Source organism: Haliotis cracherodii, unplaced genomic scaffold (assembly GCF_022045235.1).
Source record: "Haliotis cracherodii isolate W230 unplaced genomic scaffold, xgHalCrac1.p SCAF_1, whole genome shotgun sequence".
NCBI classification, from domain to species: domain Eukaryota; kingdom Metazoa; phylum Mollusca; class Gastropoda; order Lepetellida; family Haliotidae; genus Haliotis; species Haliotis cracherodii.
In genome coordinates, this window is record NW_027266264.1 from 82,916,721 (window position 1) to 82,988,809 (window position 72,089).

At 40.9% G+C, this 72,089-nt stretch overlaps 2 protein-coding genes across 3 annotated transcripts; one reads left to right on the forward strand and one right to left on the reverse strand.

Annotated features, from left to right (window-relative positions):
- Positions 1-379: 379 nt before the first annotated feature.
- Positions 380-12,769, reverse strand: LOC139447701 (ubiquitin-conjugating enzyme E2 R2-like). Its single transcript, XM_071229189.1, has 5 exons — positions 12,471-12,769; positions 9,741-9,827; positions 7,226-7,323; positions 5,278-5,412; positions 380-3,025 (listed from the first exon to the last, which is right to left on the reverse strand). Exons 1-5 carry the CDS (start codon positions 12,648-12,650, stop codon positions 2,818-2,820), a joined length of 708 nt encoding a protein of 235 aa, XP_071085290.1. The 5' UTR covers positions 12,651-12,769; the 3' UTR covers positions 380-2,817.
- A 3,310-nt stretch (positions 12,770-16,079) lies between these two features.
- LOC139447773 (tyrosine-protein phosphatase non-receptor type 9-like) lies at positions 16,080-57,996 on the forward strand. Of its 2 annotated transcripts, none has more exons than XM_071229293.1 (12): positions 16,080-16,139; positions 23,316-23,459; positions 25,619-25,708; positions 26,622-26,746; positions 27,335-27,440; positions 38,627-38,737; positions 43,500-44,188; positions 44,752-44,912; positions 45,484-45,562; positions 47,306-47,456; positions 49,183-49,387; positions 50,620-57,996. In XM_071229293.1, the coding sequence occupies exons 1-12, from the start codon at positions 16,080-16,082 to the stop codon at positions 50,841-50,843; spliced, it is 2,145 nt and encodes a 714-aa protein (XP_071085394.1). In that variant the 3' UTR covers positions 50,844-57,996. The 2 variants fall into 2 exon arrangements, with proteins under 2 accessions (XP_071085394.1, XP_071085451.1); XM_071229350.1 differs by lacking the exon at positions 16,080-16,139 and adding an exon at positions 16,668-16,700.
- The last annotated feature ends 14,093 nt before the right edge of the window (positions 57,997-72,089 follow it).

Consider the following 72,089-nt stretch of genomic DNA (forward strand, 5'->3'; position numbering starts at 1 on the left):
TCCACGTAATTTGGATACGATGACATGTATGAACCAAGCCAGCGAGCCTAACAACCCAATCCCCTACAAGTATAGTCACCTATTACAGTAGCCCGGAGACCTATTCCAACCCAGATCTCCACGGGACGAGTATAAAGGCAGTATATCAGGTATGACGCCTCGAACATCTGTCATATTATAAATCTTGTGGTTGAGACAGAGGAACATTACCATTCCTTCTCGAGCGACGAAACCACAGCTCTATGAAATCATCATGCCAGCGGAGGCAATGGAGCTCAAATTCAACCAATCTCATTAAGCAGGCATGTTTTTAGAATAAAGATAAAAAACAATGACAATAAATGCAAACTTTAAATAATTAACCATTTTTTTATTCAAATGTTTATTATTTGATGATATCAAACCCTCTCAAGCATACTATACAGATGAGATGACACATATGAATCATGAAACAAGACTTGATAAACATGATAAATAGAAACAAAATCATAACATGACGAACTTAAAAGGTGGGAAAACAAGTTTCAACATAGTAGGAGGTGGGAAAGCAAGATTTAACATAGTAGAAGGTGGGAAAGCAAGTTCCAACATAGGAGATGGCAAGTAGAATATTTATTACCAGAAGTTAAAAAACTGAATATCCTGAGCATCAAGTGGTTGAGTAATGGCCTTTTAATTTGAAGTTTCCAAAATTCAATTTTTAAATCATAGAATCCAAATAAACATCTTCATTTCCTTATGACTGAGAAGCATGCGTGTCATTTTTATATATCATAAATATACATGTACAAATATATCAAAGAGATCTACATTTCTCAAGAGTTAAGGCCATCAATATTCCTCACTCATCTGACATGACAGTCAGTTATCCTCATCAAATCCATGACAAGAAACAAAGATTATGGGACAAGCATGTTTTGGAGGGTGACTTCATGGACAGATAAGTTTAACTTGGGGTCACTCGCTCCATCACCTGTTTCCAGTGATTGAAACAGTGGACATGTTGCATATTGTCACCAAAAAATGCAAAGTGATGCACATTGAATGTTTCTGTTCAGAAAGACAGCTACAATATAGGAATGATGAAGTAATGAGATTGTTCAACAGGAACACGTTCAAAGGTCTATGCTGCGTATTGTCATGAAGTTAACATCATTTTGCTACATACAGGATTTAATAAAAAAAAAAGCAAGTGTTAACTTATCTTTGGCTTCAACTTGCACAACTTTGAAAACCTTATACTTGAGGAAATTGTTTTTTCAAATGTTTTAGTAGATTAAAAGCTGCTATGTATTAAAAAAGACGATGATAATGAGGTTGCAGTGTGTAGTTAACCATGACGTAAGACCCTGTGTCATATCAGGCAGTGTTACATGATTGCAGAGTTGGCGTTGCCACTGAACCACATGCTTAATAAAGTCATTTGTGCTGTGTCCAACATAGGCTGGAAGGGAAACAACTCATCAGAGGACAATGAATTAACCCCCTTTGCATCATAACTACATTGCCTAGTGCATCACACTGAAACAGTCAGGCATGGTGAAAACAAGAGCAAAACTTTTACAGATCTAAACACTGGGAATTAAAAGATGTGTCTGTTAAACATGGAGGATAATCCGGACTGTTATGGAAGGGAGATAACCCAGAATACAGAACTAAAGGAGAGGGACAGGGCGCAAGAGTGAGGGAAATTAAATAGTAGAATTTACAAACTGTACATTTATACCAAGTGATAACAACACCCGCACATTCACACCCACGCATACTGATACATACAGACACACACCCATATACACAACAGAATTAATTTTCATCCAAATAACTTGCATGCTTAGGAACAAGCACAAGTGGCAGGGATACACTGTACACATCTGTGGCACCATCTGTACCAACTTACTGCAGACCAAACGACCTCACAATTTACAGCTTCAGTTGCTCAATGGCCACCATCTCTGTACAATAAAACTTTTTTTGTTCAATTTTTTAAGATAGATTCACATAAAAGTACAATGTATACAAACTCGGAATAGGATTTTTTACATTCTGATATTTTTTACACGGGAAGGGCAAGAACCTTTATCGTAACATAAATCAACCCTTTGAGCAACACACACCATGGCTTAGTCAGGTATAAAAATTCTTCGTGTTTTCATCTTTTGAAGTGGTCAAGTTTGGTCTCATTATGGTTGTACAATGCTACTGGGTTCCCATCCACCATCAACTCTAGGCTGAGCAGCCACACCAGCTAACAGGGGAAACTACAGCCTGCCTCCAAAGAAGTCTCAATCTCTGGTACTCACACCAGCACCTACAACTATTTACAGCATATTATTGAAATCGGAATTATGAAACGAAAACAACTTAACAAACATGGATAAATTAATGGATTGTATGTTTATAAGCACTTGGATTATTGCACCATGTGAATCAGGAAATTGTCAGTGTGGCTGCTCAACCTTACGGCATGATGGCACTGACACAAGCTCCATCTTTGCCCTTCTCCACTGACTAAACTATCACCACCAGCACACTTGGACTATGATCACAACCCAGTATTATCAGGACTAGTCCAGCTTTGGGAACTCTTGCAAACCTCGTACTTGGCATTGCATCCCTCAGCTTAACCATAGTGCCAGATGCATTAAAGAACACCTCAAAACCAAAGCCACATAGCAGAACATGTGTTCACTTGAAAAAACGCTAGAGACATTTCCTGGAGCTTCTTGGCCCCCTGCACAAATTTTGAATTTGAAGAATTTTGTATTTGAGTGTGTAACAGTGAGTGTAATAGTTGCAGTCCTGCATAGAAGACTAACATCAGGATTCTTCATTTCCAGAATCATCATCATCATCTTCATACATTTCCTCTTCATCGTCCATATCATCTACATAATCATCATCGTAGAAGTCTACATCGACAGCATTGTCGGTGGCCGGCTTGGCTGTAACACAGTATTCCTGCAGCGTGGTGGGCACACGCACACTGTCACGCTCTGCATCCTCCCGAGTTGCTGTCACTTGTTTTCTATTCAACAAGGAATACAAAAGTTAACGTGAATCATTTATATTTCATGTGCATGATTTTATCAACAAAAGTTTTCTTTGAAGTTTTAAAGATAGTTTATCCTGAATCATATTCAGAGTATATCTGGGGTGCATGTAAATTTGTATCGAGTCAAAAGATGTTGGACACAAGGTGAAAATAGTCACAAACCTCACCTGAATTTTTATCCAATATTCCCAACATAAGATCATAAAGATCATGACACAATAGTAACAAGATATGAAAAAATATAAGTAACAGATATTTTCAAACAACAGAACACCAGAAATATATCTGAAAGATACATGCAGGGAATGGCTGAAATATGGACGAAGATGACAAATTCAATATGACAGTACTCAAGAATGATTGTTTTGATCACTTAAACTATCATACTATCCCCTGGGCATTATTCAACCAATTGAATCTTAGTACTACACCTTTCGTCCTTGTTAATGTATGGGACATAAAATAGCCATATTGCTTTGTGGAATGAGGGTTGGATTATTGTCTTACATAAAGCTAGTATATACCCGAAATTGATCCCTTTCCATGTTTTCAGGTCATTCAAATAACTTGACTTTGGTGATGGAGTACGTCCTGCTTCAACAAGTATTATTCATATCAATCAATTTCATCAGTTGTTGGTAGGAATGGCATAAACATTATTTTTTATTATTTTCTGACCAGGTTAGTTTGTTTTAACCTGTTGAGTGGAATATGTTGCAAGTTTGACAATGGATACTGACATGGTTTGAAGTATTTGTTTGTTGTTAAGTACGCTCAGCAATACTGAATCTACATGATAAGGTCTGCAAATAAATGAGTCTAGACCAAAAATTCTGAAATGAGATATCAGGTAATATGACATGCAATCAACCAAGACACCAGGTCTGATCACCCAATCCATTACGTTGCATCTTACGTCATCCTGTTCAGGTAACATGACATGCAATCAACCAAGACACCAGGTCTGATCACCCAATCCATTACGTTGCATCTTACGTCATCCTGCTCAGGTAATATGACATGCAATCAACCAAGACACCAGGTCTGATCACCCAATCCATTAAGTTGCATCTTACGTCATCCTGTTCAGGTAACATGACATGCAATCAACCAAGACACCAGGTCTGATCACCCAATCCATTACGTTGCATCTTATGTCATCCTGTTCAGGTAACATGACATGCAATCAACCAAGACACCAGGTCTGATCACCCAATCCATTATGTTGCATCTAACGTCATCCTGTTCAGGTAACATGACATGCAATCAACCAAGACACCAGGTCTGATCACCCAATCCATTACGTTGCATCTTACGTCATCCTGTTCAGGTAACATGACATGCAATCAACCAAGACACCAGGTCTGATCGCCCAATCCATTACGTTGCATCTTACGTCATCCTGTTCAGGTAACATGACATGCAATCAACCAAGACACCAGGTCTGATCACCCAATCCATTACGTTGCATCTTACGTCATCCTGTTCAGGTAACATGACATGCAATCAACCAAGACACCAGGTCTGATCACCCAATCCATTATGTTGCATCTTACGTCATCCTGCTCAGGTAACATGACATGCAATCAACCAAGACACCAGGTCTGATCACCCAATCCATTACGTTGCATCTTACGTCAAGTTACAAGCAGCACTGGTTGCTGCAGAATCACAAGGACTATAGCCAATTATGTTATACAATTATATGTATTGTTTCTATACATTTAAAAAACTGAGAAATGTACGGAAATGTATGAGAGATGTATATGTTCCTTGTTTCATCCATGATCGATCATTCATTGCTTTAATGAATCAATCACAAGTCTTGAAATGTTCACCAACCAAGCATATACACCCTCAACACATCTCGGTTGTAAACAGGGAATTTAACATGGACAAATGATAATCAGCACTTAGTCAGTTTTTAGTATCACACAGATATTGATCAGATTAACTGTAGTCATCAGGCAGAATGTATAATACTTTAAAGACACTTCAATGTGGAGTCAGACCACCTGGTCCGAATCCCCTATGACTACTTGTGTGTGAAGCCTATTTCTGGTGTGCACCTGCTGGAAATTTCAGTCTGTTGTCATTTTTGTTTTCATTTTGTAGTTTATCGGAAGTGTTTTGGGCTAGTAAAATATGATGAGGGCTTGCAACATTTATTGTGAACTTTGGAAACAAATTCCTACACTGGATGACACCACATCACGCCAACTCACCTGATGATGTTCTCGTATTCCTTGTCCTTGCCTTTGGACTCCCTCCATTTCCTGAACATGACGGAGGCATCGACGTTGGCAGGAGAGAAGGTGTTGGGCTCGTTCAACAGGGATATGATGCTCAGCAGAACAGTTCTAAAATGCAGGAAATGTCATATAGTCAAGGCCGTAAGACCTGCAAACCAATGTAAAGTATATTAATTACTAGTAACCCAATCTCACTAAAATCAGATCTTAGTGCTCGCAACCACTGCATAAAGACTGGACATTGCACTACTAGGGTTGGCATATTGGCACATGGATCATATTGCAATGCCTCGCAATATGGAGAACTGTATAGTGACATAATTTGCAATATGTATCGGGGCCCAAATTAGATATATGTATACTGTTTAGATGGTACTTCTTCATTCAATGATCCAGACTTCAGATTACAAGATGAAGCATGGAAAATGAGACTCCCTATTACGTCATCCTTATGGAATGTTAATGTACACCAAGAGCAGCATGTGCTGTTAACATGGCTTATACAGGAATCCAGTCCACTTGAATGCTTCAAGAGAGGAGATATGATTTTTCTCATTATATATTAATTCTTCTGTGTGTGTATCCTGCAATATTGATATGCAAGGGTTGTTTTATGATGCGTGTATTATGATGCGTGTATTTCTGACAGCCGTATTGCAATATACCAGTACACCAGTTATATTGCACACGCCTACCCATTACAGGGCACATCATAACCTTTTGCCAACTCTAACCGACCAAAGAAATGACAAACAAGAAGTCAATATTATCCAGACAACAGTTTTCTTGAGCCTTACGGCACTGTTTCAAACTGGCAACTTCTATTCCAGACTATGTTTTAAAATAAATTGATTTAAAATTGAAACTAACTAAAGAAATTTCAAGATTCTAAATGATGGCCTGATATTGTCTAGCAGTTATTCCCATGGGCTATGGAAAGTCTTTTGTTTCAAATGTTTGTTCTATTGAAATGGAAGATAGGTGGCAATTTTGATGGGATAATGGAATGTTCGAAGCGTAAGATCTTTGTTTAGTGGCAAGAACGAGAACTAAGATGTGATTTTACTAAGATTGTTTGTAACCAAGACTATTTTCTTGAACTTGTTGATCAAACTAAGATATATCCCACTTAGATCTGTCATGTACTTTAAGCAAACTATCAGAAGGTATGGGTTTTCCTACACAAAAAATCTAAAAAAGAAAAGAAGTAAAACTCTTTTCTAAAGCTATAGGACAAGTTAATATGAGTTGCATCACAAATTCTCTGAGCTCCATGTACGCACGGTGTAACATTGCTGTACCTTCATGTAGATGGGTTTATTATATATAATTATGGAAGACTGTCTAAAATATGATTTTCTTTGCCTTATGCATCTTATTTTACTTTGAGCGTCTTTCATTGGCTGAAAGTCACGAATTTGCAAACATAGTACATGTAGTCATAGTTCTGATGATACCCAAGATGTTTCTGCTTCAAATATTCCAGCTATATGATGGCAGTCTGTAAATAATCGAGTCTGGACCAGACAATCCAGTGATTTACATCATACACATTAGGGCTAGCAATAGATATAGATTATACATATCGATAATCACTAACTCAATGCCCTAGTGAGCATTTATCCACACAATTGGGATATGATGACATGCATCAACCAAGTCAGCGAGTCTGACCACCCGATCCCGTTAGTCGCCCCTTACGACAAGCACAGTCACCTGATACGGCAAGCAATGGTTGCTGAAGACCTGTTATACCTGGAATCTTCACTGGTCAAGCAACAATGCAAGTTGTCAGGGTATGTTTTATGCACCAAACTGACCATGCCATCCATTAAGTTGTCTCTACATGGTACTTGGGACTAATTCTAATATGGAGTTCCCCAGGTTGGTGTGTGAACGTGTGATGATCTATTTATACTACCTGACAGTCTGTGTGGGATTCCATCTTTCTGACGGAAGCTCTCCACTTTGAGGATCATCTACTGGGGGATGCAGGATGGAGATACACACATCACCGTTCTGGTCACATGAAACAGAAGACACACTACTTACTCACCACTCAACAGACTTAAAACATGTCTTACCCTTTTTGCGAACACCTGGTGTCATCACTGATTTTCAGTGGCCCATTCATACAAATTCCACAGCTATTTTTTCCTTTATGCCAAATGGAATCCGTTCCGTCAGAAAAACTAGGATGGTTATTCTCTTGCATTGACAATTCATATTCACTGCCAAGTCTTGAGGCCTAGTGCACATCTGATTTCACGAATTCTCAGAATGTGCAGCTCCTGCACCCAGATTTAGATAACAAATAAGCAGAATGAAATATCATGAGATTGTTGTTAATAAATGTATTTGATCAAATTCAGCATTATCGGCAGAGTAACACTATAAACAGTCACTGACTATGTAATAAAAGGATTTTGAGAATTATTCCAGCACAACTGTACAGCAAATCAAAGAAGTGAACACTTGTTAAGAAGTACCCAACAAATGTTACTTGTCTTTGATAACAAGCATCAGCAGTTATTTAATAACCATCAGCAATATTTGGTTGTCTTGAAATAGTGATTTCAAAGGCTGTTCAATGTATCAGATTCAGAATAAATATCTAACAAAAGCTAGTCCATGTACAGGATGTAGTCAGCATATATGCTTTCAGACTGTTGGGTTCATAATTTAAAGGGCAATCATGCTTTTGTAGTACTCGCTATTAGTAGTGTAGTACAGCTCTTTTAAAAAAATGTAATTCTTGAACTCTTCAAAAGAATCCTCCTCTTATTTTAGAAATAGGAGACATAAGTTTACTCATGGCTTTCTCACTTTCCTGGGGAATATAGAAATGAGGACATTGAGACAGCAACACCACATTATTGTCTGGTGAAAATGTCGAGGGAGGCAGACAGATACAGCAACACCACATTACTGTCTGGTGAACATGTCAAGGTAGACATTGAGACAGCAACACCACATTACTGTCTGGTGAACATGTCGAGGCAGTCATTGAGACAGCAACAACACATTACAATTGCATTACTGTCTGGTGAACATGTCGAGGCTGTAATTGAGACAGCAACAACACATTACTGACTGGTGAACATGTTGAGGCAGTCATTGAGACAGCAACACCACATTACTGTCTGGTGAACATGTCGAGGCAGACAGACAACAACACCACATTACTGTCTGGTGAACATGTCAAGGCAGACATTGAGACAGCAACAACACATTACCATTGCATTACTGTCTGGTGAACATGTCGAGGCTGTCATTGAGACAGCAACAACACATTACTGTCTGGTGAACATGTCGAGGCAGTCATTGAGACAGCAACAACACATTACTGTCTGGTGAACATGTCGAGGCTGTCATTGAGACAGCAACAACACATTACTGTCTGGTGAACATGTCGAGGCAGACAGACAACAACACCACATTACTGTCTGGTGAACATGTCAAGGCAGACATTGAGACAGCAACAACACATTACCATTGCATTACTGTCTGGTGAACATGTCGAGGCTGTCATTGAGACAGCAACAACACATTACTGTCTGGTGAACATGTCGAGGCAGTCATTGAGACAGCAACAACACAATACTGTCTGGTGAACATGTCGAGACTGTCATTGAGACAGCAACAGCACATTACTGTCTGGTGAACATGTCGAGGCAGTCATTGAGACAGCAACAACACATTACTGTCTGGTGAACATTTCAAGGCAGACATTGAGACAGCAACAACACATTATTGTCTGGTGATAATGTCGAGGCAGATAGACAGTAACACTACATTACTGTCTGGTGAACATTTCAAGGCAGACATTGAGACAGCAACAACACATTACTGTCTTGTGAACATGTCGAGGTGGACATTGAGACAGCAACAACACATTACTGAAACTATAGAGCCTTGTCATCTTTACTTGCTTGACCCCTTGTAATAAGCTATAATTTCTTATCAAACTTGTCCCCAGATTAACCAACTACGGATGATTATTGCCAATTCAAATTGTGTTGCAACAAAACTATAGGAAGTTGAACTGTTTGGGCTCTTTATCGAATTAATTAGGCCAAGGCTTGCTGGTCTTCAGCTACATGAATGGAAGTCTGTGATTCAGCTTCAGCTTCAATTGCTGTCCTTGGATGCAGGTTCTTTAGAAGAAAGGTGACACCTTGTTTCCCTCATCTGAGAGAAAAATCAGGGGCATGAAAGGGACGGAGCTTACTTAAAAACAACACACTTACCATTTCTGAAGTAATTAGCACGGTAAGTGGAACACAATGACATAAGTGTACAAGAGGCTTTTGTAGGTGATGTTTCTGGGCTTATATCATCAAACTTGGAATAGATGCGTCAATTTCATGTTCAACTGTGAACACAATTACATGAACTCAACCAGTCAAAAGCTTTTCTCTCGCCATTCAACTTACCTCATACACATTGGGATGCCACATCTTAGATATAAACCGGACACTTGGAGGTGAATATGGATAGTCTTGTGGAAACTTCATGTGAGCCTGCAACAAGTACAATATTCACAGCCATATGGTTTATACTGTAACATGTGCTTCATTCATGATCATACTACCATGAAGCCACAAACACAATCACCGTGGTCATCAGCAACTCTGTATGTATGCTGACATACAGTATTACCTGTTCATACATTCTTCCTTTCAGATAATCAAGTTATAAATCATTTATCAACATCATTAATTTGAAGCTGTTGCCTCATCAAAATATCCTTTGAATAATAAATTAATTTCTTGACTGAGTAATTGATCATGTTTATCCTGGGATGTAAGTGGGATATCAAACTCGCCCTTGGCAAGGTATTTTAACATGTGTTTATCAATATTGCTGGTAACTTGTTTGATAGGCATAACTTAGAAGTTGGTGGATGACAAGATAGACACAATTTTTATGGATAACAACTTTTACAGTATTAAAGAAGTTGTTATCCATAAAAATTGTGTCAATATTGCTGGTCATGGCAGCTGCACATTTTGTTACATTATAGTATTCTGACAGCTTAAGTTGAATACATGTATTTTGGAAGTCTTCGCTGTTTATTTTCGGGGATTTCTTTTTACAAATATAACTATTATATTTAAAGGGCAAGTATTACTTTTCAGGAAACCAAGAAGTATATTCTCCTCGTTAAGAATGATTTTCAATTATGTTTTCTCAAGAAGCCAACTTTCCAAGTATGCCCAAAGGTAATATATTTGTCTACATTCCCCAAAAATATGTGGTATAGTTTCAAATTCTAATTTACAAAAATCACCTGTGTCACTGTTGACATAGATCTCATTGGTCCTAACTACACTAATACGTACTGGGAGATTTTCAATTGCCATTTGGGAATTTTCACATTTACTGCAGACTTGGGGTCGACCAAAGCAGGCCTAAATAAATCCCTGTTATCAATTAGTAATTATCAAAAAGCAAACCAATATGATAGGTGATGGAAACTTACTTGCTCCACATCTCATCATAACTGTCATTTGTGAAACTCATTTCCATTGCAAGTCAATATTTAAAAGATGTCACTTAAGTATTGATGCAACAATATACTTGTGTCCATGAAAGGATGTACAATACTTCATGATCTCTGATATTTATATTCTGTGAGCAGGATGAGGATCCTAAAAACAAAGTCAAGATTTTCTCAAGGTTTGAGACCATTTATTTCAGTATTTACCTTTCTTATCAGAAAGAAAATTGTTCAAGTTATTATGACTATGAAATTATTTATGTCCAATTCTGGCAGAGTAAAAGTATAGTACTTACTACGCTCACTTAGATTAAGACAATTATATTCTACTAAAAGTATACTGAATTTTAAGCAGAAAAGAAAGGTTTGAGCTAGTAGATTCAAGTATTTTGACACAGACTGCCAAAGTGTATCTAAGACTTCACGGAATTTGGTTAAATACAAACGTTTGAACTTCATGTACATGATGAAGTATCTGCTACTGGTATTTATGTTATGCATGCAACAATCAACAACAATATTGCCTAAAAGTTCTTTACATGTCACTCTGAAGAATCATGCCCCCAAAATTATCTTCTAACAGTTCAACAAATTGTTCTTCAATACATCAATCATTATCAACAAAAAAGGTTGACTTCAAAATACTGATTAACTAGCATGAATATGCAAAGTTTCTTTCTGTTACTGTAATTCATGCAATTATTGCCTTTTGAGATCAACTGTTCAATGACCCAATGTTTCTTTAACTAATGTATGTTTTCACAGTACAAGACTTTGGCTAGTGCATGTCTTGAAGGATACACAGACCTGTGCTGACCTGGCTGTATTGATGACTGACCTCTACATGACCCTGTGAACTATCCACAAAATCAGTTAATCAATGCTGCCGTCCAACTGGTATGTGTTCAGTTACAGAGGAATGGAAGAGGAATGTTACAGCTACACATACACTATCATATCAATATTTAACTTATTACCAATCATGGTAATATAGGCATCATGTTCGTTCAAACTATACATCTGTAACATAATTATGCTCAAGAGTGAGACAACAGTGAGAAAATCTCAGTTCAAAAGATCAATTTATCACAAGTGACGTTTTAGGGGTAATATATGCTTAATGAAGTCCAAAATATACAATAATAACAACACAAAATTATGATAATGAATATCAGATAGAAATAAATCTGAAGTGCTGCTACTTGTCACATTATTTGACGGAACTATTTTGACTAAGTTTCCCAAGAAATCAGTTCTGGGTAGGACATTTTTCATTCTGAGATATATTAGAAGAATGAAACTGGTAATGTTTTGACTACTTGATACAGATGGTAACCAACAAAGGAAAACCTTCATTTCTTCAACTACATTTGTCTAGGATTACCATCTGCATGGGGGCATTTTGCAATTTAAACTAATGCCTACAACTTGATACCATATTATTGAACAACTAAATTGCACAATGCAGCTAAAAAATTAGCTCCACAGCCAAGAAAAATGCAAACGGAAGTGGTGTGTCTCGTGTTAGTCAGATGTAAACAAACAATGGCCAATAACAGAGCGACTATGAAAACAAAGAGTGGCCTTGCAATCGACAAATTATAGGAATTAATTTGGACGAAAATAACACACATAAAGATAAATTAGAACATTTTCTAACAACCTTAAAATATCCCCCCTCGTATAGAGTGCCAGGGGGTCCAAATATTGCCACTTCCCACTCGAACAAGTTGTCATCGTCAATGAGTTTTACTCGAAATCCTTCCACAGGCTCTTCCTGTATTTTCTTCAGTTCGAGTTGTAAAGCCTTCACAGCACTGCCGGCTGGGCTCTGCGCCATCATCTGTTCTCCAACTTCTATCGGAAATTCGTAACAACAAAAGAACTGGAGAAACTAAATTGAAAGTGAAAATGAAAGAGAAAAGTCTTCTTTGTACTATCTGCGCAGCTAAATATGGCGATATGATTATGACGTCACGGGAGAGCAGGGCATTTGGCATGTCGTAAAAAATAAACATATTTCTAATACTATATGTATTGGGGGATTATCTAACCGTTTTTGTTCACAATCGACCATTTTCTATCTTCTTACTTGAAAAAAGGCTATAACTTAGCTTAATTCATATTTTGAGGATAGGTCGTGACGCCTATTCACATGCTACTATCTGCACGTCTAGTTACAGGGTGATTTGACGTAACGATGTTCACTTAGGGACCGAATTTGAAGTAAACTCCATTTATTACAGCGAAGTTCTAGACGTGTGTTCTAGACATTAAACATTTAAAGTATTTCATAAAGTATATCAATTTAAATATGATTGCTTGATCGAAAGAAAAACAACAGCAAATGAGGCAAACTACCAAACTGACTGAAGCGCCACATAAATATACATACCATGAATGTCGACAAAATGACATAAATGATCCCCATGTACACAAACACTCCTTGATTATTGAGACATGTTTTCAAAATTATGTGTCATTTGTGGTATTGAAAACACCTTTTAGTGGGTTGTTTTTACTAGACATAAACATGCTTGGTCACACTCGCAAACACATTCACATGAAAAAAAACTAATCCAACTTATAGAAAGAATGTGTAGTTGATACACAGCTGAAAGTGGCATGCTCAATTTTTTAAAATAAAAATTACAACATTATAAAAGTTTTACTTATACGTATGACACTGTGGGCAGGTAAATATTTCACAGTCACCAATACTACGTCATAATAGCCGGCGATAAATAAAATAATATTAAATCACAGCTCACCAGGACATTGATTATACTCTGCTGAGATCTTACTTCACCATTTATCCCTACATGTACTTATAATAGGAGTGCGCATGGTCACGCCACACACTCCTGGATTATAAAGACATTCTTTCCAAACTATGTCATGTCGTTTGTCTCTTTTGAACACACATGATGATATTGCAAACAATAATTCAAACAATGTTTTCATTTGAATAATTGGGTGTTTATTTTTTATCCCATATTTGTTCTTCGGAATTGTTGATGTGAGCTGCTTGGTATTATCTCAAGACGTTTATGCCATACAGTGTTCAATGATCAGCTTCATCGACCTTCCAAGGATTGCACTCATTGCCCTTGAATAATGTCAGAAAATGTTACGCTTTATGAAAGTTAGAACTAAGAAACTTAATATCGATTGAAAAAAAATGTGTAGAAAAAATTACGTTTTCCACAAAGTTTAATTTCCTGACTGCATTAAGTGCACTGTTAATTGCGATCATATGTCATACAAGAGTGAGGCGGTCCGCATTGAACAGTATTTTAGTTATATCGTCTAATGTGATGGAGACGCTTAAAGAAAAGGTGGTTTCTTTTCAAGAGTACTTCAGTTATTGTACGTACGTACATATATTTATCGTTAATGCTCTTTTGATGGGGATGGGGTGACTTGCTTTAAATCAGAGTCGTGTTATTGTGATTTGAAACCTCAGATTTGACGAATCAGATATGAACAACCTCAGAATGTATGGTGGAATGAAACAAAATATATTATTGATATTGTAACCCAGGCAAATGAATGTTGATTTTATAAAGCCCAAAGTGTAATAGAATAGCCCCAGCTACAAAAAAACACTGCCATTTGTGTTCTTACAATAGACTGAAACTTGCAAAGGTTTCACGTAGAGTTTTACTATTTTAGGTAGGGTCAACATTGTGGACGTTTTTATATGTATGCTTTATGTTATTACTCAGCTGCATGAGAACGAATATCGAGGGTATTATTTCGTTATGTGTTGACGAGTTTTAGGCCCTGGTGCAAAAACGACAGTATTTCTCCACAAGGAGCTCTTGGTTGGAGATAGAACAGTTTCCATTAAATTAACATGTAAATAGTCCATGAATTAACATTCAACAAACAAACACACCAACAGACATACAAAATATACAATGAAAATATAATATTAAATGAAGATTCCAGATGCTGATGCATTCAGAACACTTCAAGGACGAGGCAGTAATATATGTTGGACATTATATTTTCTATGAAATATTTTATGGAGACAGAATCCAGTCTAGGCTGGAGTGTGAGTTGGTATAATCAGTTTTGTTCGCGTGTGATTGGTCTTTACAGAATTGAGGCTTTCGGACGTTTGAAAAGCCATTACGTAAGCGTGAACTACTTATTGTTACGTCACAATGTTCCTTTGATTCTGACTTTCAGCCATTGTGACGTAACAAAGCTGACGTCATGCCGCCCCAATGTCAAGGACAAACGATGGTTTCTGAACGTTTTGATTATAGATTATAAACTCAATTAATTTCACCTCAGACATTAAAAGACACAATCGAGACGAAAACTCCCAGTACTTATTACATGTGTATGGTAATGCCAGATTCAAACGAAGACTTGTATAATTGTTATTGTCGCAAACAATTCTGTACACAGGAATGTGTAAATTTACAAAAAAAATAGATATTAATTAAAAACATATTGACCATGCATGACCCATGAAGGATTTGTTTTGACCAATTAGTTTGTGGTCGTATTGACGTGTAGTACTTTTGTCTATAGCCGATCTGAATGACACAGCAGAAGTTATCCCGACATGTATACATGCGTTACTACTTTCTGCATGAGCTGACAAAAGACGCCCTCGCCACAAACGACAAACGGCCTTAGCTATTGACATAACTGAATATCCATGTTGGTCGTGATATGACAAAAAAAAGTGTTTTGAGTTTCGAGTGTGTTTCTATTTGTGGTTTTGAAAACGCCATTTAGTAGGTTGTTTTTTGCTAGACATAAACATACTTTGTCATATTCACAAACACATTCACATGAAAAAACAACTAAACCAACTATTAGAAAGAATGTGTAGTCGACACACAGCTGAAAGTGGCACGCTCAAACTATATATAAAAATCACAGCATTATAATATGTTTTAATTATACGTATGAGACAGTGGGCAGGTTAATATTTCATATTCACCATCATTGCGTCCCACAAATAGCCGGCGATAAATGAAATAATATTAAATCTATTCACAGCCCACCCGGACATTGATTATACTCGGCTATGATCTCACTTCACCATTTTCCCCCACTTATAATAGAAGTATTTGAATAGACTTTGCGGCAAAGTGAATTAATTTATCGTATATCCTTAGTCAACATACTTGAAAGCAAAGGATTGGCACTTTTAGGATGTTTCATGGGGACAAAAAACCCTACGTTTCACGTCATTTCTCGGAACAGTTTCCAAATGCAGAGTAGTTTTACAGAAATTGCTACATGCATGTCGAGTGAGTATTTCCGGTGTAAGATGGCCGCATCGCTTTCTCAGGAAGAGGAGAAGGTTTGCTTATTGTTGTTTAATCGATATTTCTGTTGATATTTATTTGTTTTTGACGAAAGGATAATATAACATACACCGTTGGTCATTTTTAAACGAAACTAAACAGAATATATAATTTGGATAATTAATGAGTGTCCGGTTGAAACGAATTTGTCGGCAGCTGTCACAATCATACTTAATTTTGCATTGAATTAATTTTATTCATGAATTAATTTAAGTAGTTGTGTTCAGCAGATATACACTGCTTATGTCTTTATGTAACTAAACAGTAAATGTTTCTACTAAATCTGTAAATGGGCGACAAGTGACCTAAAATACTGAATTCGGGAAAAAGTCGTAATCCAGAAATTCTAATGCATAGGAATTTACTTTATTTGAAGTCTATTACTTAACAGAGAATCATATCTTCTTTATATAAAAACTAATTTCATGGATGATTTTAAGCTGTTGGTCTCATGTGTTCTGATTCACGTATGATGCTATGGAAGTAGGAAGGGCTCTATAAACAAATCACGTTTTTCCAGAACAGGCTGTGAGAAGTGTGATCAGTGGACTTCTATGGTATGTGGATCGTTTTCTCACTTGGATATCTTCAGTCATCATCAGTCTCCATCAGTCCATCAGTTGACACAGAATCTAAAAATTCCCCAACAGTTTTGAAACCTCAACATGCTCAAATCACAATAATTATTTAACATGTGATTATGCAGTGAAACAAATAAAAAATACACTGTAGTTCTGTTATGAATGTAATGGATCTGATTTTATTGGGATAATGTCTCACAAGGGTTGAACTGTTGGTGTACTCCAAAACAATATTAAAAATGTCTGAAGATAGAAATGCAACTATTTTCAAGAAGACTTATATAATTCCCAAAGTTTATCTTTTATCATGTTTATTGGCCCAGCAGTATTTAGCGACATAACACCATTCAATATTTAGGTCTCTCTCTTTCAGAAAGATGGCATTTGGAAAGTCAAAATAAATTCCCAAATTGATATGATTCACCTAATTAGTAACTGCTAAACAAATTTAAGTAGCCTAGCAATACAGACTATCAAGGAAATTCATTTCAACCTTTGCTAATTATGTGACTACTGTCATGTAATGTGGTTCAACATACAGGCAAATATTACCCTACGGTACATTAATATTTAAGTTTGGTGTAATTTAGTTGCATTGCTAATATTGGGCCACAAGTCATCAATGCATGCAGAGAAAATAAAGGAAGTGCAAATGTATGTGTTGTATGTAGTGAAGTACAATATTTGCATGATGTACTATGCTGTAATTTGAACTTAAACTTTGATAAAAGTTTGCACTAAACCAATTTCCGAAATCGCACATTTTCCTCGAAACGTCTATAATTACACAACATTTTTCAACTTGATGACTCAGCCACTTCTGATACTTCCTTAATGTTTCCAGTGGCAGGAAATAATTTAAAATGTTTTCCGTCCTTCATTATTGGATAGTTAAGACAATGAATTTGGACTCACGATAAGGCCAGGGTATCTTCTCTTTGTTTGCCAGACCAGTTTGTCATGTAGGGATAGGTATGGGCCATGACGGAATGATTTACATAAACCTAGAAATGAATAACATTAAGAAGTGGATTGAGGACTCATGACAGTACTTTATCGGGATATAACATGCAGTTGCAAGAACAAACAGGAAAGCCGGGCCAGGTGTCCTTGCAACTATTCCCTGTCCCTTGATGAAGTACAGGCTTATACAATGAAAACCAGCTGAGAGCAACTAAACTATGGAATATGTACACACTTTCAATCGAAACAGCCACACAAATTACAAACAAGACACAATCCCCAATAAAGTGTACATCATAATGATTAAAACCAACCACATTTGCAATGGAGACGGCAACAAACTGAAGGGGTGTGTCGTGCGCACTTGGTTTGATGAGGTCTGCATGAGTTTGGTTCCATTAAAAACGGGGCGGTCGGGTAGCCTCGTGGTTAAAGCGTTCGCTCGTCACGCCGAAGACCCGGGTTCGATTCCCGACATGGGTACATGTGTGAAGCCCATTTCTGGTGTCCCCCGCCGTGATATTGCTGGAATATTGCTAAAAGCGGCGTAAAACCTCGCTCACTCACTCACTCCATTAAAAATGTGGCGGGTTTTAATCATTATGATCCACAATTTATGGGGATTGTGTCCTGTTCGTAATTTGTGTGGCTATTTCTATTGAAAGTGTGTACATATTCCATAGTTTGGTTGCTCTCAGCTGGTTGTCATTGGTAGGCCTGAAGTACTGTCATGAGTCCTCGATAGAGCACAGCCAAATTATCGAGTTCCATGTATTGCATATCACAGTATACAGTGACCAGTTCAAGCATTCATCATTGGTCCCATTTATCGATCCCTGGCCGCATCACACCAAAAGATGTTAAAAGATAGTACTTGTTGTTACCCTGCCTGGCACTCGGCATTAAGGGGATAAAACAAGGACTGGGCCCACTTGCTCAAAGGGATCTTAGCACTACGACTATCTTAAGTCTATGTTAGAGTATGGGAGTTACGATTGTTGTAGCGCTAAGATCACTTTCTACAAGTGGGCCCTGGTCAACTCAGAGCCATTTTACTGTGTCTGAGTGGGACATTCATGTTAAACTTCAGCTTGATGTCTCCATGGCCTAGCACTATAAAACAGGCATAAGTCTGGACCAGTATAAGCAGCCACACACACATTGTTATATAAGTGAAAGAACATGAAGCAAAACCCAATTTCACCTCACTTCTGAAACAAGTATTTCCTTGTTTGTCCTGATAGGACTTCAATATGATGAATTATGTTATGTAAGTCACCCTGTACCCTCAGTCTTGTTTTAGTTTAAGAATTAGGGCTATGATATTTGTACAAAATCTTAACTTCTACCTTTCTGATTACATTGTGGGCATACTAGAGTGAATTCTACAATAGGATGGACTGAAAATATGCTCCAAATGTCACAGTCTGCCACAAATCTGCCAGGGATCTGACTCACATGTGATCATGTTATTTTACTGGGTGCATTATTATTTTCATTGATCAAAATTAATCCAAATCTTTAAAGAATAAAAGAGAGTGCCCAAATAAAATTACTGTAACCAAAACTCCCCAGGATCACACCGAAAGATACTTCTAAAGTGGAAGTTCAAGGTTCATCACCAGTTTTGTGTTAGGTTTTTCATGTGGTCTAGCAAATAATATAATAATCAGGATTTGGTTTCATTTCCCTTGTGTGTTCAGCTCAATGAGTCATGGTTGGGTCAAGGTGACGTTTAGTTATGATAATTGACTGAGCATGCTGAAGTAGTGTAAAGGACAATGGCTTCTGTACATAATGAGCTGTCTCTGTGTTATGACGGGGATTCTTATCACCATTTCACAGAAGATACAGTCTTAAATGGTGAAGACCTGCGTGCGGTATGTAGTCTCACTTGATTTGTAGAGTTACCTACCGAGGGTGTTCCTGGGGTAACACTGGCTGACTACCTACGGAGGGTGATCCTCGAGTAACACTGGCCAGGTTACCTGCCGAGGGTGTTCCCGGGGCAACACTAGTCTGGTTACCTACCGATGGTGTTCCTGGGGTAACACTGGCCAGGTTACCTACTGACGGTGTTCCTCTGGTAACACAGCCTGACTACCTACCAAGGGTGTTCCTGGAGTAACACTGGCTGATTACCTACCGAGGGTGTTCCTGGGTTAACACTGGCTGACTACCTACCAAGGATGTTCCTGGAGTAACACTGGCTGACTACCTACCGAGGGTGTTCCTGGGGTAACACTGTCAGACTACCTACCGAGGGTGTTCCTGGGGTAACACTGGCTGACTACCTACCGATGGTGTTCCTGGGGTAACACTGGCCAGGTTACCTACTGAGGGTGTTCCTCTGGTAACACAGCCTGACTACCTACCAAGGGTGTTCCTGGAGTAACACTGGCTGACTACCTACTGAGGGTGTTCCTTTGGTAAACACTGGCTGACTACCTACTGAGGGTGTTCCTTTGGTAAACACTGGCTGACTACCTACCGAGGGTGTTCCTGGGGTAACACTGGCTGACTACCTACTGAGGGTGTTCCTGCAGTAACACTGGCTGACTACCTATTGAGGGTGTTCTTTTGGTAAACACTGGCTGACTACCTACCGATGGTGTTCCTGGGGTAACACTGGCCTGGTTACCTACTGAGGGTGTTCCTGCAGTAGCACTGGCTGACTATCAACCGAGGGTGTTCCTGGGGTTACATTGTCAGACTACCTACCGAGGGTGTTCTGGGGTAACACTGGCTGACTACCTACCGAGGGTGTTCCTGGGATAACACTGTCAGACTACCTACCAAGGGTGTTCCTGGAGTAACACTGGCTGACTACCTACCGAGGGTGTTCCGGGAGTAACACTGGCTGACTACCTACCGAGGGTGTTCCTGGGGTAACACTGGCTGACTACCTACTGAGGGTGTTCCTGCAGTAATACTGGCTGACTACCTACTGAGGGCATTCCTTTGGTAAACACTGGCTGACTACCTACCGAGGGTGTTCCTGGGGTAACACTGGCCTGGTTCCCCACTGAGGGTGTTCCTACAGTAGCACTGGCTGACTATCAACCGAGGGTGTTCCTGGGTTACATTGTCAGACTACCTACCAAGGGTGTTCCTGGGTTAACACTGGCTGACTACCTACCAAGGGTGTTCCTGGGGTAACACTGGCTGACTACCTACAGAGGGTGTTCTGGGGTAACACTGCTGACTACCTTCACAGGGTGATCCCGAGGTAACACTAGCCTGATTACATAAAGTGGGTGATCCCGAGGTAACACTAGCCAGACTACATACAGAGGGTGTCCCTGGGGGAACACTAGCCAGACTACATACAGAGGGTGTTTCGGAGTTAACACTGACTGACTACCTTCAGAAGTTGTCCCTGGGATAACACTAGCCAGACTACATACAGAGGAGGTTCCCGAGATAACACTGACTGACTACCTTCAGAAGTTGTCCCTGGGATAACACTAGCCAGACTACATACAGAGGGTGTTCCCGAGATAACACTGACTGACTACCTTCAGAAGTTGTCCCTGGGATAACACTAGCCAGACAACATACAGAGGTTGTTCCCGAGATAACACTAGCCAGACTACATACAGAGGGTGTTCCCGAGATAACACTGACTACCTTCAAAGGGTGTCCCTGTGGGAACACTAGCAAGACTACATACAGAGGGTGTTCCCGAGATAACTGACTGACTACCTTCAGAAGTTGTCCCTGGGATAACACTAGCCAGACTACATACAGAGGGTGTTCCCAAGATAACACTAGCCAGACTACATACAGAGGGTGTTCCCAAGATAACACTGACTGACTACATACAGAGGGGGTTCCCAAGATAACACTGACTGACTACATACAGAGGGTGTTCCCGATATAACACTCACTGACTACCTCTAGAGGGTGTCCCTGGGGGAACACTAGCCAGACTACATACAGAAGGTGTTCCCGAGATAACACTAGCCAGACTACATACAGAGGGTGTTCCCGAGATAACACTGACTGACTACCTTCAAAGGGTGTCCCTGGGGGAACACTAGCCAGACTACATATGGAGGGGGTTCCCGAGATAACACTGACTGACTACCTTCAAAGGGTGTCCCTGGGGGAACACTAGCCAGACTACATACAGAGGGTGTTCCCGAGATAACACTAGCCAGACTACATACAGAGGGTGTTCCCGAGATAACACTGACTACCTTCAAAGGGTGTCCCTGGGGGAACACTAGCCAGACTACATACAGAGGGTGTTCCCGAGATAACACTAGCCAGACTACATACAGAGGGTGTTCCTGAGATAACACTGACTGACTACCTTCAAAGGGTGTCCCTGGGGGAACACTAGCCAGACTATATACAGAGGGTGTTCCCGATATAACACTAGCCAGACTACATACAGAGGGTGTCCCTGGGGGAACACTAGCCAGACTACATACAGAGGGGGTTCCCGAGATAACACTGACTGACTACCTTCAGAGGGTGTCCCTGAGAGAACACTAGCCAGACTACATACAGAGGGTGTTCCTGAGATAACACTGACTGACTACCTTCAGAGGGTGTCCATGGGGTAACGCTAGTCAGACTACATACAGAGGGTGTTCCTGAGATAACACTGACTGACTACCTTCAAAGGGTGTCCCTGGGGGAACACTAGCCAGACTATATACAGAGGGTGTTCCCGATATAACACTAGCCAGACTACATACAGAGGGTGTCCCTGGGGGAACACTAGCCAGACTACATACAGAGGGTGTTCCCGATATAACACTGACTGACTACCTTCAGAGGGTGTCCCTGGGGTAACTCTAGTCAGACTACATACAGAGGTTGTTCTCGATATAACACTAGCCAGACTACATACAGAGGGGGTTCCCGAGATAACACTGACTGACTACCTTCAGAGGGTGTCCCTGAGAGAACACTAGCCAGACTACATACAGAGGGTGTTCCCGATATAACACTGACTGACTACCTTCAAAGGGTGTCCCTGGGGTAACTCTAGTCAGACTACATACAGAGGGTGTTCCTGAGATAACACTGACTGACTACCTTCAGAGGGTGTCCATGGGGTAACGCTAGTCAGACTACATACAGAGGGTGTTCCTGAGATAACACTGACTGACTACCTTCAAAGGGTGTCCCTGGGGGAACACTAGCCAGACTATATACAGAGGGTGTTCCCGATATAACACTAGCCAGACTACATACAGAGGGTGTCCCTGGGGGAACACTAGCCAGACTACATACAGAGGGGGTTCCCGATATAACACTGACTGACTACCTTCAAAGGGTGTCCCTGGGGTAACTCTAGTCAGACTACATACAGAGGTTGTTCTCGATATAACACTAGCCAGACTACATACAGAGGGTGTTCCTGAGATAACACTGACTGACTACCTTCAAAGGGTGTCCCTGGGGGAACACTAGCCAGACTACATACAGAGGGTGTTCCAGATATAACACTAGCCAGACTACATACAGAGGGTGTCCCTGGGGTAACTCTAGTCAGACTACATACAGAGGGTGTTCCCGAGATAACACGTGTTGCCAGTGAAGTGATACCAGTGATTGCCAGTGGAGATACATGAGTGATGTCCCTGAAGTGATGTGTGTGTTTCTGTGCAGGTCGTGCAGCACTTCCTGGATGAGGTGAACAGACAGAGGGTCTTCAAGCAGCAGGGGCAGGTCACATGGAACGATGGAGTCAAGTTTCTTATGGCCAGAAAGTTTGACCTGAAAAGGGCCATCGATTTGTTCATCTCCCATGAGGTGGGTACAGCAGGATGTTGGCTGGTTTCACACAGCAGGGAGGGAGGCGTGGGATGTTTCCCTGTCTCTTGGTTTCAGTCAGGTCCTGACCCCGTGGTACACTCATGGTTGCAAGTTCCTTGTTATTTTCATTATAGTCAAGCCTGCTTCCTTGGGTTGCATAAACGTAATGAGAGGATTAATGCTTCATTGTTGAAATTCATTGTGTCTGTGTTTGTATGTTTGTTCCTTGTAAATTATTCACCAAAGTGTTGGATCCACCACTCATATCTTCATATACAGAGGACTGTTCTTATGGGAGAAGCAGTAAGTACTAACCTTCCAGTCGCCAACACTGTACATACTGAGGTGTTGGCGACTGGAGGGTTATGTGAGAACCGGTAAGTGTGTATAGTGTTGGTGACTGGAGGGTTATGTGAGAACCGGTAAGTGTGTATAGTGTTGGTGACTGGAGGGTTATGTGAGAACCAGTAAGTGTGTATAGTGTTGGCGACTGGAGGGTTATGTGAGAACCAGTAAGTGTGTATAGTGTTGGTGACTGGAGGGTTATGTGAGAACCAGTAAGTGTGTATAGTGTTGGTGACTGGAGGGTTATGTGAGAACCAGTAAATGTGTATAGTGTGGGCGACTGGAGGGTTATGTGAGAACCGGTAAGTATGTATAGTGTGGGCGACTGGAGGGTTATGTGAGAACCAGTAGTGTGTATAGTGTTGGTGACTGGAGGGTTATGTGAGAACCAGTAAGTGTGTATAGTGTTGGCGACTGGAGGGTTATGTGAGAACCAGTAAGTGTGTATAGTGTTGGTGACTGGAGGGTTATGTGAGAACCAGTAAGTGTGTATAGTGTTGGTGACTGGAGGGTTATGTGAGAACCAGTAAGTGTGTATAGTGTGGGCGACTGGAGGGTTATGTGAGAACCGGTAAGTGTGTATAGTGTGGGCGACTGGAGGGTTATGGGAGAACCAGTAGTGTGTATAGTGTTGGCGACTGGAGGGTTATGTGAGAACCAGTAAGTATGTATAGTGTTAGCAACTTGAGGGTTATGTGAGAACCAGTAAGTGTGTATAGTGTTGGTGACTGGAGGGTTATGTGAGAACCAGTAAGTGTGTATAGTGTTGGTGACTGGAGGGTTATGTTAGAACCAATAAGTGTGTATAGTGTTGGTGACTGGAGGGTTATGTTAGAACCAGTAAGTGTGTATAGTGTTGGTGACTGGAGGGTTATGTGAGAACCAGTAAGTGTGTATAGTGTTGGTGACTGGAGGGTTATGTGAGAACCAGTAAGTGTGTATAATGTTGGTGACTGGAGGGTTATGTGAGAACCAGTAAGTGTGTATAGTGTTGGCGACTGGAGGGTTATGTGAGAACCAGTAAGTGTGTATAGTGTTGGTGACTGGAGGGTTATGTGAGAACCAGTAAGTATGTATAGTGTTGGTGACTGGAGGGTTATGTGAGAACCAGTAAGTGTGTATAGTGTTGGTGACTGGAGGGTTATGTGAGAACCAGTAAGTGTGTATAGTGTGGGCGACTGGAGTGTTATGTGAGAACCAGTAAGTGTGTATAGTGTTGGCGACTGGAGGGTTATGTGAGAACCGGTAAGTGTGTATAGTGTTGGCGACTGGAGTGTTATGTGAGAACCAGTAAGTGTGTATAGTGTTGGCGACTGGAGGGTTATGTGAGAACCAGTAGTGTGTATAGTGTTGGCGACTGGAGGGTTATGTGAGAACCAGTAAGTGTGTATAGTGTTGGCGACTGGAGGGTTATGTGAGAACCAGTAAGTGTGTATAGTGTTGGCGACTGGAGGGTTATGTGAGAACCAGTAAGTGTGTATAGTGTTGGTGACTGGAGGGTTATGTGAGAACCAGTAGTGTGTATAGTGTTGGCGACTGGAGGGTTATGTGAGAACCAGTAAGTATGTATAGTGTTAGCAACTTGAGGGTTATGTGAGAACCAGTAAGTGTGTATAGTGTTGGTGACTGGAGGGTTATGTGAGAACCAGTAGTGTGTATAGTGTTGGCGACTGGAGGGTTATGTGAGAACCAGTAAGTATGTATAGTGTTAGCAACTTGAGGGTTATGGGAGAACCAGTAAGTGTGTATAGTGTTGGTGACTGGATTGGTTTGTCAAAGTTATCATGATTTCAATGTTTTTATGTTGTCAGGGTGTAAGAGAAAGAGAAGATTTGGTGAATATTGACCCAAGTGATAAGTACTTGCAGAGAGAAATATCCACAGAAAAGTTTACCATCTTGGTGAGTGCACACTGTTTCTCTCTTAGATTGGTATATTGGTATTTTCATGTGTAGGCATGGTGAGTGGGGAGGGGTGAGGGATGAGGGGTGAGAGGTGAGGTGCCCCCTCATGATAAGTCTTTGGAGCCATTTGATGCCTGTTTATGCCAACTTTATGTTAATATTGTTTGATACGCATTACTTAGAAGTTGACAGATGACAAGATAGACACAGTTTTATGGATAACAACTTCTTTAATACTGTGAAAAGCGAGGTTTCGCTATAGATCTTTATACCGTTGTCAAGCAAGACTGACAGTATACAACTGTATAAGGATCTATACCGAAACGTCGCTTTTCACAGTATTAAAGAAGTTGTTATCCAAAAAATTGTGTCTATCTTCATGTTAATATGGGGTAAGGCGGTGCCACTTAATGTTTGATTGTGATGGAAGCATTTGAAGTTAGAATGGGTGGGATGTTCCACTTGGTGTTTATTTAGTGTGGGATGTTCCATTTAATGTTTATTTGGCGTGGGATGTTCCACTTGGTGTTATTTTGGGAGGGATGTTCCACTTGGTGTTTATTTGGGGTGGGATGTTCCACTTGGTGTTATTTGGGGTGGGATGTTCCACTTGGTGTTTATTTGGGGTGGGATGGTTCACTTGGTGTTTACTTGGGCTCTGATGTTCCACTTGGTGTTAAATGTTTATGAGAGGTGGGATAGAACCATTTGATGATCCCTATGGGGGTGGTGGTGTGCGTGCGTGCGTGCGTGACACTTTACTTCCTGTTCTATTTTGAAATCGCAATATTTTTGTAATCCTTCATGCCAAGTGGTATCCTGCCCTACATGTTATCCTGTTCTACATGTTTCCTGTACAAGCGTTAGTTATCCTGCATGACATGTATGACATTTTTTTGTATGCGTACAGAATGGTCGAGACAACAGCGGTGCTGCTCTTGCATTATTCACCGCCCGGAACCATCAACCCCCCAAGACCACCCACCAGATTGTCCTGAAAGGTCTCATCTACCAGCTTGATGCTGCACTACACAGGTAGGGCCTGGCTGTCTAGGAGAAGGCAAATCTATATACTGTTGTTGTTTACTAAGTTTCAGGGGTGGTCAGGTAGCCTTGTGGTTAAAGCATTCCCTCGTCATGCTGAATACTTGGGTTCGATTCCCGATATGGGTACAATGTGTGAAGCCCTTTTCTGGTGTCCACTGCCATGAAATTGCTGGAATATTGCTTAAAGCGGCGTAAAACCATACTCACTCACTACTATGTTTCAGATATCAAGAGCGATTTTTAAAATGGTCTAATTTTTTACTTATCCTGCATTACTACGCTTAAGGTGCATTAAGGAGTAATGCAGGATAAGTATACAAATGTAAAAAATATTTAGATTTTACTAAATTTTTTACTTATCCTGCATTACTCCTTAATGCACCTTAAGCGCAGTAATGCAGGATAAGTATACAAATGTAAAAAATATTTAGATTTTACTAAATTTCTACTAGTCCTTTACTAGGATACCTTTAATATTTGGACCACAGGACTAGCGACCAAATTTCTAACGCTGATGTCATTATTCTGTCATGGTGTTATAAACTAACATATACCTGATGTTTCTGTTTGTGGCAGCCTGGAGACTCAGCGCCATGGCCTGGTGTTTGTCTATGATATGACAGACTCAAAGTATGCTAACTTTGACTATGAGCTCAGCATCAAGATTCTGAACCTGTTGAAGGTAGGAACACAACATATATACAATGGGTAGCTGAAAAGTTGTATGCCTATTTCACACATCCTTTTTAGTTTGGCTAAGACCTTTCAGCCACCCTCCATACCAGGAAATGTTCACCAAATACCTGTATACCAAAGAATAAGAAACTTTGGGATTATGAAATTAGGAGGTTCTGTGACAATATCTTTAAAATCAGATCTGAGTTCATCTTCCCGAGGCAAGGGTGTCCACTAGCCTATTTCAAAGCCTATTTTCTACCCTTGCCACGTCAAGGCCACTTTTCTTGGCTCGACCCTGGCACAACCTCTTGTAGGCCACTAGTTGTGAACCTTGTAATGAAAACGTGAAAAACCAATCAGATAGCTTTTCTTATCTCGTATAGCTTCACAAAGATGCTGACTACCATTGGCGACGACCTAGTCGATCAGATAACGAAAACATACACGATTTCATCCTGACACAAAAACAGGCAATCGTTGGGGGGTTTAAGAGATGAAAAAGGCATGTCAACAAAGACAGGCAGCGGTAAATCACTTTCATACGAAGGTGTACCAGTCGTGGATGTTGATGTTGTGAAACGTTCTCTGATTGGACTGTCGATATGTGCGATAGTCCAATCATATTTAGCACAGGAATTTGGGCTTGATTTGGCAAGGGTGGAAACAAGACTTTGATTAAAAGCCTAGTGGATGTTTTTGCCTCGGGAAGATGATCAGAGTGTGCCTACCAGATCGGGAAAGTGACAGTCAGAATGTGTAGCCTTGAAAGGGTTAACACAGGTTATCAGAACAACATTTCTGTACGACAGATTCCATCAAAATCATTGTCTATCTTTCCTTCCATGGGATAAACATTTGAGCCTTTCTATAGCCTACGGGAAATACTACCATACAAACTTAGCCGTCTATCATACAATCCAGCATTTTCTTTTATTCAGTTTTCAAATTTTGAATAGAGAAATTTGTCAAAATATTTTTCAAAGCATAGTCTGGAATGGAAGTCGCCAGTTATAAGCTAGTGTGTCAAAATGCTCAAGATAGCTGCTTTCTGATTAGCTAATATCCACTTCCGTTCTTGTCAGTCATTTCACTGGTCAGAAAGGTCGTTCTGCCATGACCCATAATAGGATGTCCTAAGATCTTTGTATGGCGGAAGCGAGAACTAAGATCTGATTTTCATGAGATTGGTTCTGTGACTGATTGTTTGTCATTGTTCTCTGATTATGTGGATCAATGCTTCAGCCATTGGAATATTGCTGACTATAACTGACTATAGCTGACTATAACTGACTATAGCTGACTATAACTGACTATAGCTGACTATAGCTGACTAAAGCTGACTATTGACCTTTTTCACACTTTCGCCATCTTTGATCGAAAACGAGGCTTGGAGAGCATAGCTGCATGCAGTGTGAGTCGCATCAGTTCATAGGGAACGGACAGCATGTTGTGCATTTCACTGATGTACATTTCAAACAAACAATCAATGGTATCCTCTGTATCTAATACAGAAGATATTTCACATTAAATCGTGAGGTCCAACTAAAATATGCCTGTAATACACTGGAATTAGCATTTTGCTGTCAGGATCCCGGAAGTAAATCGAAAGGTGCATTTCGAGATACGTATTTCAGAAATAGATTGTTTGATCATAACCTCGTCGGCATATAGGTACAATGTGACAGTACATTCAATGACAGAAGTTTTGTATCGTAAATAAACCGCATAACATGAAACACGTCAGTGTACTTTTGCAAAATTGCTCAGTCAATGCGTGGCTTGGCGAACTCTAGATCAAGATTGAGATCATGTTTATTTCACGTTTCATAGTGGTGTTTGCTGCACAACGCACTATCGTTTTGCAATGAGTCCAGTTGACAAAAGACGCTTTTTCTGCTATGATTTTCATTTTAACATAATTAACAGTGTTAATTATGAAAATAATTTGTGTGTCAAAATAAATATTCAGAAGGGGCGATAACTCTATTCAGTGTGTACAATGACAGATGATACTTTACTTGTTCTTTAAACATCACTTACTTAATTGATTATTGCCGATTGAGATTGCACCGTGCACGACAAAAGTAATAATGTGTGAACTGTTTAAAATAAGTTAAAAGGAAACTAAAAATTGATAAATATAAATGCATGAAATTGAAGAAATATAAGAATTGATACAACTACCAACTTCTTGAACACCCTCACCTAATCCTGTATGATGATAGGTAATTGTATATCAAAAGGAAGCTACTAATACATTTATCCTGAATAGTTTGAAAATGTCTTGATCAGATATGAGTACAGATAAAATAACAAAAGATAAAAAGGAATCAACTTCAATTGGTAATCAAGCCAAGATAAAATATATGTATTGGTACAAATTAGGTTGATGGAACAATCTGGATTCCTCATATTTAACAAAGAAAAACAAACCAAAATTTTCATATCTTTATTTCTCAAAATATAAGTTTTCAAAACTTAACATGGACTGGGTGTCTTTGTCAGTCAAAAGCACCTAATTAAATTCCAGGAGAAAATAATTTTTTTGCTTGTAAACAAATGGTACAATGTGCTTTTTCAGTGTCCGATAAATATTGGCCATGTTGATTTGTGAGTGAATAAGGCTTTTCACTTCCTCGTCCTATTTAAGTGAAATGTGACAGAAAGCACATTTGTTGATTGAATATATATGGCTTTTCACTTCCTCGTCCTTTGACAGGACATACATTGTAACCATTGTGTACTGTCAGCAGAAAGCTCCTCCAGACATCCGTCACCGGATACTAGTACTTCATTGTGTTGACTCGCTGGCCTGAAATGAATAATTCAATAATATTGTAATAATATTCCTACTTCAATAACATTTTTTATAAAAAATGCATATTCACCTTCTCTCAAAATATTGCTTATTTAGAAAACAACATTCTTCTGAAAATAGAGAAGTTTAAGGAAAATTAATCACAGTGTGTAACATTACATGCTACTTTAGAACAATTTTGAAGGCATCAATTCATCTGATATGTCGAAAACTCAAACAGTATATTCTGTGTAAACAGTAAACTCAACAGATGCATCAATTTAATGACAGTGGACTACAGCTCTTTATATCAATGTCACACAGAAATTCACTCTTGTTTTAATGAAACACGTTTTGATAGTTGTATTACCGGTATGTATTTAATCATGAAATACTTTGTTGAGTCTGACCATGCTGAAAACATACTTTCACTAGAGTGAAAAAAATAAGATTTTTATTAAAATCAGGTGAAATATCACGTTTTGTCACACCTACAGTCAGTCTGCCTCATTGACACTATGGTTTTCTCAGTAAGGTCATGAAGATCACAAAGAAAATATAAGACTTGAATTTATTTTGTCAAATGCAATGTTTATCTCTTCATGTGGTTTACTAAAGTTGATATCTTGACTTGAAAATATTAACTTTGTCAGATCACAAGATAAAATATTATTAAACATATTTTATTGTCCAAAAAGACAAAGGGCAGCACTTATTACCGCCTTCTCCCTATATACAGTTATACATGATATTGCATAAGGAAAATGAACAATTTACAGTTGAAGCTTTACATTGTGGAAACATATATATACAGTGCTCATATGAAGGATATGTACAATGTGCTGGAAAGTGAAGACAGTGTGCATCTCATACATATCCTAATATTATACATTTTAGTTGTTGAATATAGATTTAACAATAATAATGATTAACAGTTTGGAAACGATAATATGCTATCTACTGAATCTGTTAGTCGTTTCTATAAATTTGTGTACAGACAAGAATATTTTTGTATTCAGGAAAACATCTAAATTTGAATCACCAAAAAGAATACTATGTAGAGTTTTTTGTCCTCCAAGATTATCGATAGCTGTCAGTAATGTCTCCCTAAAATCATCATATAAGGTACATTCGAAGAAGAAATGGAATGAATTTTCACAAGGAGCATGAGATAAATTCATGCTATCATCCTTATTTGACAAGGAAAACAAATGTTTTAGTCTGTTTTCAGTCGTACAAATGGGTATCTCTCATACCCTGACGTCTAGTCGCACGTTTAAGAGGAAGCCAGAAGCTGGAATGTAAACATTAAACTTGTTTCCGTCCGCTTGCGCACGCACCTCCCTATGACATGTCACAAATCTCTCAGCGCGCCTCTGAGCTGGTCGCTCGAGAAAGTCTTTCGCTGTAGACTGCTAGTTTGGATTCTACTAGTGCTTATCGCTTATCTACAGTTGTTCTAATAAAGTAATAATAATAATATGTCTTACCTGTAGACTCCTGGAATGTAATCCTTGGTAATCCATTGTTGTGTTCAACGCGTGTTTCGCTGTTTGACAGTGATTCTACACGTGGCAATATGTCGGGCATTTGTGCCTCGTGTCAACGAAAACTGTCTAAAGTGGACCCTCACAAGTATTGTCCTTCCTGCATCATTAAGGACGGGTTTTCAACGTGTTCGTTGGATAAACGTTGTAAAGAATGTGAGAACTTGTCTTCAATAAACTTTAACTTGTATCTTCGTGCGTTGGCGAAGCGGGCCGCTGACCAGCGCTACAAGCAGAGAAGGACATCGGTTGGATCCTTGGACTCTGCACCCTCCACATCAGGCCCTGGGGGTGTCGGGTCGGCCACACCTAAGAAATCAGTTGATAAAGACCCGCCTCAGTCAACTTCTGTTTTCGACAAGTCACGTGACCGTTCGCCTGCTGATGATACTACCCGCACGACTGATCTTCGTCAATCGGTTGATCGAGAGCGTCACTCAACCTCCCCTGTTACGACGGGACCGGGTGGTGACGAAGACCATGAGGGGACTACGGTCCCCAGTCGGTCCGTATCTCGTTCTTCCAACGACGATAGGGACGTCGTGCGGGACGACAGTGGTCACGATTAAGTCGGGACGACAGGTCGAGTGCCTCGTCGAGAGACAGTACACGACACGAGGGCGTCCATCGCCGTCGTGGTCGTCGTAGGTACGATTCGGACGATAACTACGATGGGGATCGTAGTACTTCTACAGTTAGAGATCGTAGCCCTCGTCCCCACGGGGACGTGCGACGTTCTCGCAGGGAGTTTTTGGGAGTTCAGCGTCGTAGTGAAGATAGTGACAGAACGACGACCTCGTCTCACTTTCATATCGACCCGGCTTTGATAGCCCAGATCACGGCGGCGGTCCTCGCCTCGACGGCGTCGACCAAGAAGGATTCGACTACGTTGGGGGTCCATGGCCCGTCAACTAGTACACCGGCTCCTTCATCTACGCCTCCACAATCGACGTCGACGATGGATTGTGACGAAAGCCCTCCTAGGCCTCCCAAAGACATTGAGTTGTTTGCTTGGCTATCTAACTTTCTACCTGAGTTATCACAAGACGACGACAAACCGACGCGTGCGGGCTTTAAGGTCGGAGATACGCTGCAGTCTCTTCAGTTTTCTCCTCCCGATGTCTTCAGAGCCATGGCTCACGATATGGACCATAACTTTGCCTCTGCTCTGCCTGGACAGAGCTTCTGCAAGCCGCCTGGTCGATCTCGTTACCCGATCTATGGCATGCCGTTTTCGTCACCCATGACTAGGGATTTGGATTGGGGGCTACTCTTCTAGAAACCAGCGCCCTCCAAGATTCTAGTAGAAGACAGGCATTTGGAATCCATGGACACTGCTGTTCGTCACCAGCTACAACTGCTTGCTATGCTGTCGACAGCAATCGAGGCCCTCTCAGTGTACTTTGAGGAGAAAGAACCCTAGGACGAGGACGGCAGGACGGTGCCATCGGTCCTCACCTGTATGCAACGGTGGATCTCGGACGTCCTCGCCCAGTCCCGATATGTATCGGGCCAGATTACTACGGCATGTCGCCATGGTTACATCGACTGCACTGACCTACCTGATCGTCATGGCAGGTCACTCCTACGGGCCCCGTGGTCATCGCAACAGTTGTTTGACGCTCGTACCAACGACGTTCTGGACAAGTACTCCAGGGAAGCCGAGCGTGACATCATCATTTCGGCTTCACACCACCTGTCCAGACGGCCACCGCTTTCGAACGCCCCACGACGACGTTACCGAAACGAGAATGTGCAACGGGCCTTCCGTAGGGACGTGCCTCGACAGCCGTCCCGCAAGAGAGATTCCGACAGGAAAGGTCGCCAGGTCTCCTTTTCCAAGTATCCCAGAGGGGGAAGTGCCAGTGGGGGAGGAAGTGAGGTCCCTTCCCCCGCCGTTGCCGTGGTTGGAGTCTCCCCCGGTGACACTACCTTTAGACGAGCTACCGGTAGGGGGGAGACTTCATCACTATGCCCACAAGTGGGTTTTCCTCAACGACCCTTACGTACTTCGCCTAGGGACATCGGCACCATTGCCGGGGTACTACTCGCCCATCTTTCTAGTACCCAAGAAAAACTGCACAAAGATGCGGCTTATTTTCAATCTCAAAAAGTTCAACGCAACATACCTCCAACAACCCGACACATTCACCATGATATCCCTCTATAGCTCTTTGCGTCGGATGATATTACCGAAAGACTTCCTCGTCTCGATAGACCTTCAGGACGCGTATCTACATGTACCAATAGCTTCCGAGTTCCAGAAGTACCTCCGATTCGAATACCAAGGTATTCATTACCAGTGGGCGGCCCTCCCTTTTGGAATTTCTACGGCCCCGTGCATTTTCACACGGATCATGAAGAGGGTCGTAGAATGGCTCCATCGGCAGGCGATCAGGGTCGCCTTCTACCTAGACGACGGGCTCCAAGCTCACCAATTCACAAAAGCCCTTCAAGAAGAGTTGGCGACCACCCTGAGTCTACTACGGTACCTCGGGTGGATCGTCAACCTTCAAAAGTCGGACTTGGTACCAACTCGGGATCTACAGTACATCGGGATACGCTTCCAGACGGGAGTAAATCTGGTCATGGTACCTCAAGACCGTTGGGACAAGATTGTCAGCAGCGTTCCGAGACTTCTACATGCCCCGGCGTCGGTGCACACGTGGCAGGAAGTCCTCGGAAGTGCTGTTGACATCGGCCCAAGACCTGACTCGACGAGGTCGTCTTCAACTTCGTCCGCTGCAGAGATTGCTGTACCCCCACCTAGAGTTTCCCAATCTCCTGGTTCCACTTCCGGCGCAGCTACGTTGTCATCTGGAGTGGTGGCTCCAGCCGTCGAACGTTTGCGAAGGCGTCTTTATGAGCGAGCCTCCGTTCATACTACACCTACTCGTAGACGCGAGATTGGAAGGCTGGGGAGCGCACTTCGGGGACGACCAAGCGGCCGGGCTGTGGTCGCCAGTAGAAAAGGTCCTCCACATCAACTGCCTCGAGATGGAAGCAGTGATTCGGGCGGTCGAGTTTTGGAAACTTCGACTCCGTCGGAAACGGCTGATGATACAGTCTGACAACTCCACAGTCGTCCACTGCGTCAACAAACAGGGAACGACTCAGTCGGCGGCCCTTCTGGACCGGACATTCAGGTTCTTCGCCCTCGTCCACGACTTGGACATGGGCGTATGCGCCCGTCACATCCCGGGGGCCAAGAATGTGATAGCCGACGCCCTGTCGAGACCATTGAGGCCGTCTCCCACGGAGTGGATGATCCATCCGACAGTCTTTCATCTGCTGACAGATCGACTCTGGTTGCCCCAAGTAGATCTCTTTGCAACCCGGTACAACTACCGCCTCCCTCGATTCGTGTCGCCGGTTCCAGACCCACGGGCATGGGACCACGACGCTCTAGCGATATCGTGGGAGGGTCTAGACACTTACGCGTTTCCGCCAACGGTGCTGTTACCATCGATACTGGTGAAAGTTCGTCAAACGGCCAACCTACGTCTGCTTTTAGTCGCGCCTTATTGGCCGGCCAGAACGTGGTTCCAGGAACTTCTTCAGATCATCGATCAACCACCGTTCCCGTTGCCAGATCGAGACGACCTCCTTCTTCATCCTCACACCGACGACTTGCATCCGGGGATAAAGAACTTCCAGCTTCACGCCTGGGTTTGCTTAAGACCTCGTTAATGAAGAAAGGCTATTCGGATAAAGCGGCAGCGCTTGTCTCATCGGCACATCGAGTTACTACTCGTAAGCTGTACGATGACAAGTGGAACACTTTCTCCATTTTCGCCAGGTCTCATTGCTTCAACCCGGCGGTAGCGACCCCACCACAGGTGGCGGAGTTCCAAGTCTCTCTCCGGTCATCTGGCATATCTGGCAGCTTTGGCTTCAGTGGTGCCGTCTCCTACGGGCGACAATCTCACTAAAGTACCGGAGTTGCAGAAGATTCTACGTGCCTTCATGGTTGAAGATCAGTCACGTAAATTCCGACCGCCGGCCTGGGACCTCGATGTCGTTCTGCGCAACCTGTCTAGTCAGGCTTACGAGCCTCTCGATCAGGTCGCGTTCGACTTATTGTCTCAGAAAACAGCTTTCCTTCTCTCGCTGGCTACGGCTGCGAGAATTTCGGAAATACATGCCATTGACGTCGGTCGGATGACGTTCGATCAGCGTAACCATGGCAACGTCCATCTTGGTCTCAGATGGGATTTTTTAGCGAAAAATCAACTTCCTGGCCAGGATCCGAGAATGTTCTACATTCCTTCCTTGTCTGCCATTATGGGCCCACATGATCACGCTGATCTCTCCCTGTGTCCAGTTCGTGCGCTTCGTATTTACCTGCAGCGTTCTGAACAGCGACGACAACATTTTCGACGGCTGTTCATACCGCTCTCAACCAATGCAAAGAAAGAGATTACACGTAATACTCTCTCATTTTGGTTGAGAACGGTAATTCTCAGAGCTTACGAGGCGCAAGGACTCGCACCTCCCACCTCCTCTCATCCGCACGAAGTTAGAGCCATCGCTTCAACATTAGCACTCCACAGTAATTGTTCGCTACAAGCTATTATGGAGGGCTGTTTTTGGAGATCTACTTCAGTGTTTGCTTCGCATTATCTTAGAGATATCTCCACAGAAGATGTTGAAGGACTCAAACAGTTTGGTCCACTCGTGGTGGCACAACAGATCTCTCAGAAAAGACAGTGAATTTGTGTTTTATTCACTTTGGAGTTTTTGCTCGACACTTCGTAACATATAACAGGTTACAATAAAAGCTGCTGGTGAATGTACGCATTCTTATGGGTTTTTCAGATTAAAAACGATGTTTTATTGGTCTGTTTTCAGTCGTACGTTCCCACCCAGCCATCCCCACAGGGAAGTAATCCAGTCCAGTCCTGCTTGATGGCTTATTCTTCGAGATTTGTGACATGTCATAGGGAGGTGCGTGCGCAAGCGGACGGAAACAAGTTTAATGTTTACATTCCAGCTTCTGGCTTCCTCTTAAACGTGCGACTAGACGTCAGGGTATGAGAGATACCCATTTGTACGACTGAAAACAGACCAATAAAACATCGTTTTTAATCTGAAAAACCCATTTCTTCTATGTATATATATTATTTCATTTTTCTCGTTTTCATTGAATGATAAAAAAATATCAAAATGATCAGACCACTTGACTTGATTGAAATAAACTAAAGTTCTAAAGATTGTTAACAATAGTACAATATTACATCATAACAATATAATTATTTCAAAATGACACAGTAAGCACAACTATATTCTTATATATAAATTGACATGATTAATAATCAATAATACTTGGCAATTGCTTGCACAAAAGAAATCTTTTTGTTTTAAAAGTTTCAAAACATGTTTGTGGACATAAAACCAGATGGGTTTCACAATTAAACAAAGGGAATAAATGAGTTATAATTGCAATACGCATGGGAATTAAAAATAAATACTTTTTATTCTTTAAGTTTTTATCAATTTATGCATTTGAAATATTTGAATACAAACTGTTAAAGAGTTATCTGTTTCTGTAAATTATATAAAGATCACATGTAGATTGAACATTTACTGGCCATTAATTAGTTGGGTTTTTGTTCATTTCATGACATGATTAAATTGGTACAGTAAAGTAAATATCATTTTGGTAGAAATATTAATTGTTACCAAAATTGCAGATCAAACTGTACTTTACTTTAAATATTTACACACCCTTTATGTAATAATTCAGTTGAAATATTACACCTCATGCTATCTAATCTGTCAACATTGACAATCAAAATAACAGCTGTTCACAATCACAACAGCACAAGAAGATCTAGAGGTCTAATATTTTATTGGAATGCATTTGAGTCCATTACAATTTACATCAAATACGCAACTGATGCAAATTTCTGATTTGTTACGATTGTAAATTCTCAGTAGGTTACAATTTGATACATTATATCAACATATCAATTTAGTTTGTTTCTGACATATATCTAGATATAGTCAAAAGGTCAATATTTCGACTTCAAATACAACCCGCAAAGTTATTTAAACTCACAATAAGTAGTTTGGCTTAATGGTGTGTAAACAATGAATTATTCTTTACAAGATTTCAGTAGCATTTGTATTAAGTCTGTTGAGCTACCATAAACTGCACTGGGAGTTACCAGGTGGTCATGGATATTTTAAATTGAAATCACAACAGAACGGCCAGACTCAAATTTATATCGGTAAGGAGACCATATAACAGTAGAATAGTTTGTCAATAAGAATAATGTTCAATACTTACGATAAATGTACCGGGATGGTTAAATTGTCACAGTTTGTCCCGATTGCGTGCCTTGTTGACATCTCCATGTGTTTCATGTGCTATCCAGCCTTCACCTTCTGCTCTCCAAGCCTCGCTTTCAAACCGGAAGTAGCGAAGTGTGAAAAAGGTCAATAGCTGACTATAGCTGACTATAGCTGACTATAATTGACTATAGCTGACTATAGCTGACTATAACTGACTATAGCTGACTATAACTGACTATAACTGACTATAGTTGACTATAGCTGACCATAACTGACTATAGCTGATTATAACTGACTATAGCTGACTATAACTGACTATAGCTGACTATAATTTTATTCATTCACTCACTCATTCCCTGCAATGACTTTTGAAAGGTGTTTACTTTCACTTCCTTCCATCACATAGCTGAGATATTGTTGATGCCTGCCTCGTTATGAGTCACTTTGTTTTCTTTTCCTGTAAATATTGTTCCGCTCTGTGTCACAATTATGTTTGTTGGGCTGATGCAGGAATGTGATGGTGTGACTATGATGGTGTAATGTTTCTAGGGTGGTTATCCGGCCAGATTGAAGAAAGTCCTCATTGTCACAGCCCCCCTGTGGTTCAAGGCCCCTTTCAAGATCCTCCGACTGTTTGTCAGGGAAAAGTTACGTGATAGGGTAAGTGTTTGTCATCTTTTGAAAGTTACACTTTACTGTCAGAAACTACTCTGAACTTGTTTTGTTTATTATACCTGACTGTGTATAATTTTAAGTCTCAAAGATTGAGGGTACAGTCCCACAAAGCGATAGTAGGTCTACGGCTGCCGTAAGTTGTTAATGTATTGGAGATAGGATAGTCGTCACGTTATGGTTGCTTTGAGAAACAGGGCCTAGGGATGCAACTGGCTCTAGTCTGCTGACATGAATCAGTGTGTCTGATGTTAAGGTTATCCTGAGGACGATTAAAATCTAAATTTTTCCTGGGTATCTTGACATCTTAACACAATTTGGACACATGACTGTTTCAGGTCAGGCTTGATCCCTGACTTGTAATGAGTTTCATTCAGGAAGTATTGGCAGTTTGATCAGGAGACTTCATATTTGTGATACCACCTAAGTTGCAAATTTAATGTTCTCACATGTGATTGAAGGGCAAGATCACTCAATGTTTGTTGGGCTTCCTAAATTCTTGATTTTTTACTTATCCTGCATTATTACTCCTTAATGCATTCAATGCTTACCTTACGACAACAAGGACAGTGCAGCAGCGATGGTCCTAGGTGATGAAATAAAGTTGTTGTTCTGAAGTCCCACTTTTACTGACCACCAATGCTGCCCTGTGACCTTGATGACACCTGAGGTCACCTTCACATCACTGCTTGTTGCACTGCAGCGAGGACTTGTCCCACCGGAGCTGTCCTTTTGGATTAATTTGGACCATCAGTTTTCAACTACAATTCTAAAATTTATCTGCGATGGGTGATGTATTCTTTTCATATTACTATCACTATGTTGTGTAGTTTTATGTTAATTAATGAGGCGTAAAAAGACTCTATCTTTTTCTGCGCATCATATTTGTTTTAGCCGCCATTTTGAATTGTGTTACAATTGTTTGCCTGCCAAGGTAGTCAAACTGTTTACAATTCTCAGCTACATATGTATAACAGATTCTTGTGTTCTTAGATACTACTCGCTTTGGTGTTACAGTGAGTTGCGTATATATAGCAATGGCAAGTGTTGTTAGGGTTACTCACCTCGGCACAGACTTAACCAGCATAGGCTGATTACAACTGCAACCAATTCAACAATTCCTGACACAGCGTCGGGATCCTACAAGGCCATCACTCTACTGGCTCAAATAACTCCTTACCTCATTTGGTGGACGGTAGAGTTGAAGGTCTTAGGGGGAGTCTCTTTATCCGGGATATCCCCAAGTCTACACCTGTTCGTAGAGATCTCTTTTTTCAGGGCTGGGGTGCTCACCTGTAAGGCCAGACAGCCTCAGGGCTATGGTCCCTTGCTCATCGAAAGTGGCACATTAACAACTTGGATTGGGAAGCATTAATTCTGGCCATATAACATTGGCAGAATTAGCTACAGTCAGCCCAACTCGCATTATCCACAGACAACAGCACTGTGGTGTGATACCTGCGCAATCAGGGAACAACACACTCCCACTCTTTACTTCAACAGACATTCAGGTGGTTCTGATGGATCATCTGGAACTACAGTTCATAGTTCAGCACATGCCCGGATGTTGGAACTTACTGGCTGATGTTATATCACGTCCAGACAGGGTGGCTCCCACCAAGGGGAAACTTTGTACAGAAGCATTCCAGTTACTGCTTCAGAAGTTCGGGCAACCAAACATCGACTTGTTTGCTACTTGCCTAAACCACCAACTTATGTCGTAAGTGTCCCTGTTACCAGTTCCTCAGGCTTCGGCGGTGGACACGTTCAGCATCCCTTGGGAAGGGCTAAAAGCGTATGCTTTTCTGCCACCAGTTTTACTTCCAAAGTTGATGCAGGGGATTAAGAAGACAAGGTATCTTGCTCTCACTTTGGTGACATCCTGGTGGCCGGCAAGAGTGTGGTCTGTCGAGCTCGGAAAAATCTAGCAGAATATGATCCACTATCTCTCCAACAGTGTTCCAACCTACTCATCCATCCTCACAGCAAATTGTCTCAACCAACGTCAGACAGGTTGCGTCTGCAAGCTTGGTTCGTCTTTAAAAGGCGTTGAGTGCGAAGGGCTGTTCGGCGATGGCAGCTAAAGGTATAGCTTTAGCGCATCATTTCTCTCCCATTGACAAGTGGGGATCATCAGTGTTCCCGTTTGCTGGTAATTACCAGCTGTTTACCAGTAAAATTAGGCTTGGGCCAGTAATTCAGGTGACTGTCAGTCCCTCTGGACCGGCAAATAAAGTACCATATAAATCTTTGTTGATGAATCAAAAATTGGCAATATTCATAAAAGTACATTTTAGGAATGAAATCAGCTTGTCTGTTACCATCAGGGTTTCCCCTTGTCTATTTTTATTGCAAGGAAATAACATTTTGCTTTGCTTCGAGGTTAAATATCCATTTGTAGTGACTTTGTCTCAAAATATTACACAAAGGAGAAAATTATGACTTAAGTTAGTGTGAATGACGTATAGATCTAATTAAGTTACTTCAGAGATGACATCTTTGCACTGAACATGATGCTGAAAGAATTAAATCAGAATTGTTGAAAGTTGGGACTGGCAAAAATTAGGGGGGCGGGGAGGGTTACTGGTAATTATTAGAACCCTCTGTCCACTAGAACTGTTATTTTCAAAAGCCAGCGGGAACACTGTTCATTTGAAACTTTTTGCAAGGCAAAAGAATCAAGACCCTATGATTGCGTCACAACAATTCCTAGTGGAATACCTCCTACATTTGCATACCCAAAGACACTTGGAAGGTAGCACCATTACTACGTATTTGGTTGCACTTAATGCAGTGTTGGTCGTTCCGGAAAATCGCAAGATGGCTAAGGTCACGGACCTACAGGCCCTACTACGCTCATTCAGGCTTGAGGATCAGAAGGCCAAGTTCCATCCACCTGCTTAGGACTTTGTGGTTTGCGAGGGCCCCCCCTTCGAGCCCCTCTATGCTTCCTCATTTTATGACCTCACCAAGGAAACAAAGTTTTCTCTTGGCATTAGCTACTGCGCAACGGGTGAGTGAACTACATGCGAGTGACATCACCCGGGTCTGCTTTGAGCATGGAACGCACGGAGCGGTACATCTCTGGTTGTGCTGGGATTTTAATGCAAAAATCTACTACAAGGACAACCCAATAGTTCCTTCACCATCCCACCAATTTTGTGGGAGACGTAGATGAGGGTGAACTTCTCCTGGGTTCGGTGCGAGCACTTCAAGTTTTCATCCGCCTCTCCAAGACGAGGCGTTGTTCGTGATGTGGCCCCCTGATTGTAGCCCAGCAGGTTATCAACCCAGACGCTAATAATGAACTAACCCTATACAGTTCAATGTGCAGTCGCTCAGTTTCCGCCAGTGGAAGAATATTAGACAATCTTGTTTATCAACGCTGTCTCTATGATGTAGTAAGTGAAGAATTAGCAGATCAGCTATTATTTTCTTTATTACTAAGTGAGTAGAGGGAATTTCTCTTTCATTCCTATGTTCAATAGTTTCGATATTTGAACAACCCTACCGTAATGGCGTTTTTCTGAACTTTTCCGCTTCACGGTTTATCGACCAACTGGTGTCGTATTGCAGGGTGTGAATTATTGAGGTTGACCCACCTCTAAACCGTCCGATACAGATGCATTAAAGAGTAAAGCAGGATAAGTAAAACATTTAGTAAAATCTAAATAATTTTTACATTTGTATACTTATCCTGCATTACTACGCTTAAGGCCCACTCGTCGCAGACTTGCCTCCCCACTTTGGCTTCAGAAACCTCAAAAGAATGGTTTTCTAAGAGCTTGGGTGACAGGCAGTGATCTGAAGAAGGTGACCTTAGGTGTCATCAAGGTCACAGGACAGCGATGGTGGTTTGTTAAAGTGGGACCTCAGAACAGCTTTATTTCATCACCCAGGACCATCGCTGTTGCGCTGTCCTTCTTGTTGTCGTAAGGTAAGCAGTGAATGCATTAAGGAGTAATGCAGGATAAGTATACAAATGTAAAATATATTTAGATTTTACTAATTTGCTATGTTAATGATTGGAATTTGATGAAACTTTACATATCTATGGTGTGGGTCTCAATTGCATTAAGTTTTTGATGACCTACATATAAGGTCATGGTCATGGTCACATGAGGTCAAATTTGGAAACATGGTTAAAATTTCATGAAATTTCAGATTCATTCATGAAAAATCAAAGGTTTTTGCAATCACCTAAAATGAATTCCAAGTAACAACTCAACAACAATGATATGTCATCAGTGTGTAAAATGTCAATGTTCCTTTAACAGTCATTCACTCATGAAATGACTTGTAAATAGTTTCATCAAAAGCAACAACCTCTTTAGAACTGTAGAACCTAAAGAATTTCATGCGAAAATGGTGCATGAGAGAATTTTGATTGTACAGATCTTATTGTGTCTCCTCATGTTGCATATGTATAGATAGGGGAGGAAAGTGATTGTGACACCCCTAATTTATGTAGAACACCTCTTTCACCATCTCTCACTCTTCCTCTCACTCTTTCTCTCACGCTCTCTCTTCCTTCTCTCCCTCTTCTCTCTCTCATTCTCTCTCACTCTCTTCTCTCTCTCCCTCTTCCTCCTTGTCTCTCTTCTTCACTGTCTCTCTTCTCTTTCTCTCTTTCTCACCCCTCTCTTCTTCACTGTCTCTCTTCTCTCTCTCTCTGTGTCTCACTCACTCACTCTCACTCACTCACTCACTCACTCACAGTATAGACTCCACCGTTGCTGCTGTGTTTCAGGTTTACACTGTGAGCTTGTCCCAGCTGTCCCAGTATATCCCCCGAGATTCTATCCCGGAACATCTAGGGGGAAGCGTCCCCACCAGCCACAAGGCCTGGCTGCAGTTGTGTTATAAGATAGCCACCAGTGAAACAGTAGACATGGACTCCTACTTCATCAGCCGGAAACGCTCGTACAGCTCCACAGGAGACGGCGAATCACGGAGCTCCGTCACCCGCAGTCTATCCAGTGATATGGATCTGCATTTCAGTGATATGGACTCAGAGACTTCCAAGGAAACAGTGAATGAGAAACACAACCATGAGGACCGTGAGAAGGAACGGGAAGATGTTCGGGATGGGAACAAGGATGTGTTCATTGAAAAAGAGTCTGATTCTATTCTGACTTCAGGGAAGAAACGCCGGACGTCGGATGGTAGAAGTAACGCTGATTCCAGGAAGAGAATCTCTGATTCAAGCACAGTGGATAATTCACCCAACGATCAGCAAGTTTCTGATTTGCCGATCAAGCGGCGACCTCCATCGTCAGGGTCGAACATCCTGGATGACTCCATTCACATGCCGGATCAGGGCGGTATGAACCTGAAGCAGCTGGTGGAACATGTCAAGTCTCTGCGGAGGAAAGGACTATTCTCAGAGTATGCCAGAATCAAAATGGAGGCACCCACAGGCACTTTCAACGCGTCCAAGTAAGTGACATTTGGCTTGTGTTTCGTGCAGAGGGTTTAATTTCATGTCCTGTTTTTGTGTTTTCTACATTGGTGTTTCAATCTCATGACCCCCTTTTTTCATATTTTGTGTCATTAGGAATATGACAAATACCCCTTGATTTTCCTACTTAGTTTTGAACACTGATGTTGTCATTCATCTCATTACGTATATCATGCTCATAAACTGAACAGAAAAAGGTTTGGGCCATGAATATTTTGGGGGATAATTTTGTGCTCAGTCTTCACTACAAAAACATATACCCAGAAGTATGCATGGTCCTGAACTTGCTGTGTTCAGTATATGAGGATTGTTGCTTCTAATGTCTGGATTATTTACCGACTGCTGTCATATGACAAGAATATTTCTGACTGCGGCAAAATTCGACAAACACAAACACACACACACACTTTATGTCCCTAATTATCCCAATATTCCTGTTTTAGGCCAAACTTTTTGTACGTATGCTGATCATTCCTAGTGTAAAACAGTGACAAATATATGGTGTTGGTTGAAGTTGTGTTAAGTACTTTTCTTGTTCCAGAGCTCGCTTCAATCTGCCAAAGAATCGCTACACCGATGTGCTGTGTTTTGACCATAGTCGTGTTGTCCTGCCTGTCATGGATGCAGACCCCACCTCAGACTACATCAACGCCAACTTTGTCGACGGGTACATGCAGAAGAACTCTTACATCAGTACACAGGGTGAGTTTACCATTCCAATAAACACTTGGCAGACAAAACCTGGGGAAATACTTCTGACTATCTACATATGTAATGATGTGTATGTGTTTAATACCTGGGATATTCTACAGAGCCCTTTTAGTGGGATTGTATACTTGTATACATGTAAACTTCAACATGGATTTCACCAAAATTTCATATGATTATTGAAATGGTTTTATTGCTTTTATTTGCAGCAGTCATAGCTTAAAGATATATATATCTATATACACACACAAGACACACACACACGATACGTGACACACACACATGACCACACAAATTTTCATTTACTACACACATACAATACATCATGTACATCATTCACACACACACACACTAACACACAAGACATGCACATGATACATCTCTCTCTCTCACACACACACACACACACACTCACACTCACACACACACACAAATTTTCATTTACTACTTGTCAGTTTAATTTAAATAAAGTAATTTCGATTCCTTCCAGTGGTCCAATATGAATAATTAAAATGACAGTGAAATAGATATATATAGAATATGTATTCTGTTTGTCTTTTATTAGGTCCATTACCCAAAACATTTGTGGACTTTTGGTCCATGGTGTGGAATTACCAGTGTCAAGTGATCGTCATGACAACAAGGTGAGAGAAAATCGTTGTTTGTCCTTGATTTCCCCCCTCTACAATGACCCTCCATCAGGAAGAAGGTGCTCTGTTTCTGTCTTTTCCAACAAGGAAACTGTGTCACTGGAAGTCCTTTGTTATCACAATTAACCATGACTGTAACCATGACTGTAACCATGGTAACGTTACAGCTTGGATTTGACATCTGTATACAATGGATAAGGTGACACTAGTTTTGTCTGTTAATGAATCTAAGCCACATTATTAAAAATCCAATAAGATTACTTGAAATTTATATTTATAGGAACGACTTCTCATTCTTTGATGGATTAGAAAAACAAATATACAACTAGAAAAATCAATATCATAGTAAATAGTTTATGCCCACTGCACACACCTAGTTAAGAGAACAGAGCCTTCTCTGATAGATGTAGACACATTTATAAGTGATTTAACTATCAACATGAAAAATGTGTTAAAACATCCTTCCCCTGAAACAGATATGTGAAGCCCATTTCTGGTGTCTCCAACTTGAATACAATCTCATTAAAATCAGACCTTAGTTCTCGCTATAGCTAAACAAAGATCTGAGGACATCCCATTACGGGTCATGTCAGAACAACCTTACATCTGACCAATCAAAGCGTCGCTTCCGAACGACAGTTACGGCTCGTAGGACTGATTCCGTCAAAATTATCATCTATCTCTTGCTTCCGTCAGATCAATGGAGGAGGCGTTGCACAGTACTTGGGAAGCACTGCCCAATCTCAACCATATATGTGACTTTCCGGGATGTATGTTTGTTCAGTTTTCAAAATTTTAATCGAGAACTGTGGCAGCATATTTTTTAAGCATAGCCTGAAATGGAAGTTGCAGGTTGAACTGAATGCGGTAAAGCTCAAGAAAGCTACTTTCAAATTGGCTGATGTCGACATCTTGTAAGTCGTTTCAGTGGTCGGTGAAAGTTTGTGAAAGGATGTGACCTGTAATGGGATGTCCTCAGATCTTTGTTTAGCGGCAGGAGAACTTAGATCTGATTTTAATGAGATTGGCTTGAATAGTGTTAAAAGCGGCTCACTCTCTCACTCTCACTCACTCACTCACTCACTCACTCACATCACTATATTTAATATTATTATTATTATTAAACTTGATGTTAAACCGCATTTCACCTCACCTCATCAATTATCATTGGAAAAGATACACATTTTCAGGGATGTGTACTGAATCACTAATTCTTATAACTTAGCTTCAGTAATAATCTCATGAAACTAACTTACGCTGCCCCAAACTAGTCATGGTCATGATGGTGTATCATGCCTTGTTGACAATATCTCTCCACATGAACACAGTTGAGAATATACTTAATGATGTATTCACCTGCAAACCATGAATTGGGTAAATGACTGACCCTGCTGTTTCAGACTTGGATGTCACATCTCTGAATGATGTGTGGGTCTTGCAGTACATGTGATGGTTAAATGGGTAGCTCTGTTGTTATCAGTCTGACTTGGATATCCCATCTCTGAATGATGTGTGGTTCTTGCAGTACATGTGATGGTTAAATGGGTAGCTCTGTTGTTTGCAGTCTGACTTGGATATCCCATCTCTGAATGGTCTCTGAATGGCATGTGGTTCTTGCAGAACATGTGTATGGTAAATGACTGACCCTGCTGCTTCCGACTTGGATGTCCCATCTCTGTATGGTGTGTGGGTCTTGCAGTACATGTGTTGGGTACATGGGTAGCTCTGTTGTTTCAGGACAATTGAGCGACAGAGGATGAAATGTGGCCAGTACTGGCCCAACGAGGAGCAGACAGACGAGCAGTTTGAGGAGTTTATTGTCTACAACAATGGTATCAGTACACGCAAAGACTACACTGAAACGAAGCTTCTCTTGCATAACACCAAGGTATGTACCATTCCTACTCATTATAGAATCCAACTGTGTCATTGGTCTGTCCCTGTCTTGTGATGCATACAAGTCCGTTGGCTGCCAACATGGACATAATGTCGACTTGTTTCATGTGATTCTGCTTGCCCATTCACAGTTGTTTGTTACAAGGCCAAAAGTTAATTTCCACGCAAATGTGAATGGAAAGAAATCTTGATCATGTTCATTGCTCTCAGGATCAGCATGTGTGAGTAGCTTGGTGTTCGGGGAATGTATTTGACATCACTGCTCAGCTCATAATATCCAGTAGGAGCCCAGGTGGCCCAGTCGGCTATGGTGCCGCAATTTTCTGTGCAGAGTCGCATCCCTTGTGCATGCCAGAATCTTGTTATTCTGTGTTCGAATCCTGGTCAGCACCATACCTGTTCTCATGGGTTTCATCAAAGTAGTAAACGTCCAAGACCTGCATCACTTCAGGCTTTCCTCCCACATTACGCTGACACTCTGTGATATAACTGGAATACTGTTAAAGGCACTCACTCATAAAAACTTTCACCTGGCCAGTTCTACCCAAGGGATGAAATAGCCTACTAGACCTTACCTGGGGAATGAATATCTTAGGCAAGATACCTCCCATACCTCACACCCCCAAATCAATTTAAACTGATGACTGTTGCTATTCAGGAATTTTTGAAATTTGTATTTGTTGCATTTCAAAGGCCACAAATTGGACTTTGGTTCAAATGAGGGTGGGGATAATTTCCAGTGCATTACTCCTAAGATGTTTGTTATTTGTGAATCTTTGTATATGCATTAGGATAGTGCTGATGCCTTTTGTAAATCAGGAATAAATTTGGAGTGGAGTTTGTTTGAGCATAACTTGTAACAGGCCTTTCAATATTTCTTCAAGAAGCCATGTAGAGCCCTGTTGGGACTCTGGGTTACAGTAGGTTCCCATCAACGTGTGCTGGACCAGGTGGTCAGACTGGGTGGTGATATGGTTGATCTGAGTGGACACTCTGACATGTGGGAGCCCTGTAGAGCCCTGTTGGGACTCTGGGTTACATTAGGTTCCCATCAACGTGTGCTGGACCAGGTGGTCAGACGGGGTGGTGACATGGTTGATCTGAGTGGACAGCCTGACATGTGGGAGCCCTGTAGAGCCCTGTTGGGACTCTGGGTTACAGTAGGTTCCCATCAACGTGTGCTGGACCAGGTGGTCAGACTGGGTGGTGACATGGTTGATCTGAGTGGACACTCTGACATGTGGGATGTTGCTCATAATGGGGTGTAAAAACAAGGCCACAAAGCATCATACAGCAATTCAGAAGTTTCTGTTGCTTTTTTCTTTTTGTAGTATAATGTAGAGTTTTGAAAATATTACATGTACCATTGCTATCAAATCATGAGGTCTGTCAAAAGTAAGTTTACTAACTCACATCTTTGGAAGGTATAGAAAACATTTAATGAATAGAGGGAAACAATTGATAATCAATCATAATATCCAATGTACTCACAAGCTTAGGATTAACCCTTTTAGAGTATAAGGAGATATATAGCATATGTTTTTGTTAATTTTATGCGCATGTTTTAAAAGGGCAGGAGTTATCTTGTGAGCATTAAATTAAGTATAAAACGGTTTTAAAGTTGATTGTATTCCGGTAGATGAAACTATTCCTCCACAAGAATATGCTGAAAACACAGGCCACGGGAGACAGGAAGTAATATAGTTTTGAATTTTCAGACTGGAGAGTCAAGGGAGATAACTCATCTACAATTCACCAGCTGGCCTGACTTTGGTGTACCTCCTGCAACAACTTTCTTAGACTTTCTCTTCCATGCACGACAGTGTCAGGAGGAAGCGACTAAATTCATGGGGGGAGGATGGCAGGGACATCCTCGAGGACCACCAATGGTTGTTCACTGCAGTGCTGGCATTGGCAGAACAGGTTTGTTGTGTTCTCCTTGTGGAGGACAATTGTATGATGTTAACTTTAACATTGAGTAAATCTCACTTCACATTGTTGTATGGTTTGGCTCTGAACATCTGCAGCAATGAACACTTTCCATCATTGTCAGTGCAATAAGTCCGCACATTGTGACTATCAGTGATAGTAAGACCCCACAATCAGAATCGACCTGCAAGTTTTAGCCACGACACTCACCATTGACATCTGTTTGAGTAGTTCATACTTACTGAAGTTGTCTGGTGTTGTAGGAACCTTCACTAATATTGAAGTCTGAGATTTTCATACTTACTGAAGTTTAACATCGTCGTGTTTTGTATGAACATTCACTAATATTGAAGTCTGAGATTTTCATACTTACTGAAGTTTAACATCGTCGTGTTTTGTAGGAACCGTCACTAATATTGAAGTCTGAGATTTTCATACTTACTGAAGTTTAACATTGTCGTGTTTTGTAGGAACATTCACTAATATTGAAGTCTGAGATTTTAATACTTACTGAAGTTTAACATCATCGTGTTTTGTAGGAACATTCACTAATATTGAAGTCTGAGATTTTAATACTTACTGAAGTTTAACATCGTCGTGTTTTGTAGGAACATTCACTAATATTGAAGTCTGAGATTTTAATACTTACTGAAGTTTAACATCGTCGTGTTTTGTAGGAACATTCACTAATATTGAAGTCTGAGATTTTCATACTCACTGAAGTTAAAGATCCAGGGTAGAATAGGTCTTCAGCTACTGATGCTTGCCATAACAGGTGACTAATGGGATTGGGTGGTCAGACTTGCTGACTTAGTTGATGCATGTCATTGTATGCCAATTGCGTAGATCGATGATCATGATGTCAATCACTGGATTGTCTGGTCCAGACTCGATTATTTACAGACCGCCGTCAAATAGCTGGAATATTGGCGTTAAATATCAAACAGGAAACAAAAACAACTGAAGTTTTACATGGCCCTGTGTTGTAGGACCATTCATCACTGCAGACATCTCCTTGATTAGTTCATGTGTACTTAAGTTGCACTACCTGCTGTATTTTCAGCCCATCAGGAAACAGTGTTGAAGTTTAACATGGTTTGTGTTTCAGGACCATTCATCACTGCAGACATCTCCTTGATTAGTTCATGTGTACTTAAGTTGCACTACCTGCTGTATTTTCAGCCCATCAGGAAACAGTGTTGAAGTTTAACATGGTTGTGTTTCAGGAACATTCATCACCATAGACATCTGTTTGCGGAGACTGGAGGATATCGGCACTGTGGATGTCCAGGAGTCGGTGCGACGCATCCGTAGCCAGCGCTGCTACAGCATCCAGATGCCCGACCAGTATGTCTTCTGTCACCTCGCCATCATTGAACACGCCGTCCGCAATGGACTTATTAAAGAAGTGGACTTGGCCCTACTGGATGACAGTGATGAGAGTGACTGAACATCATCTGCATGTGGGATTTACATGACGAAACATTTAATATTCTATGTTTGAGTCTGTGTTTGTCTGTTCTAGCAGTGCGATTTGTTGCATCTCTGGTGCTGTGTGCCAGCGGAGTGTGCCAAGCTTACACTGGCCTGCTCTGAGTTCTCCTCCCCGAGGAGTGTGTTGTAGTAGCAGGTGAACACTGCTCTTCCAGCTTCTGTCCGTTTAGACTCTGGCAACAGATAAAGACACAATGTTTTGTTGTCCCTGTGAATCAAGTTGAAATAAGCTTCCAAATGTTTTGTGCTTTTGCCATCTTGGAAGGCTTTGTGTAAATAACATTTAGTTTTTTGAATGGACAGCTTTGATATTGTTTCCTGCAGATGGGGCTTGTATTAAAGAGAATATGAAAACACAGACAACTGAACATCTTTATGCATTTATCCTGCTTGTTGGGCAGTTGCCAACTCGATGTGCTATAGGGGTTTGCCCTGTAGACAGAACTAATGTGAAAGACCACTTGTGCCATGGCATACTTAGCACGGATATTACAAACAACATGAGCCAGCAGAACCTTGGGTGTAAACTACAGTGTCCACCTACATTTCGGTCATCACCTGTGCACCTACAGCTTGACTGAAATAGCAGACTCTATGTCAGATATGTCCACAAGCATTCTTGTTTACAACACAGTTTCTGTTTTGGCATACCTTAGTTGAAGTTGGGAGTTTTCCATCTAGTGACTCGTTCTTCCACTCCAGACAGTCTTGTCATCAGCTACAAAACAGGAAGGAAATTATGATACGGTGAAATGTAGATGTGGTTCAACATAAGTGTAGACATAGCATCAGCTGTTGTGAAGTGGTTCAACTTAAGTGTGGACATGGCATCAGCTGTTGTGAAGTGGTTGAACTTAAGTGTGGACATAGCATCAGCTGTTGTGAAGTGGTTCAACTTAAGTGTGGACATAGCATCAGCTGTTGTGAAGTGGTTCAACTTAAGTGTTGACATAGCAGCAGCTGTTGTGAAGTGGTTGAACTTAAGTGTGGACATAGCATCAGCTGTTGTGAAGTGGTTCAACTTAAGTGTGGACATGGCATCAGCTGTTGTGAAGTGGTTCAACTTAAGTGTTGACATAGCATCAGCTGTTGTGAAGTGGTTCAACTTAAGTGTGGACATAGCAGCAGCTGTTGTGAAGTGGTTCAACTTAAGTGTGGACATGGCATCAGCTGTTGTGAAGTGGTTCATCTTAAGTGTGGACATGGCATCAGCTGTTGTGAAGTGATTCAACTTAAGTGTTGACATAGCATCAGCTGTTGTGAAGTGGTTCAACTGAAGTGTGGACATGGCATCAGCTGTTGTGAAGTGGTTCAACTTAAGTGTGGACATAGCATCAGCTGTTGTGAAGTGGTTCAACTTAAGTGTGGACCAGTGTTTGCCAAATTGTCAGGAAGTGGATCAGCGTAACATGTGTTTGAATGAAATAAGCTATCACAAGGAGGGTCAACCCTTATGAAAAAGATGATTACTGCCACTCGATTGAGTCGAGAGACATGTTGAAAGTTGGATCATGTTTAATCTGATTGATAATATGTCTGAGGACATTATCTTACAATTTCTTTTGCTGTTATCAATTTTATTTTGATGGGCAACTTCATTACTTTGTATGTATCCTCAAAATATACTCTGTATTTTATAAAAAACAACTTTTTTTATAGTACTCTCATTTTATTTATTTTAAATGTGTGTACCTGTAACAGGTAGTTTATGTTGTCATTTTGCTTTGAAAAATGTGTGTACTTCTGTGTTTATATTAAGCTGTGGTCTTGTCTGATCTGAATGTTTAGATAACAATTTACGATTTCAAACTTCATCCAACACGTAACAAAGTCACTAATTTTTTGTATGTTAGTATAAAGCTGGTAAGTGAGTTGCCGCACAGAAGTTGTCTGTCCACAAGGGAGATAACTTCAGTAACATTTACTCTTCATCAGTACTAATTTCCCATTCCGTACATGCATTCATGTAATTATAGCATGAATGCGTTACTGTGGTTACTCATTTCATTTCTCCAGGTCACAATGTATTTTGCCTGTAATGTATCCATCATGTACTGACTTCATCATTATTCATAAGTGTGATGTAGTGGACGTAGTGCTCTTATTGTACTGCAGCACCACACACTGCTAGTGGAACAACTGACTATATATGAGAGTGTCTTCAGACATGTACTGCTGTCATATACTGTTTCCCTATCGACAAATTATGCTTGTTCATGTAGCCATTTATGGTAAACTTATATTTCTGAATTCATATTTTATTTTTATGTGTAAGCATAGGCTATCCAGTTCGTTCATCACATAGTCATCGCATATTTATTATAATACCTTGTAGGAAACTAACATGACATGAGTATGATGTCAATCAAAACTCAGAATTTGCATATTAGTTACATGTTGTGTCTTGTTTTCATAATTGTTGAACTTGGGATGAGTATTGAGACAATACTTGATAAACTTGTCAAAAAACATTTGTTTCCCATAGTTTCTGCCAAACCTTTTTCCCAAATAAGCACATATTGAAATCAGTATGTTATGCCTTTTGCCAACAGGAAAACACAAGACAAACATCATAAGGGACTGGTAGTTTATATATGGGTGGGGGGAGAATGGTCTTAGGACTGTATCATATTTTGCTGCCCACCCCACCCCCAAATTAAGTAACATTTTTTTATGACCAGTCCCTTACCCTAAATAATGTTAAAAATAATGTTTTATAGTTGCCAATCCTGCTTTGTTGCTGTCATTTTTAATACCCCCCATTTGGCCAAACAATCAAGTCATTTCAATCACAGATGTTATGTTGTCAAACAATCTGTGAAGAACTTGCCAGTGTTGTTGTGTTGTCATGACGACTGAATAAATTTGACTTAGGATATAAAGACACATACTCTTTGCCATGTTGATTTCCCAGACAGAGCCATGCATAATTGGAGAGGTGTCTCTCCTTTTCCTGAAGGAACCACATCATTGATTAGGCTTTTCTCTGGGCGTTTGAGGATGTTAACATTTTTGTTTACATTTTGATATTAGTAAATGGCCTTTTTATCGTATGGCATTAATCTGCTGTATAGCTATATTATGTAAAGCTGCCATATTAACAGATTTCTTTTTTGACTTAATGCAGTTAACAGAACCATTTACTTACCAGTGATCACTGACAACAGCTTGTCTCTCCTTAGTGATCACTGATAATAGCTTGTCTGTCCTCAGTGACCATTGACAACAGCTTGTCTGTCCTCACTGACCATTGACAATAGCTTGTCTGTCCTCAGTGACCATTGACAACAGCTTGTCTGTCCTCACTGACCATTGACAATAGCTTGTCTGTCCTTGGTGAGCTTTGACAACAGCTTGTCTGTCCTCATTGACCATTGACAATAGCTTGTCTGTCCTCATTGACCATTGACCATAGCTTGTCTGTCCTCGATGACCATTGACAATAGCCTGTCTGTCCACGATAACCATTGACAATAGTTTGTCTGTTCTCGGTGACTATTGACAACAGCTTGTCTGTCCTCAGTGACCATTGACAATAGCTTGTCTGTCCTCAGTGACCATTGACAATAGCTTGTCTGTCCTCAGTGACCATTGACAATAGCTTGTCTGTCCTCAGTGACCATTGACAATAGCTTGTCTGTCCTTGGTGAGCTTTGACAATAGCTTGTCTGTCCTCATTGACCATTGACAATAGCTTGTCTGTCCTCATTGACCATTGACCATAGCTTGTCTGTCCTCGATGACCATTGACAATAGCCTGTCTGTCCACGATAACCATTGACAATAGTTTGTCTGTTCTCGGTGACTATTGACAACAGCTTGTCTGTCCTTGATGACCATTGACAATAGCCTGTCTGTCCTCGATGGCCATTGACAATAGCCTGTCTGTCCACGATAATCATTGACAATAGCTTATCTGTTCTCGGTGAATATTGACGATAGCCTGTCTGTCCACGATAACCATTGACAATAGCTTGTCTGTTCTCGGTGACTATTGACAAAATAGAAATTTCCTTGCAATATTTCTGCATGTACAATACTAGGGAAGACCATATAATCTAATGTATGTAACTAGTCAACATAAACAATATAATACTCCCCAGCTCTGCATTGAGGGTGAATCAAATGGTCATTATGAAATCATTGTCCTCAGTAGTGGGCAGACCTAGCAGGCACCACCAGTGTTCCTTCCATACCTAATGGAGAAAGCTATGTATATTTTTATACCCACATGAAATTTTAGGAGTAGAGAAAACAATATTTTGCACACCTGTTTTCACCGGATAGTTAACTGGTATATACATTAGATTGCAATATATCGTTTAGGTAAAGTATTCTGATTATTCTAATTAATCATATCCCTTCTGAAGGTTGATATTCTATTTGTGGAGAAAGATATTTTCGTAATCTATGTGAAACTGAAATGATGGAAATGACATGTATTTACTATTGTGTTCTGTAAGTGTTTTCAGAAAAAAACATTCAGAGTAATTATGGAAAATAATAATTTTATGAATTGACAGTGCGGGAATGTTAGGAATGTGTCTATGTTGGTGGTGTACAGTGAGTGATATATGTGATGTGGTAGTTTGGGCTTCTGTGACCCCTTGCCAGTGACATCCTCCCCAACTTGATGATGGTCACCGCATCCTTCCTTGATGTCCAGGTCTCAGCAGATGAACACGCTGTCTGTACTGACAGAATGTCAAGGCCGACGTGTGTACATTTTCGTACTTTCGTTATCATGTTTGAGATGGTCATGGTAATGGAAGCATGTTTGATAATCATCAAGGTATGCATTTTCAGAATACATTCGGTGTTAGTGCAGTATTATGTTCAATGAAGTCCCGAGAGATTGCTCCATATTGTATTTGTATTCATTAACAGCATTTTCAAATGCTTTTTCATCAGTTTTCTATCGATGTTCACAGAATGGTTGATTTTGAAGTCTACAAGTAAAAAACATGATCTGTTGCTTCATTATGGCACAAAATGCAATACCCATGTTGTTAGATCCCTTGAGCTTCACTGTGGAGCATGGCCAAGGAATACTTTTTGCTTTAGAAGGAACCCATCCAAATATGCATATTTTCTGGCTATTTGGATATATGGTTGGGGTAGAAACATGAAAATAATACTTGCTTAAAGGTTGATACCTTGTTGTGTAGATTTTATTGTTGTGAAATTATCTCCTCATTTGTTGTGCATTGTACATTTATGATAAGGGGAAATAACTCTGCACAGATTAACAGTTGCCACACCAGGTTTTAAATACTCCCTACTTGGGCTACTGTAGCATCGGTTGTACTGCCTACCATATATAGAGGTCTGCTGTGTTGACAGTGTTTCCTTCTCTCAGTGTGGTATGATTCTAGAGCGGCAATCACTTCACTGCTGTAATGCTTGTGTGTGGTCATTTCTGTCTTGTCGACACCAGTACCTAGTTAAAACTGTATGTGCTGTTGGCTAGCTTACGTAAAACAGGAGGTGCTTTTGTGCCCTGTACAAGTAACCACCTGAAGGTGTGAAGAAAGGTTATATGAATAAGAGCTTAAGTCAGTTGTAAGCTACACAAGAACAGTATCTGCCATGACAGATTAACTTCAGTAACATGATTGGGTAGTCGTTAGGGTCTTTTGTGTAGTATATTAACCATATTCAATGCTAGGAACAAAAGTATGTTCTAAAGAAGACTATTTCCAATGAAACAGCAAATGCAGTGTATGCATGTTAATAAAACAAAATAGATTGGCCTTCAGTTAATGGTTTAGGGCCTTGTGCTCCAATGTAGGAGAACCAGCAGTTTTGTCCATAGATAGAATTGACTGGTGCAGGAGTAGTGACAATGGTGGATGCAGGTTCTAGGGATCAGACCATCAAGCATGTTTGTGCCAAATCATAATTATTTAGATGATTGTTTAGTTGGGTTTTCTCCCCTAGATACAAAAAACAAGAGTAATCATAAGTACATGTAAAGGTTGGAATATTTGGATTTTAGATGTAGTGAAATAAGCGTCTGATAGAAAATATTTATTTGTCAACATTGCTGCAATTCAGTGAGTTGAAATGATGTGGTTATTGCAGTGAGTCTAAATGGCACTTTGTGAGGACATTCAGTAAGTCTATATGCCAAGCATGTATACTTCAACAAATGGGAAATGTTATAATCACAGCATTACAGGTCTTCCCCGAGATGGGAAATGTCAAAGGGCTGAAGTTTTAGAGCAGGTGGAACCATATGGAAAAAACCCAACAAACCTAAATGTCAAGGTTTGTGCATATTGACAATCTGTTTGAACTTTAATCAGCATGGCATACAATTATGATTTTGAAATCCAATGAATATTAAATCAATTTTAATGTGGGACAATCAACTTGATAATGCAATCCTCTGGCACATGATTGATACCTCCTGACTTCCACTGTTTAATTGAAGGTAATTAAAGGTGCATGATTGCAGACATGTATTTACTCCTTGAGGCATTGGGATTGATGGAATTCCCCAAACTAAACATTCTACTGAAACATTATCATTAAAAAGGGTTAGGGGATAAAATGTATACTACTTTTCTGTGGTCTGTGATTTAGGAGAATTATGTTGGCATAAGTTGGACTGAAAACCATTGGGTTAGATCAAGGTGCCTCTAAATTATGCTGTTGATAAAAAATACCTAATGAACGAAGTATACAATTGATCACTTTTCACTAAGAAATTCCTCAAGAACTTGTTATTTGTATTGTTTTTTTGCATTAAAACGAATATTTTATTACCCAAACGTGGATATGTGGAGAAATAAGTCTGTTTCATTTTCAATATTCTGAGGGAAATGGGATAGTGGGACAAGGAACATTCAGGGGAGGAACTGCATGCTCTTGCCACATGATGTATAAGGCTTGAATCTGATGGTGGTGTCCCTTTAACTGGAGCTACCGCCCCAGCAATTTTCTAGCCATCTATTGGACCAAATACCTTAATCTGTCCTTGTGATCATATGTAATGTCAATCTCAGGCTTATCAACAAACGTATTTGTTTTTTATTTGGTTTATTTTGCTCTTGACTTATGGAGATTTCATCTTCACTATGAAATAAAATGTCACTATACATGTATTGCGTGTGTTGGTTCTGTGTTATGGGAGTGTTCACACATCATCGGTTTACATATCACAGGATCAATGCTCATGCTGTCAATCACTGCTTGGCTGGCAAAGTTGTTTAACGCTGTACTCCGCAATATCCTAGCTATTTGACGGTGGTCTGTAAATAATGGAATCAGCACCATACAGTTCGGTGATTGACATCATGAGCATCGATCTACGCGATTGGATACGATGACCTGCATCAACCAAGTCAGCGAGTCTGACCACCGGATCCCCTTAGTCGCCTCTTACGACAAGCATAGTCGCCATTTACTGCTAGCATGGGTTGCTGAAGACCTATTCTATCCCGGGTCTTCACGAGCAGCACAATCTCAGTACAACTTCAGAAGGTAATCATATTACAATGTAAGTAATCCTGAAGTTTATGTCCTTTAATGTTATTTCAGGTGTCCCCCGCCCTGATATTGCTGGAACATTGCTAAAAGCGACGTAAAACCAAACTCACTCAGTATAGCTCGGCATTTAGAAACAGAGTCCCTATGTCTTCATACAACTCACAAAACCAAAACGCAATATAATTCCTTTTCAACACATTTTAAATATAGTGGGCATTATTAACGATCTGCTAGAATGAAACATCCTTTCTGTATTAACCGCGTGATTTGATACACGTTAAATTATTAACGTACCTTTCTTTGGGCAATCTCTCTATCTTTAAACATAATTCAATTTACAAATCCATTCTGACTGACCGCCCGATCCCGTTAGCGAAATTAGGGAGTTGTTGAATGATATGTTACAGAGACCCATTTTCCTCTGCTTCTCCAACATAGATTCTAAGCATGGGCTAATGCATTTAATGGCAGTAAATACCCAATCTTGCTCCTCCGCTGTGTGCCTTCCGTACCACTGGGACTTGGCCAAGGATCTGATTGTATCCAAGAAGACGACAGACCGTGGCTGGCCCCTGGAAGAGATAGGACTCATTGGTTGTCAGTTCTGAAGCATGGGGTGCTAAGTAACTCTGATGTCATTTCACCTGCTCATTTCTCAGTCTCGCAAACAGTGCTGAGGACAGTGAAGAAAAGGGATCCGTGGCACCACCCCGCTCACTTTGTCGTATGTCATTAATCAATGATGTATGCATTGTTCACTGGCCATGAGAGATTACGAGTTGTGCCTGGAACCAAGTTTCTTCAAACCTCAGTGCAGGGAGATACGGATGATCAACCTTACAGAGTTACATACCTTAGCCGTCCCAGGATTCGCTTATTTCGATTCCCAGACGCGTCGATTTTAATTCTTTGGATTTTAAATCTCCAGCCTCACTGAGCTCAATATGTTTATGTATGCTCTTCATATGTCACAGCCTGTGGTCAGAAAAGCCAATAAAGTAAAGTATGTATGACACGCTGTAATGAAACTAGAAACCTGTTCAAAGAGGCGTTAAACCAACTCACTCCTGTGTATGGTGTCGTAATTGAAACATTCAGCAGCGTATGTCGTCGTCACAAACACAAACGTTACTGGTATACATACACGCATATAACCTGGCTATAGACCACGCGTTACTCTGTCCGACATGACCCTGAAAGACTATCACTAAAACATATCAATTATCTGACACTCTTTATGGATAGCAACCTCTTTTATTCTCTGTCATGACGTTTCAGAGCTACTTCTTGCTCCTCATCAAGCTCCTTCATCATCTCGACAAAGAATAAAGAAGTTGCAATCCATAAAAAGTGTCATATATTCACGTTCTTCCAACTTCTAAATGCCTATCAAAGACTTCAGCTTAATTATTGTATTTCAACAGGAAGAAATGTTGCTCTAAAACTCGTGTAAATTGTCAGCAACCACCATCTGGCTTTCATTTCACATTTTTCTCCTAAACACTCTATTATTCAACAACACCTCGTGTTAGAAAGGTCAAATTACAATTTTTTTCATTGTCTGGTAATTGTTCAAATTTTCACTGTAATGTAGTGTGGAAAATTCCTTATCAAGGGAATCCAAATGGGTTTGGTAATTGAAGGATGGGCTCACGATGTACAGTACAACAGCTTCGTGCCTATCCCACGAACCAGGAAGATGTACATGCCGGCATGTGGCTAAGTAGTCTAAAGTATGTAAATGTCGCAGTCGAAATAAATCCGAGACGCGACAAGGACTGTATTGTGTGTTATATTTCCCAAGCCCAAACATGTTATCTGAATGTACATCTGTAAACTCAGAAGTCAAAGCAATATATTCGTTATTTCTTGAATGTAAATACTTAATGAACGCCATTGTCGAGAACTATTCGCCAGTCGACGGGGTATGGCATGACATCAATACTCTATTCATATTACATAGATGACTTGGATAATGGTGTAAGCCTGTAGTTCTTGAAGATAATAACGCACCATTGATACCTTGGTCATCAACGTTGATGTTGCTGATTAGTCGTGGCGTGGTCGACAGTTTGCCCGGATGTCGTCCGTCGATATATCTGTATCGCGCCACTGTGCTGGTTGATGCCAGAATGCACAGTTAATGACCGTGTGTGATTTGTGCGACAGATTTCTAATCATTGACTTTCCCCACCCACGAAGCTAATATAATCAAGATGATGTGGAGCATGATGATTTTCCCATCGGTCTCAGCAAGTGATTTCAAATTGTTATTGACATGTTTTGTTTTATAAAGATCCCGACAAACAAACAAACCACCCACACAAGTTGAAGACAGCGTTCTTGTAGACAGAGGGCGTAACCTTCTTGTCTATGCAAGTGATATGACGTAATTGAGGACAGTGAAGTTCCAAGTGATGTTTTCAGGAAGCAAAATATTAATTAACGAATCCTTGACATCTTGTAATAGCCCTTTCATTATCAACTACACTTGCATCTTGGATTTAACAACCAAATGACAAACGTTATCAAAACGTTACTAGGCTGAAACGCCTCCGAAACGCTGTATTCTTGAGGTTCAAAACACTATTATCACCGTATCACATATACTACTAAAAAAAGGTTAAGTACCACCCGATTCTTTCAAATTGTCATGCCATGACATTTTAACTATAGTAACATGAAGGAATCGGGTGGTACTTAACTTATTTTAGTAGTATATATCACCATCGAATAACCATTTCCTTTTTGTTTCCGGGGCGGTCGGGTAGCCTGGTGGTTAAAGCGTTCGCTCGTCACGCCGAAGACCCGGGTTCGATTCCCGACATGGGTACAATGTGTGAAGCCCATTTCTGGTGTTCCCCCGCCGTGATATTGCTGGAATATTGCTAAAAGCGGCGTCAAACCATACTCACTCACTTTTTGTTTCAGTTCAGCCACCATGAAACATGGGCGTATACGTTCTTTTGCCCTGTAGTGTATATAGATGGAAGATGGCGTGTTCCGCACGAACCAGGTTTAACTGTTCTCGGCTCCAAGCCTCGATTAACTTTCCTCTGTGTATCACATTATCTGTTCGTCGAACCGTGAGCAAATAATATCAGAATGGTCCACTCGTAAAACTTAGGCATCACTTACAGTATGATGACGACTTTTCGAAAAAACCACCAAACATCTTTTGATTCCAAATATGCTGTGTCAGCAATAACAGAAATGTTTAGGCCGAGTAATTAAAACAGCCATCATTAATTTTCACTGATCCATTCCTGTAATTTTCACCACTATTTTGTCCTTAACATCAAACGGAAACTGTTTCGGCAGATAATCGAGACCGTATATTCTCTGGCGTTGACGTTTTAGTCCGAATAATATGTGTAACATTGAGTAATTTAAAAATTCTATGATCATGAAAATTACAAAATGCCATAGCTTGAAACAGTTTACTGGTGCTGCACTGGAGATACTGCCCTACATCCATTTGCTTGGTGTCAATGCCACTCTCAAATGACCACGAAGTCAGTGCATTTATTTGAATAACGAGGTATTCCGTTCCAATTTCAAAGCTGCATTTAAACTGATGTTGAGTTGGTTTAATGTTTACTGCCGTGTCAATCTTTTAAGCGGTATAAATCAGTTTGACTATGTATACGATTACAGCCTCAGCTAAGCGAGACTTGCGGTCTGGACTTCCGCAGATGCGCAGATACTTGAACTCTCGTGGGGCTGATACTCACCAGGCAACTTATCCCATGTTAGATCCGAAATAATTGACAGCGCAATAACTACAGATCACAATTAAATTTTGTTACATGCATTAGAAACAGTTCTATTTCAATTAAATGCAAATCTTGGAATAAATTGTGTGCTGGGCTCCAAACCCCTTTTAATTGCCCCTTCTACTCCAGCCTGTGTCAGTATCTGTGTAAACGATGATCTGTTCCGCTGAGGGTTTAGTCCGGACAGGAATAGATCTAAATAGTAGATGAGTTCTAATGGTAGTAAGAATAATCCGGAATACTATGGAACTTATTTTCAGTGCGCGGGAAATTAATTCCCCGTTAAAATTATCCTAAGTGCAGTGACCGAAGTGCTATACGAACAGCCCCGATTGATTGAAAGCTCTCAACATCATCAGTCGGTTACGCGCATAGTTAAGTGAATCCTATTTTAGATGCGCGGAAAATGAGTAAGGTCTCGTGCAAGATGTTGGAAGTATACCCACATTTAGAAAGAAGTTGAGACAATCCAGTATAAATGATTATTATGGACACGCCAAAGATATGTGATTTGAATTCATCGTAATTGAAAAATGAGTATTAACTATGTGTGTTGAGACTGTGTTTGCAGCCTAAGGGTGGGGAAGTGAAGTGGGGAAGGGATGGGTGGATGGGTGGGGGTGGGAGGGTGGTGGTGGTGCAGATAACATTCCTCGGTAAAATCTTTCTCAAAGTTACAAGGGAACTTTCAGGAGGTATGAAAAATGCCTTGCTTCTGCACGTCTAGGCGTCGGATGGAATAGACAGATGCAATATCGCCGTCTGCTATTCCCATCAAGCTTGGAAACAGAGACTTGGTTATGCCAGCACTCTTTGTTCTCCATCTCGTACTCAGATTCGTACTCCACAGTCTCATCATTCATCACCACCCGCCCCAACAGCAACAGTCGACACTGGATATAACGAAGTCGAAATTAACCAATATTCGGTTATAACAAACCTAACTCGAATCCGAGAGGAATGCTCCAAAATAATGTGATTGAAAGAATGTTTATGCGAATATCGCGAATAAGGAACTACGGAAATAACGAACTTATTTTGAATGTCCCTGGTTGACCATGTGTACTCCTATCGCCATCTTCTCGAGGCAAGGGAGTTGAATAACGACAAAAGTCCAGCTTCCATCCTTGCCGAACTAGCCTGGAATTCCCTGCTCGATCGTAGCACCATCAGGGGCTACTACAAGTTAGGTCCCTTCTATGTCCCTCCTATTGACCAATAAGATTCCACCTCTCACATCACTTGCATTTGCTTCAAACAAAATGGCGACGCCAAATCAAGACTGGTCAAGGTCTGATCGATAATCAAGATCTATTGTGTAATAAAACGGGCCTTATCGCGAAGTGCATCAAAACACTTGAGCGCCTTGATTACAAACATAAAAAGATTTGCAAAATATCTGTCGACGCCCAGTTTATCGGTACAAATGCTATGCAAATCCTTCAGTCGACCGACATCTGCACGTTGAAATCCATGTCTAGTTCACCATGTCTAGTTCGTTACGCGATTTTGATTGGACTATACATAGACTGGTAAGTCCAGTCAAAATGTAACTCCGGAATTCCAGCCTAGTTTGGCAAGGGTGGAAACTGGACTTTTAATGTAAGTTAACGCCCCTGCCCCTCGGGAAGATGTTCTATCACTTGCAATCATCATTAGCTCGCTATGCCGCATCACACCGCGTGGATGACAAAGTGTAAAAGTATGGAATGGAGTTTGGATTGGCTGCTGGAGTAGAATTTGGAATGAGACAAATGACATATCCTATTTACAAACAAGTCTCCAGTCTAAGATGCTCAGATGCTCAGACAGTTTAGAAACGGCTGTCACTGAAATATGGCAGACTGAGGGACGTGGGCGTCAGCTTCTCTCCTTAAACATTGCCCACACCAGTGCTGAGGAAAAGGAGATATACTTAGACAAGGAAACAGTTTATTTAACACTGCAATGTATTGACTTATGGTAATCTAAGGACGCACAACAGAACACCATGTGAAGACAAAATACATATCCTGGTTAATTTTGCTATGTATCATGCTTATTATCGCCAAGAAGGCTATCTATAATCAATGTCTATCCATCATCGCAAATGTCACAGACAGTACAATTGCAAAGTCCATACGTCATTGGGAAAAATGTTTACAAACTCTCAATTAAATTCACGTTATTGTATCAATAAGAGTTTGTACAACACATGGTTTGTTTTCAGAGCGACATGAGAATATTCCATTTTTCCAGATATTTTGCAAATCTTTTCATATTCGTAATCAATTTAAGGTGCTCATGTGTTTTGATGCACTTCGCGATAAGGCCCGTTTTATTACACTATAGATTTTTCTCATTCAAAATTCCTTTCCACTATTCCAATCCAAACCCCATTCCATACTTTACATCTACACCTACATCATAACGACGCGAGAATATTCCAGGAATCACCGACATCTCATGGGGATTCTGAGTTAGGTCCCCAGCAACCTGTTCTTGTCGACTTCAGGAATCAGGTGGTAAAGCTCGGTGACCTTTGTTGATTTCGTGTCATCATACCCGACCGTCCAGAAAGTTGTTCATAATATCAACCATTCGTGTGTCTTGCCCAAAGTCGATTATCTATAGACCGCCATCATTTTTTCAATGTCGTCCAGTCCGGCGTTAAAGAACAAACCAACAGAACAAAAAATGCAATGAAACCTATCGTGTGTACAGTAATCTTTATATCAGCTTTGAACATCCCGTTTATGAAATATGATGTGTTTACCCAGTTTTACCTTCTTCTAAACCCACGTATCGGTTGTCCTCCTACACAGTGTCCGTCATCTGCAAACACTCCCTGCACGACTGGTCTGGGTGGAATCACAGCTGCTGTAGCGATAGAGTCCAACATCACACCAAGCATTCAAAACATTATTACTGCACAAATGTGTTATTTGCGTACTTTGCGAACTCTGCGTGAAGGTGTTGTTTATCTCAGTCCTCAGTCAGCAATATTCCATAAAGATGAAGACGGCCCGTACATGATGGAGTTTCGGCCAGGCAAACCTGTGGCTGAAGCCAGTAACAATGCACGATCCTTCCTTTAGCCGGCCATTACGAGACGCGTGGGGTTGTGGGTATTTATTACAGGTATCTTAAATTCGCGGTGTTCCGGCGACTGTTTCCAGCGTGATAAAGTTCAGATAACATTTGTGAATTTTCAAGTGTATACTTTTTTGCCAGACAGTTTTTGTATAGATTAAAATACAGTCGGATACACAGATGGCTGTCTGTGTAGAATATGAAGAAAAGTCCCCTGGTGCTTCTATAAAGAGATGCATCGTGAGGTTTTGCTTGTTGTCTCACGCCGCACTCAGCAATATTCCAGCTATATGGCGGCGGTCTGTAAATAATCGAGTCTGGGCAAGACAATCCAGTGATTCACATCATGAGCCATCTACGCAGTTGGGATACGATGACATGCATCAACCAAGTCAGCGAGTCTGACCACCCAATCCCGTTAGTCGCCTCTTACGACAAGCATTGGCATCTGTCATGGCAAGCATGGATTGCCGAAGACCTATCCCATCTCTTCACGGGCAGCAAAATCTCAGAACAACACCAGGAAGTAATCCAATCACCATATCTATTAAAACCCTGAGATCTAGTCATTTAATGTTTTAGCTAGGCATTTTAAAACTGAGCTCGCCTCGTAAAGGAACCATGGTATCTATGTGTAATGCATCTGTGAGGTATATACTGCGTCTCTATGGCTTTATGAAACTCACAAAACAAAACAAATATAATTCGTTTTCAAGATATTTTAAACATACTGATCATATGTTTTAACGATTTGTTAAAAGGAAAAATCCTTTGATACACATGTTAAATTCTTTACGTGCCTTTCCTGGGAAAGGATCTTATCTATACTCACACGCTAAAGAAACGCAAGTGGTTCTAAGCAAATAGGTAACAAACACGGAACCATAATTTGATACGAGTTTTAGCATGTAGTGAAGTCTGATGGTGTTATCAATATTTTTGGTTCCATTTTGGAAGCCCCGAGTAAAAACGCAACTTATAAAACGAATCGCCAAAACGCACCATTTCAATGAATATGTCGGTATCATGCACCCATTTCTCGCGAAATCGAAAATGCACGAACTGTCACGAACTGTTGTGGGTATAAAACTGTGGCCGATTCTTGGACTTACCACTCCTTGGTCAACAATGCCACGCCTAACTCAAATTCAGAGAAACCAGGCTTTCGGACGTTTGGAAGCTGGAGAGTCTGTCCGAGATGTTGCCCGTCATTTCAACGTTAACATAACCACAATTTACTGTCTCCTGCATCGATACAATGCTACACAGACCACAGATGACCTTCCTCGGAGCGGTCGTGCTAGGGTCACCACACCTCGACAAGATCGGCAGATTACCCGTCAACACCAGCGACATCCGTTCCTAACTGCAAGTGAAAGTGCTCGACAGACCATAGGAACACACAATCGACACATTAGCCGGGACACTGTGATCCGACGTCTCCGTTCCAACAACCTCAGATGTCACCGACCAGCACGATGTCCTATTCTCCAACCACGGCATCGACAAGCACGACTTCAGTGGACACAGGGTCATCACAATTGGCGTCATCGTGAGTGGAGGCGTGTCATCTTCTCTGATGAAAGTCGCTTTTGTGTCTCCCATGCAGACGGAAGAGTCAGAATTTGGCGGCGTCGAGGTGATCGTTTCGCTGACAGAAACGTCGTGGAAAGGGATCCATGGGAGGGACCTAGCGTCATGATATGGGCAGGGATTGGACTTGGACCCATGTGCTTTGTGAATGTTGGTCAGGGTCGGGGACACGGCCTTTCAGCTCAGCGGTATATCGACCAAGTGATCAGACCCCACGTTGTTCCATTTTTTGCACAACATCAACCACACATTTTCCAGCAGGTCAACGCTCGTCCCCATGTTGCCAGAGCTACCATGGCCTTTCTGCAACAACACAACTTCCGTGTTCTACCGTGGCGAGCCCTCAGCCCTGATCTGAACCCCATCGAACACTTGTGGGATGAGGTTCAAAGGCGTCTGCACAATGTGCGCCCAGTCCCTACAACTGCCGATGAACTACGCACAGCTGCTCCGGGTGTGTGCAGGAGGATCCCTAGGGCCTTCACAAATCGTCTGATCCACTCAATGTACAGGAGATGTGTGGCAGTGATCAATGCAAATGGTGGTCACACCAGGTATTGACTGACATTTTGGGTATTGACCCGAAACTGTGTAAGCCCTTAACATTTGAAAAAACCCAATTGTCATCTGCCTTTTAATCAATTAAACTGTCTTCAGTCAAATTTTTGTCAAACTTGCCCTATTAGTATTTCTTGTCTTCACTGTTGAAAAAACAACAACATGTATACAGCATACTCGACTTGCGTTTCTTTTGCGTGTGAGTATATAAACATCATTCATTTACAAATCCATTCCTATCAAAAGATACCGATATAAATTTCAAATGTCTTTAAACAGTTGTATGTGTAGATGATAGGTAGCAGTCATAGAGAATGTCTATGCGTGTATTGGATTGCCTCTATCTTGAGAACACAGTTCTGAAATCGGATGACTGTTCTTGTTTGTTTGCTGTTAACCGCACGCCACACTCAGCATTAGTTCAGCTATACGATCACTGACGTTTAAAAAGAGACCTACTCAAAACGGCTTCACTATGTTTGGGAATTGTGTCAAAGAAGCTACGTGACGATGATACGGATGGCTACGGCTTCCAAGTCTCGCTATTATTGCCGGTGTTTGTCCTACCACCGCTAATTGATTTTGGAGAGCGAATCCCTATTCAATAAGCATGCAAGCCCCCCAAGTTTAGACTTCGCTAAAATCGTCTTGGCATCCAGTATCTAACACTAACAGATTTCTTTGTGAGAATGTCTTGGAGAGTCACATGTTGCTGTCACTGGATGCACTCAGCTTTCGTTGAAGAATACTATTGCGTCATTGCAGAAATCCTACTGTGATGAAAACTAATTCAATCAATTGGCTGTTTAAACATTCTCAGAGTGTTGTGTGAAGATGGTGGAAACACGATCGCGTTGAGTGGACAGTGGCAGCAGTAAGAGAGAACACACTATAATCACTATAACCATGAATAAAAGTGCTTAGAAAATGGTACAATATGAAGCTGATATTCGACAGAAATGTGCTTAAAATTTGGCCATACATAGTGTTAAATATAATCTGGGCATATGTAGTGAACATACAAATACATATAAAATTTGGGCAAATATAGTGTAAAATATACAAATGGATGGATATGTTTGGACCAGTCAGAAGTCTGTTTTTATTATCAGTTAGACAGACCAGATGGCAGATGTGGATTTTACAAAAAGGAGCGCTTCCGATATAGGCCTGGGATGGGAATCCGGGGTGATAGGTGATCTTCACACGAAAGCTGGTCTTGATGTAATGTGAGATGATAAGCACGCACCCGCTCCACTAATATATTCTGACTAGATTCCGGCACTTTCCACACAGTGCCAGACCAGTTCAGTTTACTGGATATTCCACATGTTTCTATAATACTTGACATCCACCCATGCTATTCCGGAGGTTTACGGATAGTTCGAGCAGCTAAATATAATACATTCCTCACCACTGTTTACATAAATATTACTACATTCCTGACAACTTATCATTGTCCAAATACAGTGTAATTGACTTCTACTGAATCTCAACAGAAACAATGTAAGCCAGTTAAAATCATTGTTTAACAATGAATTACACTGCCATATAACATAATACAATTGTTGATTGTATATCATATGTTTGTTTCACACTATATTCTTTTACGTACAGATTTCTGGGTTAACAGCGTGTTTCAATTTTGGACTTGACTCTAAAACTGAAGACATACCCATTGCTCTACTTGACCGCCAAGCTCCATCAAACTTATTGCTCACAAATAATCAACATCACTGTACGCGTCTTCTAAAGCAATCTTTATAAAACAAATGGCAGATGTTTTGGAAAGAAATAGTTCTCGTTTCTCCATTTCAGAAATATAACGTTACTGACATTCAGAATTGAAACCTAGCCTGTTGAAAGAAGTAATATAAAAACAATACTGATATCGCGTAGTTAGGTTTCAGATTACATTAATTGCCTTTAATAAAACAGACTTTACAAGTAGAAATGCGTTGTGACTGGCTTTTTCCATGGCTTCATTATCCTCGATTCATTTTACATGTATCATCAGTCGCTCTATAAGGATCATAACCTTGAAATTAAACCCCATTTCATATCAGCTCAGCCACACATGTATCGTCCTTGAATATTCTCTAAATACACGACAGCCACACAGTGTTTACAGAAATAACGTAAACACACAAACCCCATGGTCACACTGCAGATTACACACGCTTTTCGTTATTCCAGCACACTTAATTACAGTTTGTGTTTTAAATTGTACTGTCCATAACGTGAGTGAGTGAGGGGGAGAGAAAGAGAAAGAGAGGGGGAGAGAGAGAGAGAGAGAGAGAGAGAGAGAGAGAGAGAGAGAGAGAGAGAGAGAGAGAGAGAGAGAGAGAGAGAGAGAGAGAGAGAGAGAGAGAGAGAGTTATATGTTCAGTTAACTGTTTCGGAGTGCATGTTTATGCTTGTTATCATGTTGGGTCGTACTTCTTTACATTTTCTTATTCCCTTCATTGAAGTACAGGTGTCGCCAAGAAACCAATAGGTTCAACCTGACGTCGACAATGCTATGCCATTACTATAATCATGCCATGTGACATTGACGTTCGCTTGACACCTCTGTGCTACGTCAACAGTTCTGTGGATGACGTGAACTCATTGTTAAGGCCGGCCTACACTGAAGCAAAGCTCCAACACGTCAGAGACGTGTATCACCCACATACAGGCAGAAAAGAAAATATTTTTGAATAACACACATGTTTGGACATTTATATCGTATATTTATCAATGCATGGTGTAGACCTGTGGAACCACTCAGAATCCTGCCACACATGAACGAATCGGGAAATACGCGAGAAGAACGCAAACAGCACAAATTTCGTTTTGAGATCTAAAACTAATCTTTTGCCGCTGACGCGCTGCGCAGAGGTGCCTCAGTTTGGATCAGCCATTACGTGTATGCTTTGTATTGACTTACAGTAGCTCGCTTAGATTTAACCTCTCTTACAATGCAGAACAGTATTCGCATCATCTCCGGAATGTGAATATGAAAGGTCATAACTAACTCTCCTTACATCGGGAAACAGTGTGCATTCAAGTATACATTACAGTTAAGAGCCAGAATGACCTTTGTTAATGGTGTCTATACTTTCTTAAAGCCATGATTGAGATACATTCTAAATTGCAACTTGTGAAGATTTTCCGTACACTGTAAACTGAAGTTATGATGAGGTTGAACGGGCCATGCAAGTTTACATTTGAACATTAGCATTTGGTTAAATGAGATGAACACTGTTCTCAAATTCTATATGGATATGACACATATATTTGCACTTAAAGCCACAATCATGTACACTGTATCGAGCCGACAGTTCGGATTACTGTATGGTAATTATCCTATGCATTCCTCCCCTTGCTGGGGGCACGGGTGGCCCAGTCGTCTAAGGCGCCGCGATTCGCTGTGCAGAGTTGCGTCCCTTGGGCACACCAGAAACCTATGATTGTGGGTTCGAATCCCGGTTCGCCCCAATTATGTTTCTAGGTTTGTCAGCACAATACCCGTGCTCGTGGGTTTCACCGAAGTGGAAAACGTCGGAGACCTGCATCACTTCGGCTTTCCTCCCACATTAAGCTGACACGCCGCGATATAACTGGAATACTGTTAAAAGCGGCGTTAAACCCAACTCACTCACTCACTCCTCCCCTTGCTACATGCTTGTCGTCAAAGCCGATTAAATGGTGATCATATTGTCAGGCTCTCGGAATTGGCTTCTTGCGTGCAATCAGACAATCAAAAGATCGCTAGAATAGGATAAATGTATTAAATCTGTCACAACTATATACTAACTGAGACAAGTGGCGGCCAGTTTTTAATTTGACACCCTTTTTGGATTTTCAGTTTACTAACGTATTTTCCTTAAAATACATACTGTTAGGACTATTCGAGAACATTTTCATGATTGTAGCAACGTTTGGACAATTTCCCTATATTATATGGTTGAGGTTGATGGTTGATGGTTGAGGCTTCAACATTAAGGTAAGGTGAGGTGTCCGAGGCTGCTACATTACGGTGGGGTTAGATGTCCGAGGTAGCTACATTACGGTGGGGTGTGGTGTTCGAGGCTTCAACATTAAGGTAGGGTGAGGTGTCCGAGGTAGCTATATTACGGTGGGGTGAGGTGTCCGAGGCTGATACATTAAGGTAGGGTGAGGTGTCCGAGGCTGCAACATTAAGATAAGTTTAGGTGTCCGAGGCTAATACATTAAGATGAGGTGAGGTGTCCGAGGCTGATACATTAAGGTAGGGTGAGGTGTCCGAGGCTGATACATTAAGATGAGGTGAGGTGTCCGAGGCTGCTGAATAAGGTGGGGTGAGGTGTCCGAGGCTGCTACATTACGGTGGGGTGAGGTGTCCGAGGCTGATACATTAGGATGAGGTGAGGTGTCCGAGGCTGCTACATTACGGTGGGGTGAGGTGTCCGATGTAGCTACATTACGGTGGGGTGAGGTGTCCGAGGCTGATACATTAAGATGAGGTGAGGTGTCCGAGGCTGATACATTAAGGTAGGGTGAGGTGTCTGAGGCTGCTGCATTACGGTGGGGTGAGGTGTCCGAGGCTGATACATTAGGATGAGGTGAGGTGTCCGAGGCTGCTACATTACAGTGGGGTGAGGTGTCCGATGTAGCTACATTACGGTGGGGTGAGGTGTCCGAGGCTGATACATTAAGGTAAGGTGAGGTGTCCGAGGCTGCTACAT

Excerpts from the sequence above, each read along its gene's own strand:
- LOC139447701 (XM_071229189.1), bottom strand. The coding sequence starts at position 12,650 with ATGATGGCGCAGAGCCCAGCCGGCAGTGCTGTGAAGGCTTTACAACTC. Across the intron at positions 9,828-12,470 it reads ACGAGGGGGGATATTTTAAG|GCTCACATGAAGTTTCCACA; the intron begins GTTGTTAGAAAA and ends TACTTGTTGCAG. Across the intron at positions 5,413-7,225 it reads AATCCCACACAGACTGTCAG|AACTGTTCTGCTGAGCATCA; the intron begins GTAGTATAAATA and ends CCTGCATTTTAG.
- LOC139447773 (XM_071229293.1), top strand. The coding sequence starts at position 16,080 with ATGTCGAGTGAGTATTTCCGGTGTAAGATGGCCGCATCGCTTTCTCAG. Across the intron at positions 44,913-45,483 it reads CTCTTACATCAGTACACAGG|GTCCATTACCCAAAACATTT; the intron begins GTGAGTTTACCA and ends GTCTTTTATTAG. Across the intron at positions 49,388-50,619 it reads TGCTGGCATTGGCAGAACAG|GAACATTCATCACCATAGAC; the intron begins GTTTGTTGTGTT and ends GTTGTGTTTCAG.